General features: G+C 37.9%; 5 protein-coding genes and 1 long non-coding RNA gene across 7 annotated transcripts; 1 reads left to right on the forward strand and 5 right to left on the reverse strand.

Annotated features, from left to right (window-relative positions):
• Positions 1-15,035: 15,035 nt before the first annotated feature.
• LOC147504835 (uncharacterized) lies at positions 15,036-17,220 on the reverse strand. The gene has a single exon (XM_086557551.1). The coding sequence runs from the start codon at positions 17,131-17,133 to the stop codon at positions 15,145-15,147; it is 1,989 nt and encodes a 662-aa protein (XP_086413677.1). The 5' UTR covers positions 17,134-17,220; the 3' UTR covers positions 15,036-15,144.
• Positions 17,221-19,181: 1,961 nt separating this feature from the next.
• On the reverse strand, positions 19,182-22,695 carry THE1 (protein kinase family protein). 2 transcript variants are annotated; one of them, XM_086557550.1, is made up of 2 exons: positions 22,439-22,695; positions 19,182-22,283 (listed from the first exon to the last, which is right to left on the reverse strand). In XM_086557550.1, the coding sequence occupies exon 2, from the start codon at positions 22,110-22,112 to the stop codon at positions 19,575-19,577; it is 2,538 nt and encodes an 845-aa protein (XP_086413676.1). In that variant the 5' UTR covers positions 22,113-22,283; positions 22,439-22,695; the 3' UTR covers positions 19,182-19,574. The 2 variants fall into 2 exon arrangements, with proteins under 2 accessions (XP_086413676.1, XP_086413675.1); XM_086557549.1 differs by having other exon boundaries at positions 22,378-22,695.
• A 2,009-nt stretch (positions 22,696-24,704) lies between these two features.
• LOC147504837 (Pentatricopeptide repeat (PPR-like) superfamily protein) lies at positions 24,705-27,594 on the forward strand. The gene has a single exon (XM_086557552.1). The coding sequence runs from the start codon at positions 24,945-24,947 to the stop codon at positions 26,880-26,882; it is 1,938 nt and encodes a 645-aa protein (XP_086413678.1). The 5' UTR covers positions 24,705-24,944; the 3' UTR covers positions 26,883-27,594.
• Positions 27,595-28,281: 687 nt separating this feature from the next.
• LOC147504838 (Pentatricopeptide repeat (PPR) superfamily protein) lies at positions 28,282-31,895 on the reverse strand. Its single transcript, XM_086557553.1, has one exon. It carries the CDS (start codon positions 31,716-31,718, stop codon positions 28,839-28,841), a length of 2,880 nt encoding a protein of 959 aa, XP_086413679.1. The 5' UTR covers positions 31,719-31,895; the 3' UTR covers positions 28,282-28,838.
• Positions 31,896-32,178: 283 nt separating this feature from the next.
• Positions 32,179-38,441, reverse strand: LOC147504839 (secretory carrier-associated membrane protein 1-like). The gene is made up of 14 exons (XM_086557554.1): positions 38,397-38,441; positions 37,243-37,403; positions 37,116-37,166; positions 36,929-37,048; positions 36,797-36,859; positions 36,647-36,680; positions 36,438-36,560; positions 35,450-35,512; positions 35,231-35,324; positions 35,026-35,071; positions 34,830-34,897; positions 33,764-33,812; positions 32,847-32,912; positions 32,179-32,522 (listed from the first exon to the last, which is right to left on the reverse strand). The coding sequence occupies exons 2-14, from the start codon at positions 37,297-37,299 to the stop codon at positions 32,436-32,438; spliced, it is 921 nt and encodes a 306-aa protein (XP_086413680.1). The 5' UTR covers positions 37,300-37,403; positions 38,397-38,441; the 3' UTR covers positions 32,179-32,435.
• A 22,502-nt stretch (positions 38,442-60,943) lies between these two features.
• On the reverse strand, positions 60,944-61,628 carry LOC147504840 (uncharacterized). The gene is made up of 3 exons (XR_015220468.1): positions 61,552-61,628; positions 61,399-61,471; positions 60,944-61,238 (listed from the first exon to the last, which is right to left on the reverse strand). It is a non-coding gene; the product is annotated as an uncharacterized LOC147504840 (long non-coding RNA).
• Between the last annotated feature and the right edge of the window lie 10,461 nt (positions 61,629-72,089).

The raw sequence follows: 72,089 nt of genomic DNA on the forward strand, positions 1-72,089 counted from the left end.
AGACTTCTATTTGATTGTTTTGGAGTTGAATTCTTGGCACCCAACTTTCATCTATCTATTCAACTTCATTATGATAATGTCATATGGTTAGTGGTTTGTATCCTCATTTTAACACATTTCATTATGATAATGTAATATGGTTAGTGGTTTGTATCCTCATTTTAATGCATTTAATTACAGGACTTTGAACTCACATCTCTTTGGGTTAGAGATTGCAATAATGATGATAAACTACACAGTACACATCATCGATCACCTTCTCTATTTAACGCCCCTTTTGCTCCCAATAAATTCTTCTAACTTTTACATGGTAAGTAGTCTTTCCACATATATCCTATTTTTCATCCATGCCATGAATGTTTCCTTTTTTTTATCCTTGCACTGTGTTTCTTCATCTATATTTCCACTTTTGAATGTCTCTTGGAAACTTGAATTTTAGACTGTAAATTTTGTGTGTAGTCGTGTAGGTACTTCATTTTTTGTTTCTCTCACTTAGTTATATCAGATCGTGTAATTTTTTTACCCACTTCCGATTGAACCCTGCTAAATGACAGAGGTAATATATGTGATATGTACTTTAAGTTATCTATCTGCCTAACCCTCACTTTATCGTTAAGTTGTTTGTCTGTGTTTTATGTCTTGGCTATTTGTCTTTTGTTTTGAAGTTTTCACTTGCTGTGTTTGCTGTTTTTGTTCCTATCCCTTTACACTGGTATGGTACTTTAAAAAAAATCACAACATAGTAGAGTGTCTATTGCTGGCTCCAAATGAAATATGGAGGCACTACAAAGGTACACCTTCTTTGGACCATTTTTTTTTTTGAAGTAATTAAAAGGGTTAAGGCTACCCCCAACCTATATTAATGAAATCGATCATAAGTACAATCTAATGCATCCTCCTCCACCATACATTGTAAGCATTCACTCAGTGAAAGGGTGTAAAACATTACATTATTCCTTTAGTTTTCTTTTAGGATTTGTTTTTGAATGGAAAAAATAGAAAGACATAAATAGAAGATGATTGTAACGCCCAAGAAGAAAAAAATGTACTTATAGTGGCTCCAAAAGAAATATGGAGGCACTACAAAGGTACACCTTATTCCGATCCTTTAGTTTTCTTTTAGGATTTTTTTTTGAATGGAAGGGCATAAATAGAAAAGACATAAATAGAAGATGATTGTAACGGCCGGGATGAAAAAAGTTGCACTTATAGTGGTATGGCAGAGTGATTGATGATCATTGCATGAACCCATAACATTATTACAATTTTGTATTGATTTAATTGATGTCAATCCACCAATCTCAGTATACCTAGCATGACTACTTATAAGCATTTCATTGCTCTTTTTGGGAGGCCTATCTTGGCTCATTTACGAAGTTAGAGGTTGTTCACACTTCTAATCCATTAGTTTTCCTTATGGTTAGCATTTTAAAACTTGAAGAACCTAAAAGATGTTGGAGTGTACGTGTTTGATAAAATGACCAAGATTATATATTGGTTATAATAGAAGATTATGTGCTAGAGTGTACGTGTGCAGCCAATGGTTTAACAAAATTTACTGCTCAGGAAGGCACCGGTATATGAATTTGGGAATGGCGCAATTCCATGCTAGATTTTGGGAAATTGATTGTGTTCATTTAATGTGGGGGTGTTTGTCGACCTACAAAATCCAGGTTTCTAGGTACTTCATCTCATGTAAGTTACCCATTTTGATTTCCTTTCTTTAGTTTTTCTTTTACTTCTTTAGGCCAATTCAGTGATGCACAGGCGGTTTTTTATATGTTTACGATTTGTTTTACTAAATTTTCTATTCAAATTAAAGTTCCTTTTTGGGTTGTTGTTTCCCATTATGTTCTAAATTTTGAGGTTGCTTTGCATCTTCGATACCATTTTGGGATACTTAATTTCTGTTGTGAGAAATTGTCTTCAATCTCATTCGAGCATCTAAACAATTTCAGCATGCATCCCAATTTATTTGTTTGTTTAGTTTGTGCCTGTTGAAGTATTGACACCACTGATTTCTACCTTTTCAAATCCCTTCTGTTTTGAAAGTGATTCTGAGCTGCTATTTTTTTTTTTTCAAAAAGAGGCGAGAGGGGTAGCAGATTTAGAGCACTTTTGTCTCATATCCTCTACATAGAGGTTAATTTTAGTACATTATGTTGGTAGGCCTCCATTGTTGTATTAAGTCGCGGATCACCATAGCACTAATTTTATATTCAAGTAATTTAGTGTAAAATTATAGTCGTAGAGTGACGTTCATTTTTTTTTTATATATATATTTTTATTTTTCTTTTTTCTTTTAGAAAAAGGTCTAGATTTTATTGTGCCCTCTCATTTAATTTCTAAATTACTCCTCCATTGAATACCCACTCAATTAACTTTTAAATTACTCCTCCATTAACAACATTTAATAATTCCTTCATAAACCCAGCCTCCCCACTTAATCATATTTCCAATTTAGTCGAAAGGCAAAAACCATGAAAAACATTAAAACGGAATCCGCTACATTTCCTCTCCCCCATTACTACATCCGCCAATTTCCTTTTTCTTCACCAAAAATTAATAGACACCCAATTAATCAGTACATCGGTTACTCATATTTTTCCTCTCGCATACTTATTGAGAGTTAGAGCACCACATATTATTTCCTTCCGATAGTTTCTCTCCATTTTCCTCTCTCATTCAATAAGAGTTAATATGATTAGTTATTATTCAATTGCTTCACTCAACTCTATCCATATAAGCCCCCAACTCGCAAAGTTGTCTATCCTAATTGCAATTTCTCTACCGACTTTAGTGGTTTGTAATGCTTGTTGCGTTGAAGAAAATAAATGGTGTTTAAAGCATACAACGTTATTGTAACTTCTCTACTATTTAAAGCATCATTTCTTTCCACTTTTCACTTTAAAAGCACCTCTAAGTCCTAAATCTCACTATCGCTAGCATTCGGTTTTCGCAATATTCTCACGGCGAAACATTTCGGTCTGAAAGAAAATGTTTGTACATTCTCTCCCCCAAAAGCTTAAAATTGTGCATTTCAAGTAGTTCCTCTTTTGTAACTCTTAGCATTTCCAAGTGTATCATTTTGTTTAGACTTATTGGATTCATAGTGTCCCTTTTCAGTACCCATTTCTCTAAATTGATCTCTTTTAAGTTTTACTTGCTTTTGGTTCACATAACAAGTTCGCAATATTTCCATTCTTAGTATTGACAATGGACATGTTTTTGTGTGCTCATCTGAGACTAAGACATGTTTGTTGTTGTATTGGAGAGGTACATGAAGTCATGGTCTACAATTCGGAAGGTTATGTATTTCTACGTACAATTTATATAATTATACTTCATTTAACTGGCTTCCAAGTAGATATATAGATGGTATGCTATCTTTGAGTAGGTTTAATTGTCGACTTAGGTCCAAAGCAGTCAGAGTGATGGTAAGCATTTGTATAAATTTTAGAATGACCAGCTAGCTTTGTTTATCTCACAGAATCATGCATGGATACTATTTTTCTATAAAAAAATAAAATCTTATGCATTCTTAACCTTTAAGAATTTAAGCACTCCCCTTCTATTTGCGGAAATGTCAATTGTATCTATAATTGAGAGCGTGTTTTTAGAAATGCCAATTGCAATAAACTAATTTGACTTATAGTGGACCCACTAATGAAGCCTCATTCCCAGTCCTTCACGAAGGTTTGACAACTTATTAGCCTTCTTGGGTCCCTCATTGCAAGATATCAAAAACTAAAGATTCCATTGCCCTCAATCTCCTCTATCAATAACGATTATGATTTCAGTTAGTACTTTTGTTATGACATTTATATATAATGACTAATGACCACATAGAATTCTCCTCTACCAATAACTTACTACAATTTCAGTTATATTTCTATTATGACATTTATATATAATGCCTAAGATTTTTTTATACAAATATCAATAAAAAATACATGTTCATAGTGCATTGTACAACATAGAAATAGAATTCTTTGGGCACAAAACAGAGGCATTCTCATAAGCAGTTGCGGGTCAAAGCCCCAGAAGGGCGACCGACCCTACTTCTGACTACATAATACGTCATGTCCCCAAAAGTCGACACAAAGCCTGATTCTCGGATCCAGGGATTGTCTTAGCCTTATATCTAATAACGGCATGTGAGGTGAAGAAATGCTCTATTTCTGTGTTGTACAATGCGCTACAAACATGTACTTTTCATTGATATTTGTGTAAGGATGTCAGTAAGTCACATACTAGTGTGGCCTTCTTAAACCCGTTTTCTTATTGGATTTTTATCTATTATATATCTTCTTATTGTTGTCAGATTTTTTTTTTTTTTTTTCCAGCAAAGATTTTGTGCATACTTCCTAATTGTTGCCTGCCTATCCATACTAAACCTTTTATTCCTTTTGTTTTTTTTATAGGTATTAAGGTATATTGCAGGTTTGTAACTACCTTCTGTTCTCCATTAAAAACAAACCAATAAATTTGCAAAAGTGAAAGGGCATTGAATTAGAAGGCAACGTACTTCAAGTCATGATGCGGGAAATGATCGCTCAAGCCATGAGAAAAACATGTACATTTTCTTCATTTCCCTCATCGTTGGATTGAAATTCAAATTAAGGTACTATTTCTTCTGTATACTTCCATTGGATGATTTAATTAAAATGATGCTTACTGAAAAATTGTTGTTAAGAAATCCAAGTGTGCCAATCTATTTGTTGAATCTATTACTATATTTGATCATTTTTCTCTGTTTTGCATTTTTTTTTTTTTTTGTTGGTGTTGGTAGGAAATTGTGAATTAACCAATTAGGAGTTAATGTGTTTGTATTTTGAGTTGTTTAAATTGGAAATGGTTTATTGATTGTTTCTCCTAGCAAGGACAGTACAATACTTCATTGAGAATAGACCCCCGCCCCAAATACCCCACCCCAACCAAAAAAAGAAGAATATAAAAGTAGTTTTTGAGGAATGCGCACCCAAGAGGTTCGATCTTTTTCATGTTATGTTCAAGTGGTGTGAATAGGTAAGAGGGCATAATTTTGTGGAACCAAGTGTTGTTGCTAAAAAAACTTTTTAATATAGCGTGTTGAATTCAATGTGCATAAATGCATAATATGAGTTTGATTTCAGTGATCCCAGCTTATACTTGCTCTTGCAGTAAACTATTCTTCTATAGTATTTTTTATTACTGTAAGTTCCTTGCACAATTCGATCTTCAATGTCCATTGAAAGTGGTCTAAAAGATGAAGATACTCGGCTCTAGGAAGCATTCTTGCATTGTATTAGTCAAGTATTTTCAGATACTTTGAAATCTTGCATACTTACTAATACAAATGACATTACTAGATGAGTAGAATTGTCATTTAGAATATTTCACTCATACAATATTCAAGTTTCTTCTGAAACCCTGTTCGATGGCTCTATATGAATTAGAATTTTTTATCCATTTCTCCCTTGCTTACTATGTGAACTTGAGATATTGCATATAAGCATAAGTAGGGTGTAAAACCGTGACAGCTTCTTTGGCCTAAACAGTGAGAACTTTGAGATTTACTAGGGGATAGATGTTAAACAATGGGTAGAGAATATTAGGGGATGTTCAGCATTGGGTAGACAATCCCATGGCCTTGTCAATTGGGAGATTCAGCTTTAACTGAACAAACAAAAGGGTTGGGGGTTAATGACCGCCCATATTTTAATTTCAAATTGAAGCATTATAGATGGATTATCAAGTCTCGAAGGGAGTCAAACCTTTAAAACTGCTAAATTATTTTTTAACCGTTGTAATCTGTTATAGTTAGTGTTGCCTGTGTTTTTAGGATTATTGGTTTGTGCATTAGTCCTTTCTTAAGATCTTTGATGATTCTCATATTCTTTTCAGGTAGAAGCTCTACATATATTCCTTAATGCAAAATGAGTAGCAAGACATCTATTGCCAATGGAGTAATGAGACATTTCTTTGAAAATTATGGTTTGTGTTGTGCCTATTGCGGCCTTTCTTTCATCACATATCAGGTGGTTGATATATGCAATTTTTGCAACCCACAGATTGTGTTTAGAGTGGTAGTTCTCAAGTGATGTGTGGTTGGAGCAAACTTTACGTGTTCAGAAGTTTAGACAGGTGAGTAGAATTTATAATTAATAGTATGCAATTAGAACAAGATTAATACTATCATAAGACCAACATGAAAAGGTGAGCAACATCTTTCTTTGTTTGGAATAATTATTTCACTGTAACGCAAAGATGTTATTCCTTATTTCAAGTGCATACTAGGAATGTTACTCTGGGTGTTTAGTTAGAGTTCAATGTTGGGAATATAGAATGTGTGCTTCTCAATATTGTAATTACCTTGCAAAAACTCTTGATGGGGTCTATAACACTATAAGCTCGAAGTTATTTGTCTTAATATTTAAGTTTGGAGAACTTTGGTGGACTTTGATTCATTTTCCTTAGTCGGTTATTACCGCAATACGATAAACAACACAACCAATTCCCATTTGATAAGAGATGGTATGATGAAATATTGATGGCCTGACATGTTTCCTTGATAATTTATACCAAAGAAATTCGATTGATGGGAACATATAGAAACTATAACACAGTTTATTTATAGGTTTCAAGAAACCTCGACTCCTTTGACAAATAATGTTGTTACATAGAAATCTTCTTTAATAATGGTTGGATTCAATTTGAACATTTAGTTCCTACTATATATACTACTTGATTGTGCCATGTTATATATATACTGTATGTTTATATGCTCATAGTTGCTTTAAAGACATGATAGAAAGAATACACGATCCATGGATGCTTGGCCCTCTTTTGACAAGTCCAACATGTTTATGACTCTTGGAAGTTGAATTGATTAAAGTATGCTCTTGGTCATATGTTGTTTTAACCTGTTACTTCTACTTTTGCTCTAATATTATTTTCCTAGATGTCTAGCATGGATGTCATTTGTATTGAACAATGGGATACCTCCGAAAATAACCAACTTAATTTGTCGGCTTTTCAGAGACTTTTCGAAAGCTAATCAACAACTATGTTGGCGCTCATGAATCCACCAAGAAGAAAGGTGCTAAGATGTGTTTCAAATTTAAAAAATTTGGAAGAAGAAAGAACACACTCTAAGCTAATTACAAGGAGATGTTTTGTTACTGTGAAGTGTAGTGCTAGATCAAGTGTAAGTTCGAAATCACTTCCAATGTTTCATATTTCAAAATTTTAAAAGAAGAAAGAACACACCCTAAGCTAATTTCAAGGAGATGTTCTGTTACTGTGACATGCAGTGCTAGATCAAAACCACTTCTAATGGTAATAATCTGAACTCTTGACCTTTTCGATTTAGCAATGTGGTTACTTAATTCCTCAACTGCACTAAATACATACTTTCTATACGAGAAGCTTACCTTGCAGATTCAAGGTCAATAGAAGATTGATGAATGTCTTGAAAATTACCTCAAAGAGGCCAACTTCTGTACATATGGTGGATGTAACATCTAAATGGAATCTGAACTAGCGAAAGGTGCCAACAAAATGCATAAAGTGACACCTACATGACTTCAAATGCAGGAGAATTGGAATACTAAGTGTGAGAGATTTTCTTGAAATGAGTATCATGTCAACTAGAATAAAGATGAGTAGATCTATGTTACTATCCTCCTTGACGTTGGTTGTCGGAAAAAAAAAATACTATTCTCCTTGACACCACTGTAAATACTTGAACACTCAACAAAGAAAAAAGTATGTGTAAACTGTGCAACTTTTAATGAACATAAATTTTGTCGTTTCCATTATTTGCATTGTATATGCTTAGGATTGAGTATTAGGGGGACACATTTACAGTATAGATCGTAGATCACGAATTCAACAAAGACCTTAAATTCAAGAATCTAAAGCATGAACTTGATATGATTTACCTATTTATGAAAGCGTCCTCTTCCTAACTGAAAGCCATGAGACTGGGTTGAAAGATGTCCTCAAAAAGCCCATTGGTCGAGATAACTTCGACTTGCCATGCACTAGCCAACTTCAACCAAATTTAAAGGTCGGTTAATACGTTCCAATGTGGCTATCGAAAAGCTTTGAAGGTTCTCCTCAATACCAAATTAAAGTATATAATGAATGAATTTGATGAATCTTATTAACAAAATTAAGGGACTATTAAACAGTTGCCCACACCTTATCTGTGTGGAAGGGCTTCAAGCCCATTTTGGTTTGTGTCCTTTCTTGCATGAAGAAGTGCCCATGAAGTGTCACCCATTAAGTGAGTTTCAAGACAAATTTCTTAAAGCTTATGAAAAAAACATGAATGTTGAAGCTTCTTAAAGCAGAAGCAGGATGCCGTTCTAATTTGGCTATTATAGAGGTACCTGCTCTTTTCAAATAACTCCTTCACTTCCTTATCATCTTTGAGTTTATATCCAGGGAAATATATGTCCCCAGTTCCCATTTGGTTGAAAAAAAGAATTGCATAAAATCAATAGAACCATTGGGATATAGTCATGGTAAAATGTTGTATACTGAATGCGGTATAGTTACATTTAATTGTTCAGTGCCACATACAACATAATAAGCACCTCATAACCAATCATGCCGTAGGCACGGGTTATATCTAGTTTATAAATATATCAGATTAAAGTATGTTAATTATTTTTGGAAAAGTAATAATTCAGACTTAGAATACACATGGTCGATATGTTACACCACTTGCATGCATTTGTGATGAGGAACAAGGATTAAGAAAGAGATGAAAGGATGCGGAGATCCTCAAAAGAGATAATAGAATCAAGAAGAAGAATTGAAGTTTGAAGAATTATAGAAGTTAAGGAGAAAAGTATAATAGGGTTTTGGAGATTTGATATTTGATAATTGGTTTATTGATTAATTTCTAACCAAACTACGTTGGCCTCTTTATATAGATAAACCATACTTGATAACCAAGAAAGAAAAATATTAATTTTAATTAAACTCAAATAAGAAACTACTAATTAGATAGCCTTCATAATTCTATAGAACCCATCATTATTATCCTACATCATTCACCCCTTCTTTTAAAACAACTCGACCTCGAGTTGATAAAATGAAGAACTAACTAAACATTAATAGGGTCACCTTTAACCTTATAAATATGATAAACAATATCTTGTTCCACTTGGTCATTGTGAGTCGCATCAACATCATCCTCGTTATTGTTCTCAGTATAACCAAGAAATTGTTGCTTACGACATTCAGCAGAAGAATGGTCTATCTTACCACACTTGTTACAATGTTCTCCTCTATGTTTGGCATAAGGATTCTGAGATGGATTGGTGGTTTGAGTGTAGGTTTGGTTTGGGCGAGTGTTTGGTTTGGATTGGCTATAAGGTGGACGAGTATTAACTTGAAAGTAAGATTTAGGTTAGGGTGATAGGGTGGAAAAAGGAGGGATATTTGGTAAGGGTAGAAGTGGTTCAGATGTTTGAGGTGATGGATTATTGTATTGTGGGGATTTGTGGGAGCTGGAAGTAGGAGGTGGAAAATGGGTAGTGGTATTAGGATGAGAATGAGTTGAATATGGATTTGGGTCATATGAATGGTTAGAGCGGGAATAATTGTTGTAGTTGTTGTAGTAAAGTGAAAATTGGGGAGATGGTAACTGATTCAAAGAACTCTCAATCTTGATAGCCACTTGAATCATATCAACCATAGTGTATGTAGACAAAAGCATGTTATTACTTATAACACGATTAAGGCCACCAATAAAATGAGAAATCAATTGTTCTTCAGTTTCGTGCACATCATTACAAGTAATAAATGAATAAAATTCAGTCACATACTCTTCAATAGTTCCAGCTCCTTGTCGACAATTTTACAACTTAGAAAACAATTGTTGGCGATAATCCTTAGGTAAGAACTTAACATGTAACAATCTCTTCATATGATTCCATGTAAGAATTTCAGATTTACCTACAAGTTGTCGTTGTTCAATAAACGAAAGCCACCATACTGCGACTGCCCCTTTCAATTTGTAAGTGACCATCTTGACTTGCTTGTCTTCAGGAACATCCATAAACTCGAAAAACCTATCAACTTCATAAATCCAATCAAAAAAATCTTCAATTTTGAAATTACCTGAAAACGAAGGTATATCTGCCTTAAGTTTGTATTCAGGGATGGCTCCATAGTTAATCTTTAGTGAATCTCAACTGAGTCTCTTATCTTCATCAAACTTGCATCTCCACTCTCTTTCATTAATAGCCTCATCGGTGCTCTCGGGATCGTTGGTGTGGGATGAGGAAGAGAACTTTGTGATGGAAGAATTTGATTTGTAAGATTGATTAAGGAGTTCGATGGTGGGAATAAGTGTTTTTGGTAAAATTTGAGCTACGGGATGGTAGAGTTTTTGGAAACATCAAAAGTAGAGGTTTCTTTTTGGATGGAAGAGAGATATTTGTTTGGGGATTCAATAGTTGAAGATGGTGTTTTTCCCGCCATGGTTTCTTTTAACATATTCATGAATCTCGTCTCAAAAGCTTCAAACTTTGAATCTAACTTTGCATCAAAAGAATCAATTTTCTGAGTTTGATTTTTTACTACTTGTTTTAGAGCATTAAACTCTTCCCTTGTGCTGAAATCTTTTAATTGTTTGGAGCGCGCCATTGATGAAGAACTTTGATTTTTTTAGAAATTTGTCAAAACAAACACGTTGGATGAAAACAAGAATAACTTTCTCTACAGACCTTGAAACGTTTTTTTTTTTTTTTTTTTTGGTTAGAAACTAGACTTCAGTGGCTTTCCAATGGTGTATGGATCGATGACTAGCTCCAAGTATCCTGTTCTTGGTGAATTTTTGAAGATGTCTTCTTTTTTTTTTTTTTTTTTTTTTTATGGTTTGTGCGGAAGCGTTTTTATTTATTTTTTTAGTGGATGGTGGATCGATTTCTAAATAAGAATCTAGAAATTGAGGCTCCGATACCAATTGATGGGCAACAAGGGTTTAGAAAGAGATGAAAGGATGTGGAGATCCTCAAAAGAGATAATAGAATCAAGAAGAAGAATTGAAGTTTGAAGAATTGTAGAAGTTATGGAGAAAAATATAATAGGGTTTTGGAGATTTGATATTTGATAATTGGTTTATTGATTCATTGCTAACCAAATTACATTGGCCTCTTTATATAGATAAACATACTTAATAACCAAGAAAGAAAAATATTAATTCTAATTAAACTCAAATAAAAAACTACTAATTAGATAGCCTTCTAATTTAGAACCCATCCTTATTGTCCTACATCAATTTGTCAAAACAATCTTTGTCAATATTTTGTGTCTGAAATCTGAATCAATCTTCAGAGCAGTAAAAACTGCTTCAGAGATTATTTAAGCTAAACTTGCAAATTATATTCTTAAACTGGAAATGGAGACAGACTATTTTAATTGCAAAAGATTTTGGCGCGCGGCCTGCTTATCATTTTGCGCTTCTCCACCCATTAAGGGTTTCTGGAATTATAACAAATGGGGTACCATTCAGTCCTCCTGCTCATTCATTTGCTTCCCAAGGACAGCTTCCTGAATTTGACCGTGTCTCTACAGTGGAACTAATAAAACGCTAAGCGGTGAGGAAGAACAAAGAGTTTAGAACTAACCAATTAAGCCGTTTAGAACAAAGAGTTTAGAACAAAGAATTCTAAACGCTAAGTAGTTTAGAACTAACCAATTAAGCGTGTGTGTGTGTGCATACGTCCGATTGTCCAAGTCAGGAAAAGTTACCAATGTTATACTGTTGTTTGGAGCGGGGATTGGCTCTACTGGGGAATGGTTTAACCATTGCCAGGAGTTAGCATGAAGCGACTAAAGTTGTTGTCTATGCTGGACAATTGGTTGTAGAGTTGGTTGCACCTAGCCATATAACGTTGTGCTGGTGGTGTCCAGCAAGAACTCATTGAACCATGCTTTTTCGTGAGGCTAGGGGGACTCTAAAAACCTGGTTTTAAGAGCTATCTACTTACTGTTTATGTTGTTGTAACTGCATTATTGAAAAAAAAAAAATGTTGCTGGATCTAGGAGCAGGCATTAACTTTCTATAGATGAATTAGGTGGTGAGAACTGTTAGAATACAAGAGGTTACTAAACCTAGTCATAGTTTTTTTTTTTTTTGAAAAGTTTGTTGGGGTTAAGGTAGACCCCCACCTGTTTATTGCTCATAGAGAAACATCACATACCCTCCCTAAGAGTATGATCATTAAAGGGAGGTACACATAACATAAGACATCAAGCCTAAAACACTTGAGATTTCTCCCTACATGTACATTCCCGAAGGAACAAACACTGGGAAGAAATTAAACCACAATCAGCAACCCCATCAACCATAGCCTGAGGGACCGTCTACTTTCAATCCACAAGCCCCAAACAAAGACAAAGAGTAAATACCACTAAGGCGACCTATTGATAATCCATGACGGTATTGCGGCCGTTCGACCCATATCATTCAAGGGAACATACAAAGATTACAGCAAGCATGAAGCCCTCTCAAAATTGAGATTAATCATTACACATACCACAAGCAAGTATTCATAGGAATCGTCTCATTTGATCTCTTACTTTCTAGCCTTCACTTGCTTTATTATCTTAGGATGATCTTTCCTAAGATGAAGTTGCGCTTTCTCATAGTCACAGAAAAAACACATGCAAGCACAACACACGTATGTGAGTCCCAAAGTCTCATCCCAAAACTCTTTCGTATAATCCTCATGATACCTCTTTTTGGTTTTGGTTAGTGACTTTACCTTCTTCATCATTCCGAGAGTAGGCTCAATTTCTCCAGAAGAACGCTCTTGGATTCTTTTGCTTCTTTTTGGCTTTACAGTGGACCAATCCTCTGAAGACATTTCATACCTCGACTTGCTTTTAGTCAAGTGGTCATTAAATATTTCTTCCTCATAATCTGATAGGTCATCTATATCATCAACCTCCTCATTTTCAGCAACTAACCCTTCATACATATTTCTTTCTCGTCTATTGGGTAGTCGGGGAAAAGAAGTAATCATATCTTGGTGACTCTGGATAGGTGTAACCATAATGCTCTCCTCGAGAATTCTTTGGTCCCCAAGAACACCACCTTTCGCCTGTGTAATATCGGTTTCCGTATGTGTACATACCACTATACCTGGTGAATCAAATGAAAGTTACTCGCAATTGCTCCCTGCAATAGGGGAGCAAAGTTCACCCTTATGTTTTATTGTGCTCCACTCAATCTAATTGGTTCATTGTCTTTTGGAGTTTGAGGCTGAGAAACCGACAAGATTGGGGTTTAAACTCACTCAGTTAAAAATGATTAGTCTCCGTGATGAGATTGGGGTTTAAACATGACTTTCTTGTCTATGAATCACCATAGCAGCCTTGACAACATGTCCAGTGCTTCCCCTTTCTTCCTCACTTTCTTCCCTCACACTCACATTTTAAACCATGATTAGTCAGAACAGATCCACTCCCACCAAAGAGTACCTTCATTGATTGATTTTCTTTTCTTGTCTATGAACCCCCATTTGCCCCTTCATTAAATTTACTCCTCACACCACATTGCCAGTATGCCCAAATCGGAGAAACAAACATGTCCAGGTAACTTCCCCTTCCTCTACTTTGATTTTTATAACCTTTCTACAATTTACAAAACCGAAAGCAAAAGACAACTTTTTTCCCTCACAGCATCATCCACATTTTTTTAAACCAACAATCCATGTCCACATCCTTGGGCACATAACTATTACTTTTACCCAAATGGTGGTAGCTTGTTTGCTCCCCTCTTGCTTCTTGAGCTTTTCTAGATAAAACTGGGCCTTCATCTAAAACCATTTGATTCCGAAAGCCTTAAAATTCATATAGAACACTTCCTTATCGTGATGTCAAACTCTCCCTTTAGTTTCCATTTCTTTCCTAGGAATTCTTTTACCATCCATTTGCCCTTCAAGAAATATCCAAATATTCATCCTCATTGTTTTATCCCTTGTTCCACTAAACCACTGGGATTTCACCAAACAAAGCACTCCACCCAAACAATCCACTCCACCTAGTTAGTTTGGGCAGCATTTTGCTAATTGTTACTTGTAGTGGCCATCTTTAACAAATAACCTTTCTTCTTACACACCTCAAAGAAGTTTCTATTTTAGGAAAATAATGAGAGGATGAGATAGGATAAGCACGAAGAACCTAACGAAATTTTTCTATAAGAGGGTGTACTATTAAGTTACTCCTGTTTCTCCACTCAAGGCCCCCATTCCTAGAATCTTTGTAATGCCAATCCTTTTGACATACTCTTAACCTAGTCATAGTTGTTCAACTACAAAATCCCCCTTTCCAGAGAAAATGTTGTTTGTTAAAAGTTGGCTGTGTGTCAGACCGTAGTGTCGACTTCTAAACACCAAACACAACAATCCACCCTCACACTCTATCCATCAATATTATTCGCTGTAGAATCTATTCTTAAAATTAGGCACGGAACACAGAACTAGGTTCAATACTGTATTCTGAAACAATCCCAATCCCCTATCTGAAAACAGGGGAGCCCTGCTCAGAATCTAAGTTACTGAATAGCGAGAGCCCAAAGTGAAAACAAAGCCACGAAACTTTATGTGAATAGCTAATAGACTTCATTAAAACCTATAGTACTGCGACAATTTCCACTTCTGAAACCAGATTAATACAAATGAATGTCGAAATACAAGAACAAAAACCAATGGTTAGAAACACTGTCTGAGTGTTGGTCGCAGTACTACGAGTTAGAGCTTAAGCAAGCTGTGTTCAAGCTACTTATATGTTGACTGAAATCCTGGTGATCAGATAAGCTAACTTCGAAACTTTCAAGTGCATATATATAGAGTTACTTATCATTGTCTCTGGAAGCATACATGAGATGTGCTAAAGTTTATAGTACTATGTTCAAGCAGGGTCCCCTTTTGAGTATTATACAGATACTGGGAGTAAGAAATGCTAATGTTTTACATTATCACCTGAATAAGAATTTGCAAAGGCAAAATTCATTGAACATTGAAAACAATTCGCGAACTTGCATTTTATTTAACCAAAACGTCACAAACACTTTACATCGAACTCAATCAACCACAGCCAGTTGAATAGATTTTTACACAAACACTCACATCGAACTCAATCAACCACAGCCAGTTGCTGGTAAGCAGGACCAGATAACGCCAACTCCATCACAGCCTCAGGACCTTTCTCAACCATGCCTTCGTCATTCAGAAACAACTTGATCAAGTTCTGAGAAAATCCACTTACCAGAGCTACACCCTTCTGGTTACACATAACTGGAGTAGCCTTCGACTCTCTTAAGTTCCAAAACACAATTTCCGGAACCCCATACCCGCTTTCCTCAAATTTCTTCTGTATGATTTCATAATCTGTATCCCATTTATTCTGGTCATTGCCACCACTAGCTTCATCGAACTCCATATCACTAAACACAAACACTCTCTTTATCATCTGGTCTTTATCTAAATTCCCCTCAGTAGCAACTTTTAAAATCATGTCAAACACTTTCTGAAAATTTGTGTTCAACCCGCTTTCCATGCCTTCAAGAGATTCCTTCTTGGAGCGCAAGTCGTCTCCCTGGATCACATGAAGCTGAGGCTTGGCACTGAAGGTTATGACCTTGCCATTCCAAGGATTTTCACACAACTCTGAAAGCAACAGACCAAGCGCAATACAGACCTTCAGGGGCTTATCATCATCGATATCTTGCATACTCTCATTAATATACCATGTCATGCTTTCAGAAACATCACAAATTGCAATGCAATTTTTCAATTTCCCCTTTTTGGACAGATCTTCAACCATTCTTTTCCACTGCAGCTCAGCAACTTGACCATAATCTCGGTGCCCGTCATCTAAGTGAGCTATAATGTCATGGGGAAACAATGCCCCGGCAGCAATTTTAGCTTCCCCACGCGTAACCTTGCCCAAGAACTCATTGAAGCGCTTCTCATCATGTTTCAAGAAATGCTTCTTGTAACTCGTCATTGCTACAGAGGCAACTCTATCATATGGAAGCGAATCCCACTTCTTTTTACTCATGTAAACCTCAGGCAATTCTAGAATTCGACGAAGGGGAACAAGAACTTCCTTCCTAAGTCTATCACGAATTCTGTAAGCGTAATGGGCTTCTTCAACCCCTTCATATTCTGGGTACAGATTACGCGGAAACACCTTCCTAGCAATGTTTTCACAAAGTAAAGTAGCCTTATCGAAAGACGAATCTAAGGACGGGCACCACTTAGCTGCCAAACTAATATTACCCAACTCACCAGATTTCATACATTTTAAATCAGAAATCAAATAATCAGCAAAAACCTGAGAAATTTGGTCATGCAAGAATCTGAAATCCGGATCGCGAGAACACCTCTCAATAGCTTTTCTTGCTTTCTTGATCTCTTTCTCCTTCCTCAATTCACTTGCTGTCTTTTTCTGAATCTGAACTTTCTTCATCTCTATAACAAGTCTCTTCTCCCTAGACAACATTCCCTTTCTTTTCCCCATCTCATTCTTATTCCTTTTCGATTTCACATCACGTCTAGGATAATTACTGTTAAACCTCCTTTGGCCTCTTCGATTAGCACGCATTGGACCTCTAGGCTTCTTTTTCATCTCAAACTCTCGTTTCGCAACTTTACGTACATCAGAACCTTGAAGAAGTCTATAAAGAATCTCAGGCAAATCTTTAAAATACCCAAAATCCGCTATAGACTTCACGTTGCATGCAAGAGTTTTCGGGTGATGCTTATGTAACCATAACGCCGCAGTGTAGAACCCTTCTTTATCAGATTTTCCAACCCCACGAACACCTCGAAGATGACAGATTAGTTTTAGAGTAGTTAACTCGCTGTGTTTCCATGCTAACGATAACCGTTCTACAAGATTTTGAGGTGGGGTGTCAGGGACAATGTGGAAAAAGAAATCCAGGCATGGATTGCCTGTAGACATGAAAGTTGGCGATAGGTTTTCAGTTAAGCCCCTGGTTGGGTTTGGTTCGTTGAAATCTTGCATGAAAGTGTCGTCCATGTTGGAAGAACACGATGATGAAGGGTTGTTTTCATGGAGTTTTGGTGGGCCTATGAGTTGAAACGAAGGAGCAGCCATGTTTTGGTTTTCTGTGTTGATGAATTTGAGGGGAGATCTCGTTTTCTTGTTTTGGTGAAATCAATCGAGGAGAGTTGTGATATGGTGTGATTTTTTTGGGCTAGTTTTATAGAGGTTTGGAATACGTGGGCTACAAGGAAATTGCTTGGGCCCCAAGGAGAAACTTAAGGCTAGTATTAACCGAAGTAGATTTGCAATGGCCTTTTTTCTCCGGGTCACATGTGGATAGTTAATAAACTGGGCCTGTCTAAGTGGAAGGGATACATTATGTCATGACCAGCATCATCCCATTTATTATTTTGTTATTTACCTTCAAAAAACTCTTCAAAGGGACTCAGATTCTCTTTGTATGAGAAAGAATTCAATAACAACATTCTTTTTTTCGTTAACTAATAACAACATTCACGGGTTAATTTGCATTGACAATTTGACATACACGGGTTAAGTTTCTCTCACCACCTTTAATTCTAACCAAAGGGCAAGAGAAAACCGGAGCGTACCAAGAGATGGTATTTAGCGACAGAAGCCTTGGTATATACCGCTGTCTGATAAAGAAAAATGGGTTAGACAGTTAGCTCAGCCCTTCATCAACGATCAGTTATCCAATCAAGTTGCATCCATGCCTAAGCGCCTAACCATACGTTTCATTTGCTTAAATGAACCAACTTTCTTGTAGTAACAATGAGACTCTAATGTTATCTCTCCTAAGGCTCTCAACTGTTAAGTCTGAGTCAAGACCGATACCTGACAGTACTCATCCTATGCCAAAAGCAAGAGAAACCCCATTCCTCTCTTTCCTTCTTACGTCCGGCCATGGGGGCATAAAAAAGGGGATCCTATCAACTTGCTCCGACCTAGGTTAATAAGCTCGTGGGCTTGGTCTTACTTCGCCACTGAGAAACAATACTCATGGTACCTTACTGCCTTGAAGGCACCTAATGTTTGCAGCTTTTGTGTCATTCAGAGAGGGAGAATTGACCAACTAGAAGCCTATAAGTTTGAAGCTCTGCCTAATAACGCCACAAATGCCTGAAAGTAATAACAGAAGTTTACCCTCAATTCAGCAACACAGGAAAAGACTGCTGTCAGCCAATAAAACTAATCAAGCTAGTAACACTAACCCAGTAGACAGGAAACAACACCTGGTTTGAAGCTATATGCTTCAGATTTCAGTAGGAAAGTAAAATAACAGAAACCGTCAGAACAAAAGCAGCAACTAATCCTTGATAACCTCAACCGAATACACCAGAACACGGAAACAGGCACCTGTGTTGATGAAAAGGATGAATTGATACCAGGGTGTCGACGAGAGTTCTAAAAAACTCCATCCAACAACGCTCCCCAACTAATTCCGTAAATTAACCACAGAATGCAAAACACACAGGCTTGGCCTGTACAAATATGGTTTCAATAAGTCAAACCTAATTTCTACCGTGGAAAGAAGCAATTTGAACTTTGAAGGTAGCGGAGTCGATAGGCAGTGCTCTATTACGTTATTTGAGAAATTTATATTGGTTGAGTAAGTCGTCAACTCAGACTGGGATATTGGATGGAGGTGGAGTAGTGACGAGACCCACATGCTCTTTTGATGCGTTCCTCTCCTCTCCACGAGAGATGGGATTCCCTATACCAAGCTCTCATCTCCTCTGTACACTGTGTCGAGTCACCAAAGGCTTTACAGGACTTTAAACTAAGATGTTGCAGCATAGAGTTCTTTCTAACAGACCAATCACAGAATTATATACCTAATTTCATTTTCAGTGAACTGATTCCGAGGTACCGGATTTTCTATATATGCAGTTGAACATAGCACGAAGGGGACTAGGAGAGTAGCTATGATAATTGAGATACTTGATGGAAGTGCATACAATACCTACCAATCATATAAATACTGTAAGAAAGGTTTAAGTTGAATTTTTCTTGACCAATGACCACAATGAATTCACTGGACACCGCATAGAAGAAGTTGGTTTGTAATTTTAAAAAAGAAAACAATTTCTCAAAGTTGCTAACCAAAGACTAACTATAACAATTCATCAAGATATAAATGCAATACAAAAGATTCTCCTTATTTCCTTTATCAACTTGTGAAGATAACTTCTACACAATCCAAATCAAGTTTATGCTTGAGACCGTGTTTAACAGGATCCATCTTGCACGAGACCAAAGACAATGTAAAATCTTTATGGAGATGACTTGCGCCAGAAATAATTAATAATATTACAAAACAAAACGGGTATGGGTAAAAAAGAAAAAAGAAAATTTAAATGAGATTGTGAAGAAGACCTGGCCAATCAAGCGGAACTCCCAACCATTTCCTTTAAGCAATTTGAACTCTGCCAGGTGCGCCAGGTTTTGTTTGGGATGTTTGGAGGCTGCGATCACAGATAATAGCATTTCTTCACAATGAATTAGAACACATATGTAAATAATCCTGCATCTCATCTTCCACGAGGATTGACTAGCTGAGAGAAGACTGCACTAGTTGCAACATCTTCGGCATCATCATCGGTGCCTGAGGTCACGTTATCAATCATACTCACGCTGTTATCAAATGGCTCAAGTGGTGTCAATGGAATACCAGGGATGTGGTTTGTACTGTTATCGTCTGGCTCGGTAAGTGCAGATGAGGCCTCCTCAAGCTGTAGTGCATACTCAAGATTCCATAAGATATCCCCCATTGTTGGCCTGTCAACCCCGTATTCTGCTAGACAATTCTCAGCCGTCTCACCAAACTTCTTGAGTGAAGCTGGGTTTACCTTCCCCACCAAAAGTGGGTCCATGATCTGGTCCAGCATTCCCTTCTTCTGCCAAGTCATTGCCCACTCTGCTATATTAACTTGCTCCCGTGGGAGGACAGGATTTAGAGCTGGTCTGGTACAGAGGACTTCCATCAGAACCACCCCGAATGAGTAAACATCCGACTTCTCAGTCAGTTGTTGCCTTCTAAAGTATTCCGGATCGAGGTAGCCAAAACTACCCTTAACAGCTGTGCTTACATGAGTTTGATCCAGAGAAGGACCCGTCTTTGAGAGTCCAAAGTCAGCAACCTTTGCTACATAGCTTTCATCCAAGAGAATGTTGGTAGTCTTCACATCTCTGTGTATGATGCTTTGAGCAGCTCCAGTGTGAAGATAATGTAGTCCCCTTGCAGCCCCAATACAAATCTCAAGCCTTTGCTTCCATGAGAGAGGTGGGAGTTCTGTTCCATAAAGATGGCTCCTAAGAGGTCCATTTGCCATGTACTCGTAAACCAGGACCATCTCAGAACGTTCATCACAGTAGCCAATTAGTGAGACAAGGTGTCGATGGCGAAGCTTTGATAACATCTCAATCTCAGTTCGGAACTCAGCAATTCCTTGTTCAGATCTTGGATTTCCTCTCTTTACGGCTACAGTGGTCCCATCATCAAGTGTGCCTTTGTAAACTCTACCAAATCCACCAACCCCTAGAAGCAAGCTCTCATCAAACTTGTTTGTTGCGTCCATGATCTCTTGAAACATGAAGAAGCGACCAAAATTTGATGAGGCCAACGAAATGCAGCTTGCTGTTCCACTCTTCTGGGAAATTGTTGAGTTTTTGGTCATAGTTTGGGAGTTCCCATATATTGGCAACGCTAACCATGCATGTCCTTGGTGAGTATCCTTTGACCTTCGCGCAATAAAGCAACAATAACACAAGGCAATAAAAACCACTGCAGCCAAAGATCCGACAACCAACCCGACTACAATCCAAACCTTATTCTTTTTTGAGTCAGTGTTGTGAAGCAGACCCTCAACAGAAGACAACCCATCCAAACTTCTTGCGTTGTTGCTGATCTTCATGACCTCCAGCCCATTCATAATAGCGTCCGTGATGTCTGCCATCTCATCCGGTCCCACACTAACTGTCAATGTATTTGAATCCTTTGCTGAGTTGGAGATGAAATCTTTGTAAAAAGGTTCAGCCAGGTCACCTGTTAGCGTCGAGGGGTCCAAACTGGGAAGAGCAATATCTGAGTTGATAAAAACATTGAACACTAGGGTGTTCAGAGCCTTGCTCACAATGTCGCAGAAGTGTAACCGCACAAAGTACATGAAGTTGGAATTAACAGGGAGGACCCAAGTAATATTGAATATCACGTTGGACACATTTGCATCCCCCATGGTCTCCGCAGTGGCATAAACCCAATTTGGTGCAATTTCAGGTGTAAGAATCCTCCCCCGATATTTGATGGATGATGGATTAACTGAGACAGGTACGGCAGAGCTGTTCACGTGGAGGTACTTCACATCATTCTCCCATGTTCTTCCCAATGTATCATTCTGAGGGGTAATGACAGGACCCCCCATATTCAACCGATAAATGGTTTCGAAAGCACGATCAGATAAGCCGCTAGAAGGAGCAAAAGGACTTAAAGACATTGCTTGGTCAGGAATCAACTTATCTGGGACTGAAACAACTTCAATTGCATTCACAAATGTGACAGAATTATTGGATGGAACAAAGGTGAGGCTCAATGTATCGGACGTCACATTGATCGAATACTCCTTAAACAGAAATGTACCATTATAGTTATTGAAGGTGAAATTTTTTAACAGAACAAACTTATCTGTAACCACTGTGATTGGGACAGATCCAAGATCATAGCGAGGGTTAGCGAAAGGGTAAAAATATAATCGAACCCAGTGGCGGCCTTGTTGCTGGATATCAAATTTGTAAGAAGTCGCCTCAGGGAAAATCCGAGCCGACTGAAAAATTGGAGATGGTACTAGAGAATTTGAGGATGCAACATCAGTATTTCCCGTACTTTTAATCACAACTGAAGATTGGGGTAAATCAGGAACGTATACTCGACCTTGAAACGTGACATTTCGCGAAGAACCACAGACAATCAAGTAGTTATCCACAGGGGTGAATTGAGCATAGGAACCACTAACCATACTTAATAAAATAACAATAACTAAAGGAATCCATTTCACTACTTCCAATTCAACCATGTTCACTGACTTGAATAAGCCAAATCTCAGCTTGTACCACCAAATGCACAAAGCCCAAGTTCTAGAAATCAAAATGCAAGATACCCCAGATCCTCAAAACCACAAAATCTCAAGCATACATTTCCAAAGTAAACATTTTTCTTCAAGCCATTAACATTCCAGTATACAGAACTGAAGAGACAAAAAGAATGAATACATAATAATAAGCTCACTGAACTCTACAAAATAAGGAAACTACTAAAAGAGTACTAGAACAAGTATGCACCTTTTTTACTAGAAAACCTTCTAAGTGAAGTGCAGAAGATGAAAAGGAGTTGAAGACTTACTAGATCACAACAAATGGTACCATGCTTGAACCATGTTTGTTCTTTAAACAATAAGCACCTCTTTTCCAGCCTGTTAGATTAAGCTGTCATTTTACATAACAACGTTAAAAGGACCCCACCACACCCACAACTTAAAAAATATATATATATATATACATATACACCACCGTCTTTTAGCTGGCTCTTTCATACCTTTCTTATCTAATCATATTCTACATAACATAAATAAGTCACCATTGCAGCTCTGCAACTAAGGTTTTGAGGCTTTGACTGGGACCAGTTAGCTAGTGGGACCACATTCCTTTCTGTTTGTTTTTACGCGCTTTTGAGGAAAAATGTGAGCGTGAGTCGTGAGACAGTTAACACTGTTAAACATTAACGTTGTGCCCAGTGGTTTATGTGGCGGTGCATTTTTGACATTTCAAGTATTGTGACAAGAAGACTGTTAGACATGGTTATATATATTTCCTCAAACGGCAGTATCTAAGCACATGGGCTCGTCCAATTACGTCGCTATCGGTTCTTCATTTGGTAGTTTTTTGTTTTATGTTTTTTGGATTAATGAATAATGAAAAGTATACTTCTCCAAGCAAAATTGAGTGCTTGACGATGAGAAGTCTTTGATTACAATATTTTTGGTGTTTACATTTTTAAAATACTCTTGACTCTTGAGTAGTCAATTTCACGCCTAATCATAGCTGATTAATGAAATCACAGTGTAATACAGCGCCGTGCAACATTGTGTATGCAACTATGCAAGTAGTATCACAATAAAGGGTCAAAAAAATGTTAATTTTGAAGTTTGGTCAGAATATATTGGAATTCCGGTTTTTAGAACTGTGGGAATTCTAAAAATTCTGAAATCTGCAAGAAATGCACAAATACAATTTTTATTTTCTGATCATGCATCAACGACTCTCCTTGAGAAGAAAAAACAATGTGTAGTATAATCCTCTAGTGCAAGTGTTTTTATTTTTCTTAACATGTAGGATCAAAGGACCAATTTTCTCAACTTAAGTTAAAAAGGAACAACATGGGTGGTCAGTGACTCAGTGGTCTCACCGTTCTGGTAAATTGAACAAAATTCCTTATCCCATTTGTAGACTTTGTGGTGGAGTCATCACTCGTGAGTGCCATTGGAGATTGAAAGAGAATTGTCAAGGTTCGGAATATAGACAAACGTATATGGTTTGCATGACTTTAATTAATAAGACCAGTAACTCGACGTGCACACATGGCTGACATCATGATTTCAATCAAGTACATACTACATACTTGTGTTTGGTTGACACCTCAGCACCAACCACATCCTAAATCGATGGTTACCAAACACAACGAGATTGACGGGCAGATTCTAATTATTTCCACACTGCGTAAGTTAATTCCGGCTGTCTTTTCCACTAAAGTGCGCATGGTGTTCATGAAAAGTTGACTTTGTTGAAAAAGTCAGAAAGTCTTTTCGCTTATTTTAGAATAACTACTGCTTTTGACTGGCCTACTGGTTATTGGACCTTGAGCTGTACCCAAATTCCCAAAACTAAAAATGGTGAAAATCAAAGGAGTGATTGAGTGAAGTAAAAAATAAGGAGTGAAGTGCATTCATGGGCACTCTAATAATGACTTAGGACTATAAAACAACGTTACTCATTCCTGTGCAGGAGCATTGAGGTGTACCAGCTGCTGTTGGTCAATGTCAGGTTGTAGCATGGCCTAAAATATTGCCGATATATTTTGATAAATTGGTATACCGATATCGATATTTCCGATATATATCTACCGAATATTGAATTCTTTTTTTTCTGAGATATATCGGAATTTCTGATATGAAACTTTATATTGCCGATATAATTGATATTTTCGATATAATCGATATATATCGGTTGACTTTTTGACCATTTTTAAATATAAATCCGATATTTTCAATATATTTCTAATATTATATGTCCGATATATTCGATATTTTTTATATTTTAAATAATTTGGACTGGTCACCAAAAACCGATATATCCGATATATCTCGATTTTTAGATACACCGATATATTAACGGATATCAAAATTTTGGGCCTTGGGTTACAGTACATCAGTTATCGATGATGATGATAAATAGTTAAATTTGGGTTTCGATAAGGCTTTTTGAGCCACCCATGTCTCAGCCATGCGAACGAAGCAGAGTTACGTTGAGCATGCTTGACTTAAGGTGTATGCATCGAAAGTCTCTTTTTCATGGACCATAGTCGAAAGCAATTCTAGCGGCAATATAGGCTTAGAGTTTCCACAGCATTTGAAGTCATCCCTAGACCGACTTATTAGGCTGGGGTCTCCAACTGTTAGAACTTAGAAGGTGTCACGATAACAATTTCCACACTGATCTAGGAAAATGAATAATACTAGGTAGGAAAAACAAAATGACCTTACCCAAACAGGGTTATTTACGTCAATTCAACTTTAAAATGGCGGGTAAAACTATAAAACATTACCGTTATTTTTCAAAAAAACTTGCACTCAATGAAGCTATTCCACAGACGCCATTACACCTCACTCATTCCTCACAATTTCAAGGACAATCCTCAAAATCCATCTCCCCAACCCGAAATCCTCTCTTTATGCAAGTTGGGTTTTCTTTCCAAAGCAATCCACCTCCTCAACTCCACAGATTCTAACCAACTTACCATTAAACCAGTGATTTACGCCTCGCTTTTACAAACATGCGTAAAAGCTGTTTCGTTTAGCCACGGACTCCAAATACATTCATATATAATTAAGTCCGGTCTTGGATCCGACCGCTTTGTTGGGAATAGTTTACTTTCAATGTACTTTAAATTGGGACATGATTTTTGTGAAACACGTAAAGTGTTTGATAATTTGTTTGAGAAAGATGTTATTTCTTGGACATCGATGATATCGGGGTATGTTCATGTTGGCAAGTGTAAAGATTCACTTGAGATGTTTAGGAAGATGTTGGATTTTGGGGTTGAGCCTAATGCGTTTACTCTTTCTGCGGTGATTAAAGCGTGTTCTGAGCTTGAGGCTTTGAGGATTGGTGTTTGTTTCCATGGGGTGGTGGTAAAGAGAGGGTTTGGATTGAATTTTTTTATTGTTAGTTCTCTTATAGATATGTATGGAAGGAATTTTGATGTAGAAGATGCGAGGCGTTTGTTTGTTGAGATGTTGGAACCGGATGCAATTTGTTGGACTTCTTTGATATCTGCGTATACACGTAATGATCAGTTTGAGGGAGCTTTGGATTTGTTTTATTTAATGAATAGGAAGTATAGAGTGTCTCCGGATGGTTTTACCTTTGCGACCATTTTGACGGCGTGTGGGCATTTAGGGAGGGTGAAACATGGTAAAGAAGTGCATGCTAAGGTTGTTACTTCTGGAATATGTGGAAACTTGGTTGTTGAAAGCAGCATTTTAGATATGTATGGAAAATGTGGATTGGTTAAGGATTCGCGTGCGATTTTTGATAGAATGCAAAAGAAGAATGTAGTATCTTGGTGTGCACTGCTTGGCGCATACTGTCAAAACGGTGACTTCAAAGCTGTTCTTGATATTTTCAGGGAGATGGAAACGAAGGATATGTATTGTTTTGGGACTGTTCTTCGTGCTTGTGCAGGTTTGGCAGTTGTTAGACAAGGGAAAGAGGTCCATTGCCAATATCTAAGAAAAGTAGGTTGGAGGGATATCATAGTAGAGTCAGCGCTTGTGGACGTTTATGCAAAATGTGGATGTGTCAATTATGCTGAAAGAATGTTCTTAGAAATTCCTGTCAAAAACTTAATCACTTGGAACTCAATGATTTGTGGGTTGGCTCAAAATGGTAAAGCTGAGGAAGCCCTTGCGATGTTTAATGAGATGCTTAGTGAAGGGATGAAGCCAAATTATATTACTTTCATCGGAGTGCTTTTTGCCTGTAGCCATGCACGATTAGTTGATCAAGGGAGAGAGTATTTTAAACTGATGGGTGAATTCTATAGGATAAATGCTGGAATCGAGCATGTTAACTGCATGGTTGACCTTCTTGGGCGAGCCGGGCTTCTAGAAGAAGCTGATGACTTACTAAAAAAGTCGGTTTTCAAAGACCATCTGTCGCTGTTGGCAGCTCTTCTTGGTGCTTGCACATCCTATTCAAACTTGAATGTCGCTGAGCGTGTTGCTAAGAAAATGATGGAGTTGGAACCAGAAAACCATTTAAGTTATGTTCTTTTGGCTAATGTTTATAAAGTTTTTAATCAATGGGATGATGCCGAAGCTTTACTGAAGCTAATGAAAGATAGAGGGGTCAAGAAGACTGCCGGTAAGAGCTGGATTGATATAAAGGACAAAGGTTCAAATCTTGATCTAGATAACTCTGATTCGCTACAAAAAGGAATCTTCCCTCCATTAGAGATTAACTTTGGAAGTTATCAGAAAGAAACAGGTACAATCGTCACAGTGCACTAATGATGCAAATACGTGTTCCATCAGAGTTTCTCATCTGTTGGACGGTTCGAGCATGTCTCATGAAAGGATCACTTGTATGTGAAAGTCAGATTCATTGAATTGACTGTCCGAGCTTCAACAATAGTAAAAGACAATTTGGGGGGCTGGGGAGTTTGCATGAACGTAGATCTGCATTCATACTACAATATGCACTGCTGATCGAGGGTTATCTCCCAAATCAATGTTGACAGAAATATTCAGAATTTGCCAGGAGGAAGATTGATATCAGATGACATGGGGTTCCCGTTTCCTAAATTGTAAGTGCCTACCTGATCCTGATGTATCACGTTTCAAGGGAAAACACAAACGGTTCAATATTGGGAGGAGATGCTGGTATCTACGTTAATCAGTCATGGTTCTTATGGGTTGATACATATCACCACATGGCATCTGCCGTGCAGACAAATTTTACATTTCATGCTATCAGGCCACATTGTTGTTCAGATATTGAGTTACATTTCCAGAAATCGGAGATGGAAGATAACCAAGACAAGGACTAGTTTTCTGAGTCGATGATAAGTGAACTGTGCGCTCTTTAGTTCTCCTCTTGTTATTTTGAATCATTTGATTAATTTACTTGGTTTGGAATGAGTGTGAAATAAATGTTTTTTTGTTAAAATCCATGAAAAGATGTCTCGGAATATTATAAATATAATAATGTCATTACCATAAATTTTCCTTTCCGTATTTTGTTTGTGTCATCATGTGGTGGCCAAACAAGACGTGCAAATATTTGTATGCCTCAATCAATCAATTTGTTTTCTTGGGACGTCCTTTGCAAAGGGACATCTACAAGAACAAAACTCAGCGCTTTCACATTTTATAGTCTTCATTTTTACCTCTAAAGAAAACTGGTTGGAATTGCTTATAATCGGATTGGGTTCTTTGTAAACTGGGACGGGATTGTGAAAATGCTGCTTATAAGCTGATTTTGCCCCCATTTTTGTTAGCACAATAACAGGGGAAAAGGCTGAAATCCAGCAGTGCCGATGAGGCCAATCATCATGTCATGCAAGCATCCAATTGGCTAATTACTGAACTTCGCGCATAGAAGAAGTGAACTAGCAATGTGGCACAGACGGTCCATGCTTTCTTGTCACCCTTTAGTCCATATGTGGTTGGTTAATAAGAGTATAAGACCACATGAAACTAGCTTCTCTAAGACATCAAGAAAATAATACTTTTGAGCCAGGAGATTACTATTTTACAAGATGCCCATAACCATGTAAACCTTGGCAGCATCATAAACTTTATTCACTTGGGTATGTACTCAGATGTCTACTAGAAATGAAGCAAGTGACAGTCGTACTACTAACGGTAAATGAGAACCAAGCTGATTGCAAGAACCTAATAAAAGATCGTCAATTGAAAGGGTTCTGCATTATTGCTAATTTATCAGGATTAAACATTACAGGATACACTCATTTGTGTCCTTAGCTTACAGAGATTTTAAGAATGCGGAGGTTTTAGTCCCAAGGATGAAGAAAGGAAAGCACTCTTCAGAATCTTGCATTGACGATTTTGGAGCAAGCAGCCAGCATTTTACCTTTCTTCAGCACCGAAGGCTACAGCACCCTGGATAATTTACACCTTCACTATGAAATTAACCACTGTGACTCAGTTTAGTGTACAGTTATGGTTACAACAGTTATGGAAATGAAGTAAGATGGATCAGCAGACCATCGTACATATTCCAGAATACATAATGGCATGATAATTGTATTCCTCAATTCCGCCTGTAACAACTGCACAACAGTCCAGATGATCTTCTGAGTACAAACTACAAAGACGACACATTTAAAGCAGCCTTGAGATAAATCAAATTGTCTTGTATCCATCTGTACCTCCCAATGAAAAGCTTTTGTACTTTTAACAGACGTACTAAGTTGACATAGAAAAGATATACACGATGCCCAACTAATATGGAGCCACAAAATCTTCTGGTTCTAAAGGCTCAGAATAGTCCGAAAAATCATCTTCTTCAGTTTCAGACTCCGGAAGATCTCGTGTGTCAATAGCAAACCTCATCTCTTGGCTAACCAATTCGGCAAGGTCGTTCCTATTGGCATCTTTATATGCATTTATTATAGCTGTAAACAGGGACTCATTGGGCTCAATCTCTTCATACGTCAATTTACTATAAATCCGCTTTATTCCTCCAACCATTCCAGCTTTCCCGTAACAACCAACAAGATAAATATAAGTAACAAGGTCGGGTTCCAGCCCTTCGTCTTGCATTCTCATGAAAATAGTCAACGCCTTGTCAACTTTTCCAGAAGAACCATAAGCGTAAATTGCAGCATTGTAAGCAAAAGAATCAAGACCAGTTTCGACTTTCATGAAAGACTTGCAGCATTCCAGTGCGAAGGCATGCAAACCAACAATTGAGAATGTGGAGGTTATTACCGCTTCCCCAGCATAAGGTTTTCCTTCCCTGTAAGAAGACTCTAGCTGGTTGACAGCTTCAGGAGGAGCCCCAGCTTTCTTGAGAACAGTAAACATAATTTTAAAAGTACCAGCATCAGGCGAGACCTTCCTTGCTATCATTTGTAGCAACAGCTCAGTACACTCCCTAAGCTGTCCATTTGTGGCATAAGATGCCAATACCGCATTAAATGAAGCACAATCCTTTAGCATGTCTGATTCTTGCATCTCCTGAGAAATATCAATTGCTTTGTCAATCATGCCCATATTTTTGTAGAGGTGCGTCATGGTCACGAATGAAACTCCATCTGCTTGACCATTTTCTTTTAGTTTATCGAATATTAGTTTTGCCTCACCCAATATCCCATGATCTGCATATAGAGTGAGCATACTATTAGAAGCAACAATATCCGGACCACCCTCCATGTTCATCATGTTTCCATAAAGCTTCTGTGCTTCTTCTAAGCATCCAACCTTACTATAAGCCTTTATAAGAGATGTTAAAACGATCTGATTAGCAGAAATCCCAACTTCTTCCATATAATGGAAATAATTGAGAGCTTCTTCAACCATGCCTGCGTCTGCAAAACCATTGATCAAGGACCCATAAACAACTTCATTTGGTTTAACACCTACACTGATCATTTCTTTGTAAACATCAACTGCATCAGAAACTTGGCCCAAACGGGTGCACCCAGCAATAACAGCAGAAAAGGTGGAGCAGTGAGGTTTAAATCCTGCATCTTGCATTTCAGCCAAAAATTCCCTTGCATGATCCATGAGACCACCATTTGAAAGCATTTGAACCAGAGAGTTATATGTGCACTCATCTGGCCAAGTTCCATTGCTTCTCATGCTCCTAAAGAGAGATATAGCTCTATTATACAGCTTTGATATCCCATATGCTTTGATCATGACATTGAACTCTATGACATCCTTCTTATGTACTAGTGAATCCATCTTCCTAAAGAAAACTGCCTCAGCCTCAGTGTGAAGACCTTTTTCTGCATAAACATCAATAATGGCAGCATAAGTCTTGGATGAAAACCCACCTTCTATAGAACGATTTTCAAATAGAACCTTTGCACGATCAAGCATTCCTAGATAAGTGTACATCCTAATTATGACAGGAAGGGAATGCTCATCAATCGGAACACCAGATTTCTCCATTTCCTCAAGCACAGACTCTACTTCAGAAACCATGTTTCTCTCACACAATATTCGAAGCACAGCTCTATGAGTTACTACATCAGGAAAGAGACCCACTTTTCTGATCTTCTTGTAACACATGAGAGCTGCATCAATGTTCCCTTGATCCGCATACAAAGATAAGAAAATATTGTAAGTCTTGGTATCAGGAGAGATCCCCTTTTCCTCCATCCTTGTAAGCAATATCTCTCCCTCTGACAGAAGACCATGAGTCCCACAAGTGTAAATCATGGTATTGAACGTAACAGTATCCGGCGCAACACCAGATTTTAACATCTCTGAAAAGGCATTCGAAGCATCTTTCAGACGACCAGCCTTTCCATACAGATCAATCAATGTATTGTAAGTAGCTGCTAGCCGAGGCTTCCTAACAGAACTCTCTGTTTCCATTGGAGAGACGAGTTTCGACGGAGACACCCGGCCACCGGCTTTAAAAAGCTCCGTCGACAAAAAATGCTTCGGACTGAAAGGATCCAAACCCAACTCAAAATCATCAATCGAATCCAACTCCAGACCATCAAGTTCAACTTTCCCATTACACCAATTTTTAAAAAACTTATCCCCTCTCTCAAACTCTCCAACATCTTTAAGAACCCGAACAACTGTATTCATAGTCACCTCATCAGGAAAAACATTCCGTTGTTTCATATGTTTAAGCCATAAAAGAGCTTCTTTAACCAACCCCGTTTTCGCATAAACATCAACAAGCATTCCATAAGTATTATTACTAGGAAACACACCATCTCTCGCCATTTCAATCCAACACAATCTCAATTCATCCCATTTTTGAGCTCTACCAAGAACTCTCAAGACAACATTATAATGAATCACATTAGGTACATAATCATTCTGCGATTTCATCCACTTAAACACACGAAGAACTCGACCCCAAGTTTTCTGCTCCTTAAGTATAACAGTCTGTTCTTTAGGACTAAGTTTCCCAACCCATGCATTCATAGTCTCATCTATTTCATCTTCAGTATCCAACGCGCGTAAAATCGAAGGCAATGAACCCCCATATTTATTCTTATTTCTTGTAGAGGAATATACTAGTTTTGAGTGACAATTAAGCTTAAACCCTAGATAAACCCTAGTTTCAGTTGTTGGGTTTTTTTGCTTACAGAAAAAACATGAGTTAGCTGAAACCCATGAAAGAGTTGTCATACTCTTTTTGCTTTTATATCTTCTCAAACATAATTTATATTAATTAAATAAATTAGTAGAATTAGAGATGCAGTGTAATAAGACTTACAGGTGAGGTGGGCGGGACTTGTTCGGGTGAGGCAAATCCCGGCTAACAATAATAGAGGGACAGGTAGTGTCTTTTTGGTTAAAGACTAGAAAAGCAAAGAAGCTAATGGTCACAACACGCATGCTTATAATTTTCTACGCCATCAAATTTAAAGAAATTTGCACGCATTTGTCATCAGGAGTTGGTATGGATACTTTTGTCAGATGAGAGAGTCTAACTAGTTAAAAATTGGTTACAGTTAGAAGTGAAAGGCCCAGAGTATGCCATTCTTTCTGCTCAACGGAGAACGTAGAGACTGAGCAAGAAGAATTGTGGTTCCCTAACAAATATGTAATCTTGAAAACATTCTAGAAATAAATTAATCACATTACAGGCAGACCAACTTTTAATGTATTCACAATAACAGCGTCGAAGAAGCTACACATCTACAAAAACACAGTTAAATCTGTTTCTTACACTCTTTCAATATTTTAACTAAATCTCAAAACGAACACTCCTAAGAAACGTCAAGATACAAGTAATATAAAAGAAAAAGGTATCAAACAAGTGTGACAGAAACTCATAAGCCCGGTCTGGGTAAGATCCAACTATCCATACTGTTGGATCATGCCTTCATTTCCTCAACCGCGTCATAGTGTTGCTCTCATTGCTCCCCTTGCGGCCTCCTGCTTCAACTGTGCAGCTTTTCCACTGCCTCGGAAATACATATATACTTGCTGCGCTTAGAAGAAAGATGAGACGGTCAGAAATGGCCCCAAGAATACCAAAATACTCTTAAGGCTAAGTTATAGTGACACGGATAGGTGTGTCCATATCCGACACTGATTGGAGGTACTCGACAAGGCAAAATATAAAAAATTGAGATAAATCACATACAATGTGTCGGGCACAGATACGTGGGTACAAATCCGACACGGATTTTTACAAACTATGGCTTGTCCATGTAACATAACTCTTAAGGATACATATCCGACACAGATTTTTACAAACTACGGATTGTCCATTTAACATAACTCTAAGGTTATATGTAACAAACTGACCTGGATAACCGAGATGCTGACAAGTGATTCAATGGTGAACAATCCAAATCCAACAAAGTAAAATATCTGCAAGCAAGAAGATGATTGATAGTAAGCTCATTCTTCTTACTACTTTTATCATTGCATTTATCCAAAAATATCATTTTATAATGCCAGTTAACTGAACCGTCCATCTGAATTCTGAACTATACCCATTTACAATCGTCAGTGTAGTACTTGGGGTACCTTCATTTTTTTATTTAGATCTAATTCATTTACAAAACGACATTTAAGTGTAACTTTTGCTGACTAGAGAACTGATTGACGGAGTTCCTGTAAACCATGTATTAAGAACAAAAATCAAAACCCAAGCTGATAAGAGTCACCAGTTTCTAATTGACCATCATAAGATGACTGGAAGCTATTCACCATAAAGAAAATTTTGTCACAGTGAGTCCAACAATTGCAGGGAATAATCGAGCGGCTTCTAAGCTGCCACTAGGTTAGAAATACAGATACGATATCTAATGTATACTCATTCATGATAAAAGTTGAAAAGCCCATCAGTGCAGTGATAATAAGATCAGCAGGGCACATACCCACACATGCCAAAAGTCAGTTATATACTATTACTTTTTTCCTGAACAATAGCATGCTACATTTCCAAGTAGAGCATACCATGTTATCCAGTGTTTAGCATATGATGTTATCAGTGGAATCACAGTAGTATTTTTTATCAGCAAGACAATATTTTATATCATATTAATAATAGTGATGCAGTGTGAGAGGTTCACACTACAAAAGGTTACAAGCATACAAAGGCTAAGCCTCAATCACAGCATCCCATCTAAATACAAGATCTTCCAATTATTATCAGTGAAATCACAGTAGTTGCCGACTGTCGCACAAACACATTAAGGTAGAAGTAATAAACTTACCCCAACTATAACACGACCGCTTATAACATCTATTGCAGGCAGGATACCTCTGTTCCAAAGATAACACCACAGAACCATCAGTTTAGTAGATAAACAAAAAAAAGTACAAATGCAGATTTTTATTTTATTTTTTTTCGCTTATGTCACCAAGTTTATCAAGCTTCATTCCAGGAGGGAATGATTAACTTGCACTTGGATATACTCGGATACTTGATCTACATATGCTAGTTGAGTTCTGCTCATGAGGGTATTGAAGACAATTTTGTTGTGGCGACTACGTGTGCATCTTGATATCAGTTAGAATGTTGTTTGAGATACTGGTCTTCTGTAATACCCGACTTCTGATGATGTGGGCCTTTGGTTGATCTGGACACATGTATCTCAAGATCATTGAACGACAGAACACTTATCTAATACATGCCCATCAGCGTGGATTTTGTGGGTAGTAATAACCCAAATTTAAGTAACCGAACTTTCGAAGAGTTGGTTTTAGAACATGGCATATGTGATATTGACGATCATGGGGTGATGTGTATTGGGCTTTTAGATTTACTGAAATAAATATGTAGCCTGTTATTAAGTCAAGTTTCTACTCTGTCCATTAAAAAATAAATCACAATTTAACTAAGAATTATAATTTCGCTAAGGAGGAACCAGTTGTTATACCTTAATCAAACTCGTAAGTTAATAACTGTTTGACACTGAAATTTTTTAAAGGCATGCTAGTTAGGTAGTTTGCACAGTAGCATGAATCTTTTACTCTTGTAATTGTGAGCACTCGATGTTGTTGGTACCATCTCAAAAATAAAGTAGAGGGATAAGAATTATGGGCAGTTTTTAATTTGCGTACCACTATAGACACTCCCATCCATGTTATCTATGCAAATTCAAAACTGAACTCATCATTTTCATGAAACTAGCCATTGTTTTTCATTTTTTCATAGCTTTATGGTTCATTTCGATTCAAGAGCATGTGTTAGAAATTCCATTCGCCTTAATTTCTCTTTGTGAACTATATAGTGAGTGAAAAGTTAGGTAACTTCCAAATTATACAAGTAAGACTTACGTAAGAGATTTTCCTTTAAAGATAATAGGCGGAGCCACTGCAGCAAAGATGCAGAAACCTATATGAAGCTGTAACCAGGAAAATAAATGTGAGGCATCTTTCCTAATACTAATAAATTACACGTAAAAAGCTCTCTGTGATGATGAAATACACGAATAAAGCCCACAGAAACAAAAGCAAAGGGGGAGATTATTACCATGTAGAACAGGAAGAACCACCCAAATGTCAAAGCACTTTCCTTCCTGAACAAAGAGTTGTGTTATGATAAACAAAAGGGAAAAACAAGTGTGCCTACATATGATCTTTAAACCATGACTAAAAGCTCCTCTTGTTCCAACAAATCATAGAATTCAAGTATTGCAATGGTATAAATTCAGAATAAATGCAGGATTTAGGAGTACCTCATGGCACGATAGAGAGGGCGATACCACAAGACATACGCTCCTGGAACCCCAGATATGAAGTAGATAATAGAAAGGAACCATATTTTTACACCTAATATATCCAAACAACAACAACAACAAAAAACCATCAGATTCGACACAAATCCTCTGCGAATATCGATATGTATGGCAACGAAAATGTTAGATATAAAACAAAATTTTCTTTTCCAGACTGACCTTCTCCTTTAATCCAGGCTGTGGTGACTGCTATAATATTCCAAAGAAGACATAATACCAGTCCTGCATAGTAAACAAAGAGAAGTCAAACATTGAAGTGTGCATATGGTACCATGATAAAAGTTACATTATTATGTTTCATATGTACATAACAGCAAGGCTGTTTTTATTCGTAATCGAAATTTAACATCAAGACCAGAAGAATCTTAATACAAGTTTCAGAAATTAGCTTTCTACTTTTCAGGATGTAAGCAGCATAATACCAGGAGGTTAATTGTATTCACTCGTACAGAACACATCTTCAGCAAATTAGCTTGTTTGATACTTCTGACCACAACAAATGTGGACTCTGTAGTCCAAATTGAATACTTAATATATAATAGCTGGATTCGAATTCCTCTTTTGACAAATTAGAATCCTCTTCCTTAACTTTTGTGTACATTTGCCTGCTTGTATTGTTTTGTCTCTGATTTAATATGTTTCTAGTTAGGTCTTGGACTCTTGGATGTAAGGGTTTAGAGTCCGGGCACTAGATTTAGCTGCTAGCTAATACTAGGTGGTGATGAAAATTTCAAAACTATGTCAATGTGTTATCTTCTACTGATCAACAACAGCAACAGAAGCAACAACAAATTCACAATGGTTTGAGTAAAATAATCAACTTGATGGATCAAGAATCAAGAATCAAGAATCAAGATTCTCTGATGAATTAAAATCCTCCTAAGGTTGAAAATGTTTAAACTTTAAACACAATCTCTAATAAGGATTATCTCCACCAGGGCCGGCTCGTCCATTATCAACTGCAACAGACTTGCCTCTGGTATGTGCATTGTGTTGAATGGTATTAAACAAATCTAAGTGCATATTACTCATATACTGTGTGCTATTCTGTACCGTTGCATTAGGCTGCAGTCTAACATTGACAAAAAAAAAAAAAAAAAAAAAACAAGTTCAAGTAATATCCACTTTATAGCATATGATTACATACCTAGAAATGTCGAAAATGCCATATACTGTATCCTTTGTAGATGGATTGGTATTTCGTTTGCAATATCATGATGAATAATAGGAAAAAATGGTGGCCAGTTTTTCACCTCTAAGACAATTCCAGCTGTCAACCAAAACACAACCGTCAAAATGTAGTCAGTAGCTGAGTGGCACAGAGCACAAATAAAATATATTCAGTGCCATAATTACCTCGTGCTGCAGCATCTTCCTTCCGTTTTACTTCCTAAGTAGTACCGTGAAAAGAAAGAAATTACTAGAAGTCAGGAAGTAAGTAAATTAAGTTTAAAGGGGATAAGAAATAAGAAATCTATTAGAGTAAATAGATTGACAATTAAGTACCTGTTCTCTCTTTCTCAATTCAGCCTCCTTAGCTTGAAGTTGTTTCTCCTTCTTCTTTATATCCTAAAACTTGGAGAAACGGATTTACAATATGAATCTATTAAAGGACATGATAATCTTTGATTTCCCTACCTTTGTTGAATCAAGTGGGATATCAACTGTTGCACCACGATCATAGTTGAAGTCTGCGGGTTCTGGAGGAAGAGGTGAAAGCCGCGAGTTTGAGGCTGCTGCAGGAACACTGCCAGGATTCTGGAATCCAAACAAAAATCAACATTCTTTTTCTTTACAGATCACAAGTATGAGTTTAGTGAGTTACTGTTGTATAAAATGCTCCGCCACCATAGTTTGATTGACCTGAAGTTTTACCCTGAAAACAATATCAATCCTATCAAACAAAAGACAAAGGCAGATCCAGAATAATAAACCACGAATCTAAAACTTACAGAAAATGGATTCACATCTTCTTCATCAAATGGATTACTGTCGTAACGGCCTGCCATATTTTTCTCTCTCTTCTCTGTTTTTATTATTATTTTTTATCTATTAGACTTGATGAATGGATTGGAAATTGGAGAGAGAGAAAGTTAATAATAAAGAGAACCGCGTTGGAATTAGGGATGTCCAAACGGGTACCCGACCCGGCCCGAACCCGATTTTTCGGGTTTTGAACGGGTATCGGGTTACCCGGGCCCGGCCCTTTTTTTTCGGGTTTTCGGGTATGTGTTGGATACATGGACCAAAACCCTAACCCTATATTTCGGTGCTACTTTTTGATCCGAAATATATGAAATAAAAGAATATTAAAACATCTGAACGCGTCACGGTTATTTTCAAGATTTCGAAAAACCTCTTTTCATATAATTAATCAAAAGCCATCTTCTTTTATTGGATTTGATCCTTTTAACTTTAACATATAAATGGATGGATTTGTCGCGAGGACATTTTTTGATAGATGCATTAAAACAATAACTCAATAAGATTGATGGTTTTGGGAGTTTCTTCTTGTGGTGGTGTGAATAGTTGATTTTAAAAAGATGGCTTTTTTGAGTTTTTTGTTCAACTTGATAGTGGTTTATGGATATTTATGGTAAATTCTGAATCTATACGATCATCAAACCCACCAATCTCTTCATCTGAGCTGTGATTGGGTTGTACCCTTCTTTCGTTTTTAGTTGTTATAAGAGTAGTAGTGGTATGCGGTCAAAGGTAATTTGTCTTGAAGCACCAAAGTAAATAGTAATGAAGCAAAAACTAAAAGTTTGTTGAAGATAAATAGATAATAAATGAAAATATAGTTGTTGGGAATTATGGTCCGGGTTCGGGGTTCGGGTTTTGGTGTGGGGCATTTTACCCTATATAACTGGGTTTTGGGTTGGGTTCGATCCGGATATGGTTCGCTTTTTAACCCTTTTAACGGGTTTAGGGCCAAATTATCTGCCGGGTTCGGTTCGGTCGGGGTTTAGATAGTGTGACCAAACCCGACCCTATGTATTTCGATCCAGGTTTGGGTTCGGGTTTTGTCGGGACTCGAGGTGGGGTTAAGTCTTGGTTTTTTTTTTTGGGCGGGTTTTGGGTTTGGGTAGAATGGACATCCCTAGTTGGAATGGCCGATACGACTTTTTTTTTTTTTATTTTCTATTTGCAGGAAAAGTAATCACACGGCTACTCTTTTCTTTTTACGATTTCAAACTCTCACGATATTTCAAATTTCGAGATTCTTTGGCATTTTTATGGATGTCGCACATTTGATAGATGCATACCCACCTAGAGATACTCTTAAACATCTATTCTACACTGTAATGAGGCGTGGGCAAGCGAGCCATTTGCCGTGGCAAATTCCGTTCGCACTAATTCAGACGATTTTACCCTCAATTTCTATTTTAAAATACAATAAAGTCAGCTAAATATAAATGTAATAGTTGTTTTATTTAGGGGCTAAAAGGTAAAAAATGAAACTTACTTTATTGATGGCGTGGCCAACTTTTTGATTGAGATGTCTCTATCAATACAAACTATTGAACGATTCTGTCCCTATTTTACATCTTCAATTACAAACTATAATTGTTTTTATATTATTTTAATATTTGTTATGTTTTAGGGGCAAAAATGTATTGAGAATTTTTTTGAAAAATTGGTCAATGCAAATTGTGGCAGAGTGGCGTAGCCACGTGCTCAAAACTAGTAGCTTTAAAAAGTGTTTTGATTTTTGTTCAACTCGTAGTGGTCTATGGATTATGGTAAATCTATCTATATGTCACCTCTCTCTCTATATTGTAAGTACCCTCCGTTTTACACTACAGTACACGTGTCCACACACCAGGTCGTAGGTCGTAGTCTATCAGCTCGTACCAATTCATTAGAAGCACTAACGACGATTAACCCTTTAACGTCTTCAACATCGATTCTGACCATTTATGAAGAAAGCAAAAAAATAATCCTCGGACTCGGTCCAACTTAATAATCAAGGAGACATTTACTTTGTAACATTAGAGTAATGACGAATCTCCAAGATAGCATACAAGGTGGATCTACACTTCATAACGCCCTAGAGGAAATATGGAAGGTCAGCTCAAACATCTATAAATAAAGAGAGATGAACTACGTAAGGCTTGATTTAAGCTTACCCCAAGAAACTTGATACATAAACAACTCTTATCCCAAGAAGAGTGCAGTTATTCCCCTTTAACCTCAACATCAGGTCGTAGACATAAAACACCAACATCTACATTGGCGTCGATCTGTGTCACACCCCGAATTTCGACAGAATTCGGAAAAACATTATTTGTCCCCGACTCTTCGATCTCCGAGGTGTGACGCACTCTCAACTTCCAAAAATCCATAAACAGTTTAAAATATGCGGATAATTAAAAACCAATAAAAATTTCTATTATACAAATGTCCTCTTCATTACAAAACTTCACAAATAAAATTAAGTTACAAATCTCTTTCCAATAACTCTTTATTTAAAATTACAAATGAAATATACAAAAAACATTGTCTAGACCGAAAATCTATATCACCTCAAGGGAAAACAAAAGCGGATCACGAGATCTGTAACGCTTAACGAAAACCACAAGCAAAGAACAACACTCTTCTTCAACACTAAACTGTCAAAACTTATCAACTATGTTCATTGAATGAACACACCCGATAAACAAACATGCAAATCGGGTCAAGATTATAAAAATCTTGGTGTGAGTAGCTCTAAAACAACATATACTTATACAAATATATACATAATCCATAATGCAGTTAGTTCCTCCACCGAGGCTTTAACTTTCAACGACAAATACAACATCCTTAAGAATAATAATTAAGGCGGGTAGTTCCTCCATCGGTTTTTAACTTCCCACTAACCACACAACAAACTATACACATAATAAATAAGGCATATAGTTCCTCCATCGAGTAGCCGTTTTAGGTTCAACTAAACAAATAACCAAACAAACATATTATATAATGCCTCACTTCATGCTCAATCACGAGTGGGTCGTCTCTACCCAAGTAATTAGTTTGACCCACCCTTACGCAAAACCATATATAATCATCTATCTACGGATACATCATTAACAAACATATTACCATAATTATATTAATTAAGGTTTTTTTGCGTGTCCCTAAAAATCACGTCGTATCTATGTCTTACCTAGTTTCCTGGCTACCACAATCACTACCCAACGCCGAACATGTACATCCACATGCCTCCCTTACATAATGAACCACTCCGTGCGTAACCACCGGCGGGATGCGCGACACCGTAAATCCTCACACGGAAGCAATTATGTAAATCGCCACTATTCGGCATAAAAATATTGTGCATCATCATTCTATTTTGCGAACGGAATAATCAAGCCACTATTAAAGCTCGCCATGAGGGCGCCGAAGGCCATTCGGATTAAGCGAAGCGCCGTAAGGGCCAATCACATGAGTTGTGGTAGTCAAGTTCTAGGATTTTCGTTATGTAATTTATTCGGTGTCATCGCGTAATGACTCATAAACATTCCACTATATCACGCATGCGGTCAATTACCTTATTGCACTAAGCCATAATATTTAGAAACATCTCAATTATATCTCATAACCAAATTTCATTCTTTCACGTGCCAATATATTATTGCACTACACCACACTCCCGTGGGCAAATATTCACCAATACTATATTAGTATCTCACATATAAAATAATGGAGTGTATATACATTTCTCCAAGATATTGCATTAATATAACTATCCCATCATATTATATTATGTCACAATGTTTCCACGTATCGCATACATCTTTATTATAGCGTATTAGGAATATAATGTCTCCTAACATCTCAATATAGTCACGTGTCAAAAATACACAACATCAAGGTTAAATCTTTCTTAGATAATGACCACCAAATTATACAAGCTTCCACAACATTTTATTACTATATGTGTCCATATAATATACACATAAAACGTAGCACAAATAAACAGTTCACAATCCACAATCAAAGCCCAATATATATATGCTTTACACACTACTCACGTCAAATCTAAATTAGATAATGACCAACCAAGTTATATAATATCGACAATATTTTATATAATCAAATATGTGAAAAACTAGAAAAGTCAACATTCCACAGTCAAAGTCAACGGTCAAAGTCAACAATCAAGGGTCAAAGGTCAACACATCATGGTCAAGGTCAAACTCAACATGTCATGGTCAAAGTCAACATGTCCTGGTCAAAGTCAAAGTCAACATATCATGGTCAAAGTCAAACTGTCGTTTCCGGATTCGACAGGTCCAGGGTCATAGCCATGGTTCATGGCTAAGGTCAATGGTGCATGGCTCATGACCAAGGTAATGGTTCGGACCCAACTGGCCAAGCCCAAACCTTAGAACCCGAAAGTCTAAAAATCCACTTATTTATTCTACCTGACCCAATTGGATCTATTTTAAGTCCTATGGACTGGCCCCGAACAATATTAGAAACGGACCCAAAAACTTATACTGAACTGGCCCAAAACATAATTGGAGAAGGCCCAAACAAAACTTAATTAAACTGATCCAAAAATACAAATGGGTTCGGCCCACAATTACAAAAATTAGAACTGGCCCATAACAAGTTATCAACTAATAGGAAAAAGGGCCAAAACAAAAATAGAAATGAACTGGCCCAATACTTTAGAACATAATCGGGCCCAACCCTCTAAAATAGAATCCATGACCCCAACCAATTAAACTAGCTAAGCCCAAGGCCCAAAGCCCAAATCGGTGAACAGTTCACCTTAACCCTCAAGCGTTTCCACCACCACAAAATCCGCCACCACACCTTCTACACAACCACCCATTTAAACTATGCGGTTTTACTCCAAATGAAAAACCCCACATCTTTAATGAAAGCTAAAACTCCATTCTTGTGATTAAAATCGTCAACCCAAAACTAGATCTAAACGTTTTACTGCCGCCATTAATGGCTTCTTTCAAGCTCAAATCGACAGCCCCCCACCACTCTACAACACTCAATCAAACAACAACCAACACAACATTCAAAACACAACCCACGCGAGTTCAAACTACCAACAAAATCGACCAAAAACAGCCCCACCACCGATTCGGCCACCGCCATTACCGCCTCCAACCAAGCTTTGGCAGCCCCGACATCACGCACTACACAACCCAACAACACCCCGCCCAAACCTCAACAACCAACATCCAAACCAATCAATAAAAGTAAAAACGGTTTCGGAGCTCGCGCCGCCATTACCGACCTGTACGAAGCTCCAACAGTTTTGAACCGTCCCACCATTCAAACATAAATATCTACACCACCACAGTATGGTTTCAAAACCAAAATCAGGAGAGTTCAAATACCAAACGATTTATGTGGGGTCGACGCCATTGATGCTGTCGGCTTCGAAGCCGGCGGTTTAAAACACCGATTCAGCGGTGTTTTCTAAAGGCAGTCTAAACACATTTTAACAACTTCTGAACTACGGGACGATTAACAATAACCGAATAAATGAAGCGGTAAATTCTAGTGAAAACATGGGACAAGTAAAAGCGGTTTTACGTATTCGGTGAAATAGCAAAATAGCTACTCACTGTATGAGCGGCTCCTACAATTTCTCCGAGTCCGAGGCGTGCGTGGCTCTACCTCCGAGAATCCAGCTTTCATCTCTGCCTCCATTTTTAATTATTTTATTATTCTCTGAAACCCTATTCTCTAGAAAAATGTGTTTATATACTTGGGTCCGAAACCCAAGCCCAAAACAGACTCGGGCCCAAAAACCAGGCCCACGTATCCCGAGTCCAATCCGACGAATTTTGAAAATAAATAATTAAATTAATTAATTAAATAGATAAAAACGTATTTTAAAAATACGGGCGTTACAATCTGCCGGTTCGTTTCCTTAAGAAAAGAACAGCCACTCTTTTCTCAAACCCACGAAGCTGGTCAGAAAAACCACCATGGACCCCTCACTTCAAATATTGGCAGATCAGATGAAGACGCTCTAAGAAGCCTTCCTTACCTTGCAACAAGAGAACCAGACGATGTCGGGAACAAACCACCTCCAACAACAACAACGACACTCCAGACGCAGTGAAGAACAACGCCGTCACAGCCCTCACCACCACCATAAACAAAAGGTTAGAAAACTTCGAACAAAGATTTAAGAAGTCGAATGACAAGCCTAGCGCACTCCAGATCACTCAGAAGATCCTCCAGACGTACAAGGCGTCACCATTCACAGCTGAAATCAGAGACAAGCAGCCTCCATTAGAGTTCATCCAACTAAAGTTTCCGTTGTACGACGGCGGCTCATGTCCAGGCCAACACGTAGCTCATTTCACCCAGATCCTCACACTATACAGCGCTCCAGAGTACGACTACTTGAAGTGCAAACTCTTTCCAACCAGCCTGAAAGACGGAGCTTTGGAATTGGTGTACACGCCACATCTCGATTTAATCGGCAACCCGACAAGCTAGCCGAAGTCATTCGCGGCAGAGTTAGATCCCACAAGCGGAAGAAGAAGCAAGCCGACCTAGACTCCCTGTTTCAGCTCAAGCAAGCACATGGCGAGACGATTCGCGCCTTCTTAGGACGTTTCAAAAAGGAGCTCCTCTCAATGGTGTCAGGCTTAAAAGACAGCTTTGCAACTTCTGTATTCACCAACGCTCTCCTAGATGACTCCGACCTAGTAGGGTCTCTAATGTGAAACAAGCCAGAACACTTAGACGACCTATACCACATAATAGACAAATACATCAAGTACGAGGAATGGTTGGCCCAGCGCAAGGGCAAAGAAGTCCTCGCAGTGAGCGACAAACAAGAGCCCAAAGAAAGCATCCACTATTCTGGGAACAACAACAACAACAACAACAAGAGCTCCAACTCCCACAAACCCTCTTACACAAATAGGGAATTCTCTAACTTCTCCAAGACGCCAAGCCAGATCCTGAAGAAGATATATACAACACCATATTTCAAGCCCAACATCAACAAGGTGATCGCCATTCCATAACGTCCATACTGCCATTTCCATAAGCTCTACCACCATGACACCAATGATTGTTGGAGCCTGAAGCACTACCTCCAAGACTTGGTCAAAGAGGGCAAATTGAAAGAGTTCCTGCCGGACAGCGACCTCATGCATAAGCTGGATGCTAAGTGACACAGAAGTAGGAGCCGCAACCATGAACAAGTTGCCAACAACAGAAGCAAGAGCTAAATGACCAGACGATCTAAATCACCAGGTCGGTCGAGGCATAACGGAGAGACTAGCACTCCTCCGACCATGATGAGGAAAAGATAATCAACATGATTACATACACCTCCAATGACGAAACCTCAGGTTGTGAAAAGCGACGAAGAGTTAGAGCACTTCAAGAAATCTATCACCTCTCCCACAAAGCTGAGGTGATCAATCTCACCAACCCTCAAACAACAACAGCAATTTAATTCACTTATGAGGATCTAGACAAGGTGTGCCTACCTCACAATGATGCCCTGGTAGTGCACGTCAAAATTAATGGGTGGACAATCAAAAGAGTCCTTATCGATCCAGGCAGCTCGTGCAACATACTTTTCTATCAAACTTACAAGGACATGCACTTGCCAGACTCGGTGATGATAGAATCAAATGCACCACTCTATGGGTTCAACAGAGATCACATAGATGCCATCGGAAATGTTATCCTACCAGTCTCCATTGGCGAAAAAGAAGACATGGTCAAAACTTCAACACGCTTTAGTGTGATCGATGTCAAGTCGTCCTACACTACCATCTTAGGGCGCAGATGGATTCACAAGATCCAAGCAATTCCATCAACATTGCACCAAGTCCTACGGTTCCCCAGACCCAGAGGCATCATGGAGCTCAAAAGCAACCAACTAGAAGCTCACCGATGCAATCACGTTAACATAATGACCTTACCCAAGTATCAGGTGGTCGAAGACAAGGACGTCCCAAAGAAGCAAGATCCTCAAGCATCCAGCCCTCCAGCGACTACAGCAGACAAGCTCAAAGGAAAACAATCTCAAATAGAACTAGGAGAAAAAGTCAATCTGGGCACAGATGATGACTGATAAGAGCCTAAAACTGTAGTTTAAACCCTTTAATTCTATTTAGCCAATTATGTTATTAATAATATAGGTTTATCACTAATTGCATGTTTTTGAGTATTTCAGGCTTCGGAGTTGAATAAATGTAAATTCATTACTAATTAGGCGCTAAAAGGAGCTAAAGTGATTGCTATGAAAGTTCTATGAAGAAAGCCCAAGTTTCATGGACAAAAAGCCCTTAAAAAGCCCAAGTCAAAGCTGTTAAGTGAAAGTCAAACCAGATTAGAAAGCTGAAGAAAAATCAACAGAACTTCAAAAGGTCATATATTTGGATTCAGACCTCGGATTTGGGCCCATTTTATATCAAAATGACCGGCTCAGAAAGCCCTTTCCAATGATCTAGGACTTGACTCGATCAGAGTAGTATAAGTTGGTGAAAATGTGTGCTACAGTAACACGACCAGAATTGGAAGTCTTGGATTCAACAAATTGGGTTTTGGATTTAATTTATGGGTCTATAACCTAGCCTAAAAGCCCATGCACGAAATTATAAACCTAACCCTCTCCTATATAAAGAGGGTTAAGACAAAACAAAACTTGGCTACTCCCCTCTTAGTTTAATTAAATTAGCTATCTCTCTCTCTCTTTAGTATAACCTAATTTATGTTTTCTTTAGCCTAGTCACCATTACTTCAATCCAATTCAAGTTATTATTATGACTTTTTTTTTCTTGATTTAGTTTAATTATTTCAATGATATTAGGTTAATCCCCCCCCCCCCATCCCCCATTAGAGGGAGTGATTATGAAGCCTAGTGAGAAATAGATTGCTTAGTAGAATTATTTAATTATGTATATATTCAATGAGTTTAGTTTATTGTATGACTTCCAAAATAAGCATATAGTAAATTAAACTAGGGATTATTATAATTAAGTCGAGAGACTTGGTTGTAATAATCCTACATGCTGGTAATAATGACTATATGTATGAACCCCTTTTATACACACTAATCTTACATGTCTCCGATATGAATTGATCAGTTGAACCCTTTTGGGTTGCCTACGTACTCCCGAGCCATTCTCGAAAGATCAAGCTGTGCCGTAGTTCTCCCCTCACTTTTCTCTCTCCTCTTCTCTTTATAACTCCTTTTCTCTTTTGTAACTTCTCCTTTTTTCTGGTTCATTGATCTCCCTTTTCATCCTGTGTCCACTACCTCTCCATGTGTCGCTCTTTCCTATGGCAGTTAGGGTTCCGCGGACCTAATATACTGCAGTATGCTCTTTCTTTACTATTTCGCATCCGGCCCACTTGCCACATATAACTTCTCATGTCACGAATATGACCACTACAGATTCCCCCTCTCGGGTCCGTCGATGAAGATGGTGGACCCGAGAAGACTTTGACCTCTCCTGTACTCGTACTTGAATTCCAAACCTGCGCAGTACCATAGGACTTGATCTCATCCATCCGCGGTCTCTGGCAGTTGGGGGCAGCTCAGTTTGCCCCCAGGGTGAATCCACGAAGACTCATCCTACTACCATTCTGCGAAGGGTCTCTTCCCCTTGGCACTCACTCTTCACAATCCCTCATCATGCCCACGAAAAGTCTCAACCCAGCTATCAACTCTCCTTCATAGAACCCACTACTAAGCCCACTGAGGGTTTATTCCCTTTCGCTCTCTCTCTTCAAACTCAACATATCGCCCGTGAAGCTAGGGTCTCATCCCCTTCTCCTCGACGCTCTGTAAAACTCCACATCATGTTCATGAAGGGCTCATCCCCTCCATTTCTCTTTTGTATAACTCAACAATATATCCGCGAATGATCTCAACCCCTTCACTCTCATTCGTAACACTCAACCTCTCCGTAAGGGTCTTATCCCATTCTCCTCGGCACTCTGTAAAACTCCACATCATGTTCACGAAGGGCTCCATCCCCCCCCCCCTCTCTATGGTCACCTGTGAAGCTTGAAGGGCAGCTCAGTTTGCCCCCCAGTTTGATTCGGACGTATAGTCCGCGAAGGGCTCATCCCCCCCGTTCTCTGGCTTCGAGGCAACTCATTTTGCCCCAAGCTTGATTTGGACACTGCGGTCTACGAATGGCTCATCCCCGTTATCCGGGCCGAGGCAACTCATTTTGCCCCAAAGCTTGATTTGACACTGCGGTCCACGAAGGGTTCATCCCCCCCGCTCTCTGGCTTAGAGGCATCTCATTTTGCCCCAAGCTTGATTCGGACACGACGGTCCACGAAAGGCTCATCCCCCCCACTATCTTGGTCAGCTGTGAAGCCTGATGGGGGCAGCTCAGTTTGCCCCCAAGTTTGATTCGGACATCTAGTCTGCGAAGGGCTCATCCCCCACGCTGTCTTTGGTCAGCTGTGAAGCCTGATGGGGGCAGTTCAGTTTACCCCCAAGTCTGATTCGGACATCTAGTCCGCGAAGGGCTCATCCCCTTCGCTGTCTTTGGTCAGCTGTGAAGCCTGATAGAGGCAGCTCAGTTTACCCCTAACTTATTTTCGTTCATAGCCCAATACTCATGAAACAATTGGAAGAAGTATGCTCTCTAATTCATTGATATAACATTCAACACAAACTATCATTGCTCGGCTCACTTAGCAATATCTAAAAGCAAGCTTCCTCTCTTTTAATTGAAAAACTAAACAAAGACTCCGAGGTTCCCCTATCTTATCCTGAGATGTACGGCCATGCTACCCATCCAGGTCTGCGGACACCTAGATAACTTAGCGCTACCAGGTCTGCGGAATATCACGAGGTTTGGGGATAACCTAACTCTATCCTCACATATATCTCTACCAAGGATGGAGACAAGACTTGCCTACCCCCAATGCAACACTGGTCGACGACTGAGTCACCACTCGTCCGTCTATTATGTTCATGACAGCAAAATAAGAAGTTACCTACCGTGGTATGCCTCTGCATCTCTTCTGTAATCAACTTACCATTCATATTCGGACGCTCCAATCCGCATAACTCAATCTCAAACTCTGGATCTCCTTGTTCCTTTGCCTCAAAACCATATAGCCGTCGATATCAGATAGCTCGAAACGTATCCGGAGACAACTCGGCCATGCCCCCAAGTGTTAATTAGGACACCCATTCATGCCCTTTTCATTTTTCGGAGTATAATTGCCACCTAACAAATCGGTAGGTAAACTAGAATCAGCTGCACTACAATTTCAACCTTAAAGCCATTGACAATTCACAAGTAGCCAACCAAAAACTTCCACCATTCATAGAATCCCACACGCCCGAATCAGATACCCTGCTCGGATTCCAATCACATCGAAATAGAATATACAACCTGCCCTAAAATCAGATCTGTCCATGACCTAACCTGACTTACTGACCATACCATCGATGCTACAGTTTTTGTCGCTGTTCATGCTCTCCCAACTATTCCGTCTCACACTAGTTGCTCCCATCTCGATAATCCCGAAGACACACTTTTGAATACCTCTGCAATAAGTATCTTCCTGAAAAGAAATGAATTATGTTATTGACCGACTCCATTCCGCGGACTCGAGGTACGTCGGTTCGTCCAATTTCTCACTCTATACTGCGGCCATGGTTGAAATTCTTGATTTCCAGTTGATAAATGATAAGTTTCCCATGAGTAAGTGCTGAATTAAGCTGAGGTTAGACCCCATTCTCTTCAGTTGATCGACTTCTCATTCCTCAAATTGTCTAACGCCCAACACCATTCGGATCCTTGACATTCTTTCCACTGCCCTTGTTTCCTCAGCCATTTCACCCTTGATAACCGCGACCGAGGCCTTCATGGCGTTAGCACTTGGGTCTTTACGCACTTGCGTCTTACCAGGCGACAGCTTGCGCTTCTGAGCTTTCTCTTTCCCACACCCGATCTCGACTCGAACCCCTCTCTTCTCTCTGTTACGGCTTCTTTTCCCTGTTCTCTGGAAAGGTGCCCTCTTTATCTGGTTCTCCCAAACCCCAAATAGTGTTGGCAGCCCCATTTTTGCTCACCTACCTAGTGATATTTCCAATCGTTCGCCAGCACAATCAGCCCTTTATTGTCTTGTGAAGCAACAATCCCATTACGCAGAACGGATTTCTAGTGCTATATCCAAGCTGCCAAAGGTCTCGTCAGATTCTCCATGAACTAGCCAATTTAGCAGATTCCAGTAAAATCCACGCTCCCCACACCAATGCATGTTAACATAAGTATAATCTGCAAAAGAGGAAAAAGAACACAAAACACTACACAAATCAAAAACCATGTACGGTTAGAATAATGGCGTTAACTTCAACCCTTTACTGCCGCACTTCCACAGCCAGCACAACATAACAAGTAGAGGAGCCAGGCTTTGCAACCAACAGGGACAAGCTGCCATATATAGCTTAGCGGCAAGCTCACCCTACTGCAATTTCGGACACTTCCATGAACCATTCATCCAAGGTGTGACCTGCAAAGGAATTTTTAAATATGGTCGGCAACTCCACTCATCAGTAAAGACCATACCTGAATCGCAACAACACATCGAAGAAACACCTACTGAGTAAAGCTGCATGACACGGATAAGATGGAAATATTTAATGCAAATAAGAAGTAAATAAATTGTGATTATAGTATGAGAGTGAAGTATCATTAGAACTATAATTCCTTGACGCCATGTTGAAGGATGAATTCCCGCACAAAAACCCAACCAAACCGAACTAACGAAGCATTATTCAATGCCCGTGAACTGGCAATAAACCAAGGTCACCCACCCATCACGCCAATTCATCTAGCCCTCTCTTCAACCCCCTTAGACCAAACAATATCTTCTATCAAACACTATCTAATGTCGGTGATCGAGATGGTACTGTGTTAAGGTTGTTATTTAACGCCCGCATTTAAAATTACAAACTTGTTCTAAGAAAGTTCCAATCTTCAGATCTTGTTCCCGCGATCCATTTGACCATTCCTCTATTTTGGATAACCCACCTCTGCCTCGGATCTGTATAACCCTTTCCTTTCCCAAGTTGACATAAAAATCTCTCCCTGTAAAACTCGTTCTTGAAAAAATTCACTCTCTCATCATCAATAGACCGAGAGAACCCCGATCCATGGTTTATCATCGGCTTTTTGTTTCGTGTCCCCACAGACGGCGCCAATTGTATGAACCCTTTTTGTACACACTAATCTTACATGTCTCCGATATGAATTGATCAGCTGAACCCCTTTTGGGTTGCCTACGTACCCCCGAGCCATTCTCGGAGGATCAAGCTGTGCCATAGTTCTCCCCTCACTTTTCTCTCTCTTTTTCTCCTTATAACTCCTTTTCTCTTTTGTAACTTCTCCTTTTTTCTGGTTCGTTGATCTCCCTTTTCATCCTGTGTCCACTACCTCTCCATGTGTCGCTCTCTCCTATGGCAGTTAGGGTTCCGCGGACCTAATATACTGCAGTATGCTCTTTCTTTACTATTTCGCATCCGGCCCACTTGCCACATATAACTTCTCATGTCACGAATATGACCACTACACTATAGATATGTAAATTGTTGCTAGGGATGATAAAAGTTGAGGCTTTAGGCTGAATCATTGCGTGAAAACCTAAATATGATCTCTTTTCAATGAATAATTCGATTGTTGCATAAAACTAATTATTAGGTGGATTGATTACTCTTTTCTATACTTTCTCTTCCATCAAAACCTTATTTCTATTAGTTTAGTTAATTTAGATCTATTTGAATCCATAGTATAATCGTATAATAGAAATCTCTCAACATAAAATTACTCTCACCATTGTTTCTTTGTGTTTGATTAATTGGATTCGATCTATTTAGTCTTGATAGATTAAGAGTGGAACGAATCTTGACTCTCTATATTGTATAATGAATTGAGAGTAGGAATATTGATTTAAGCACTTGTTTATGTGATTGATTAGTTGTGTTTACACATAGATAGTTAGTTTACATAAATTTGCAATTATCAAATGGCGCCGCTGCCATCTTAAACTCTTTCAGGACAAGAATTCAATTGCTTGAATTCAAGGGGCAATCCCCCATTCTCTACCCACCCACCCTTTTCATTTTTCTTTATTTTTTCTCATATTTTCGTTATTGTTCACTGTTTTAAGCACAGGGGTGCACGCCCTCCATTTTGCCTTGTTCAGAGCGCGCCCGCCCTCCCTTGTGTCTGTGGAATCACAGTGAAGAATACTACAGTAAAGGTATTTTTAAATTTCCTAAAATTCTGAAAATTTTCAGTTATAATATTTAAGATGTTATTGATTTACTGGAATATTTTCGGAATTTTCATAATTGTTTTACCTTGTGAACTAATACCATCTTTACAGTGCTACATTTCAGCTTTCAAACAGTAAGTTTCGAGAAACACTGACGAGTAATGTTACTTAGGCAGTTCTAAAAATTCTAAATTTTTTACAGGAGTATCTATCATAAGTCAGGAGTTTGTAGTAAAACTTTGACGAGTTTTTGATTTGTTTTGACCACCTAACTAGTGGATTGTTTCCAGTGTGTTTCTGCAGTTTTGCAACACTTAATTTCTAGAAAAACAGCTAATAAGGAGGTTTTGTAGAACTCCAATTGCTCTAACATTTTTATAGGAATACGCATGATCGTCAAGAGTCTCCAGCAAAATTCTAGCAATTTTTTGCTCTGTTTTGATTGGTTAACCATTCGGTTGTTTGTATTGTGTCCGAAAACTGTTTTACAAACTTTGCAGGGCAGTAGAAAACTTTCATAGCTTCGATTGTTCTGAAATTTTACAGGCTATTTACTGGATGTCTTAGCAAACTACTTTAAAATTTTCAAATTTTTTGGAGTGTGCGCCCGCGCCCTAGATATCCAATTTCTAAGTGCTCCCCGCGTTCAACCGCCTGGACATTGTTTCAAGCAAGAGCGCACCCTGCGCCCTCCATAGGCAATTCTTGAGCGTGCTCCGCCCTCAAACGCCTGGACTTCGAGTCAAGCAAGAGTGTGCCCCGCGCCCTTTATAGGCCAATTCCAAGCGCGCCCGTGCCCTTTTTTGAATAAGCCCAATTTCACAGGTTTGTTCAATTTATTCAGTGTTTCTATCTTCTTGAATACACTGAGATCGTGTATACAAGACGATATTCAAACGCGTAGCAAGGAGGCATTCAGGCACTCCTTCCTTCACTCCTCATTTCTTCTGTCAAAGGAGTTTAATTCTAGGATAATCAGGCTTGTTTTTCGTAGACATAAATACCACACGCCTATCTAGAATTTCATACACTACACCTGCATCAATGGCTAAAGAACAAGAGACTCCTCTCTCTGATTTTTATAAAGCCCTAAATGATGGCTTTAAGTCGTGCATCATTCTTGTAGACCTAGTGGGGGATTTTCGAATTCCCCCTAATATATTTAACTTGTTACCAGTTTTTTATGGTTTAGACCATGAGAAGCCTTACCAGCATATGCGTAGGATAGAACAAGTTCTCACTACATTACATCATCCTAGCGTAAGTCCGGATCAAGTTAAACTTAGGGTGTTTCCTTTCACCCTAGCCGACAATGCGACATCTTGGTTAACTACCCAAATACCAAACTCTGTGGACTCATGGGCTCAACTTGTTCAATTGTTCATGGAACAGTTTTATCCACCCCTGAAGACGGATGAAATGCTTCAAAAGATTCATTTCTTCCACTAGAATCCTCATGAATCCTTTTCAGATGCCTGGAATCGTTTCATTGATCTTCTCAATGAATGCCCGCATCATAATCTTGCGAAAGACACGCTTGTTCGTGCCTTCTTCAAGGGGCTTTTACATCGTCATAAGGAGGTTCTAGATATCATGACTAGGGGTAGTTTTCTTAGTAAAGGAGCCTTGGAGGCTTATAAATTCTTAGAAGATCAATCTAAGAGGAACAACAATTGGGGAGGTAATTAATGAATCTTCCCGCTCCACTCCTTCTTCTTTTAAGGTTAAACATGATCCCGAGCTTAAAAATCTTATCGATGCCATTACTAAAAAGGTAGATGTCCTCTCTGTTCAACAACAGCCCACTCTAGTCATGAACATTAAATCTACTCGTTGTAATGTCTGTTTTAGTCTTGAGCATTCTGACTTCTATTGTCCTATTATATATGCACAACCACCACCACAACCATCACACTTCAACCAATTAACTCAATATCAAGGACAAGGAAACTTAGGTGACCAGAATAGAGGTTTAGTGCCCATGACCCAGAACTATCAACATCAAGACATGAATGCTCAACAAGCTTTAATTCCAATCTAACCATCTACAAACAAAGTAGTAGTGACCTTATTGGAAAAAAAAATAAAATTATGCAACAAAACTCAAACTTGATGAAAGATCAGCATGATCAAAACTCTAATATGATGAAACAAACGATGCAAATGATGCAGTCTTTGTGCCAAAAGGTTATTGACATGTCTCCTAACCAAAATAATAACCAAACAGGCGTATTTCCAGGTCAAGCAGTGCCTAATCCTAAGTCAACAAACATAGCATTCGAAATAAAAAGTATTCAGTGTAATGGTAATATAACCCCAGGGGACCTACAGGTAGTCACTACCCTTCGTTCAAGGAGAGTAGTTGATAACAAAGTAACTATGCCTAAAGACCACCCGCAAACAAAAGCTGAAAATGAAACCATATCAAATACTGTAATAGACACTGAAGACCCTACAACTGTAGAAGTACCAGTTAAACCACAACCAAAAGAGAAAACCTTACAAGACCCAATAATAGAAATTGAAGACCCTACACCTGTAGAGGTTCTAATATGGACACCTAGATGGAAAATGGCTAGAGAAAAAGCAAAAACTAATAATACTTTTGACCCTTCTGCTATTTATAGAGATAAACCACCATATCCCCAGAGACTAGTTATGTCTAAAAAGGACGATAATTTTAATGAGATTAGGGAAGTGTTTAAAAATCTGACTATAAACCTATCTTTTCTAGATGCTATAAAAAGTCTACCTGGACACGCTAAGTTTCTAAAATAGTTATGCACCAAGAAGAGGAAAACCAACATACCCAATGAAGCCTTCTTAACTGAACAATATCCCTCTTTATATGAACATAACGGAATTGTTAAGTACAAGGACCCTGGTCGTCCCACTGTACAATGCACCTTAGGCTTATACCTTCATAACAACTACTTTATTAGACACGGGGGCTAGTGTTAACTTACTCTCTTTTTATTTATATAAATAACTAGGTCTAATAAAACTTCAACCAACCAAAATGACTTTGCAGTTAGCCGATCGTTCTATTAAGTATCCCAAAGGCGTAGTTGAAAATATTCTCGTTAAAGTTCAGGATTTTTACTACCCAGTTGACTTCGTTATTCTTGACACAGAAGCTGCTCATGATTCTATTCCCATCATCTTAGGGCGTCTTTTCTTGGCAACTGACAATGCCCAAATGAATTGCCGGGATGGCTCAATAACTCATTCTTTTTGGAAATCTTTCTGTGGAGGTTAACATATTTAGACTCAAGCAAGGACAACTAAGTTTGCCTGTAAAAGGAGAAGTAAAGTCCATTGAGAGTTTTGTATCTCACATTAGTGTGGCCGACGCTTTAGTCCCCACACTAGTAGATACCTCTCTTATGGAAGATGACAAAGATCATAATTTATACTCCCTAGATGTAGATAACATCGAGGAAGATGTCTTTCGACTCTTTTGCAACCCTTCTTTGCCATCTCGCGAGTCCCCTTCTATTGACATCTATTCATCTTATGACGCCATGTTGGAAGAAGAATTTTTCACCCTCTATCCCAGTGATTCTTCTTACCCACTATTGACGAATGTCTTGTATATCTCAAGGCCTCTGATGATATAAAACTAATAACATTAGTTGAGCACTATTCACCCACCTCACATCTTCATGTCACTCATTCACTTTCCATCATGAATGTTCCTCGCCCTCTACCTTTTCAAAGAACCATTGAGTTTGTACTTGACCTTCTTGTTTCTCCTATACTTCATGACTTTCTATGCCCATCTGGTGAAGAAGTAACACCCAAGGACAAGCCACCTGACACTTTTTCATTTTTTCCATTCCTTCTTTCTCAAAATTATCCACATCCCACGTATCTTCCACAACCATCCACTTTCTCACGTTCATTCACTTGGCCTCCCTTTTATAGGAGGAAAAAGAAGAAACTGTATGCTCGATTAGGTTCTAGATCCATCATAATTCACTCCCATTCCACTAAGCCACGCCATAAGAAATCTTGGTGCTTAATTCTGTTTGATGGTGCATTCTGTGTTAAATATTTATGGAAAGATCCCCAATTATTTAGATTATTGATATATGGTAAATTGTATATTAATACATATATATCACATTAAGTCTAGGGAATCTGACTTTAAAAGACTCATATAATTTTTGTAACATACCACCTTTTTGGAGTATAGGCCAAACAAAAAATTTCAAACTTAAAAAGAGTTTTCCAATTTTGTTTGGGGGTGGCGTATTTTGGTATTTCATTTCAAAACGTTTTTCCACCCTTTGTCTGTCATGTTTACTCCAATTGAGTTAGTACGTAACAGTTTAATTGTGCTTCATGTTATCATATCATCTTTACAATATTTCTGTTACAGGTACTGCCAATTTTTGTCACGTTTCTATGGTAAATTTTTTTTTTTATCTATTTATACTTTGAGGACAAAGCGTTCGATTGTTTGGGGTGGGATAAAAACATTTGCAAAAATTAGGCACTTTTAGGATGTAAATTACGCACTTTTCTTTATAAAATATTAAAAATCATAAATATTGTTTATACTAGGCACTTAGTGATAATGGTATTGTTCCCTTCTCCATGATGATATTAGTTTAGAAATCTCACGTAGTACTTGAATTAAGATTTAATTTTTGAAACTTAGATTAATATATAGGTAATAGTCATTACATCTTTTCATAAACATCTTGCATGAGCATCTTTGATTATACTTGGCAGTATTTTTCTGAGACCTAGGTTAGAGTACTTAATACATATCCTGTGAGCATCTAGCCTAAAAGCCTCATAAGAGTGAAATATTTGAGTGATGACACAAGGGAGAAGTCAAATCCGAGTAGAGAAATCACACATCCACTTGCTTGATCACCACAACATATCCTAACCAAGAATTTAGGCCCTTTTTATAGCGATATAGCCAGAAATTCACACCTATATGAAATTTATTATCTGCTAGTCGCCCCACTGAGCCTTTCATTAGCTTTTTCACAAACCACAAATCCTTTTACCCAATAAAACAAAATTAAAAAAATATATAAAATCAGCCTACCTATCTGGATAAGTCTGAGAAATAGGATGAGTGAAGAAAAGAGAAGAGAAAAGCCTGTGTAAACAAAAATTAGTTAGTTGCTTCAGAAAAGAAAAAGAAAAGAGGTTTTCATCCAAAGAAAAGAAAAGAAAAGTAAAATATAAATAGAAATAAAATAAAAACTCCGAAAATAGAATAAAATGAGTCAAAAAGCCAAAATAAAAAGGCTAAGGATGGAAACAAAGTGTAGAAGCAAAAGAACAAGGTTTTCTCTAGTTACATAATATGAAGACCCTATTTTCTCAGACTTGTCTTTTTGAATATCCATTTCCTTCCTTCTTTAACCAACACCTACGCCCTGTATCACCTAGTAAAGACCTCTAGCTCAATTAGGAAAATGTTGGTGTGATGGTAAGTGGTAGATGTGTTTGATCGACCTCGACTTCCTTGGATTGTCATTGAGATTGTGAGGAAATGTGTGCCCACTGAACACTGGAGTTAGCAAACTTGAGTGGAAAAATCAGAGTGTTATGTGTTTTGACACATTCCTTATGACAACCTACTTAGGCACATTACCCAAAAGTTTCAGAAACGGACCTGCCATTGCATTTCATATCATAGTTCATTGTATAGTTGTTTATCTTAAGATGATTTGATTATTATGCATGTATTAGTTTAAGTTTTTGAATGATCATTCTTGTTTAAATACTAAGTGAGATGTATAGATTTTAAGATAAAACTAAGGAACAATTACTTTTATTTCTTAGTCGTTGTAGTATAAATGAAGTTTGTGAATACATTCTCTAGAAAACTCTCATGATGCTATAACTTGTCTACTAGGGAATTCTTAGTGGTTTAAGGCCTTATTGCATATGGTCAATGCAGTCGCACTCAGCAAAACGAGACTAGTTAAAAATATATTTTTGGCCACTTATTTTACTTTCACATAATTGCTTGAGGACAAACAAAATGTTGTTTGGGGGTGGTTTGATAAGAGCCCAAAACTGTAGTTTAAACCTTTTAATAGTATTTCTATTTAGCCATTTATGTTATTAATAATATAGGTTTATCACTAATTACGTGTTTTTGAGTATTTCAGGCTTCAGAGTTGAATAAATGTAAATTCGTTACTAATTAGGAGCTAAAAGGAGCTAAAGTGATTGCTATGAAAGTTCTATGAAGAAAGCCGAAGTTTCATGGAGAAAAAGCCCTTAAAAAGCCCAAGTCAAAACTGTTAAGTGAAAGTCAAACCGGATTAGAAAGTTGAAGAAAAGTCAACAGAACTTCAAAAGGCCATATCTTTGGACTCAGACCTCGGATTTGGGCCCATTTTATATCAAAATGACCGGTTCAGAAAGATTTTTCAATGGTCCAGGCCTTGACTCGATCAGAGTAGTATAAGTTGGTGAAAATGCATGCTACAGTAACACGACCAGAATTGGAAGTCTTGGATTCAACAAATTGGGTTTTGGATTTAATTTATGGGTCTATAACCTAGCCTAAAAGCCCATGCACGAAATTGTAAACCTAACCCTCTCCTATATAAAGAGGGTTAAGATAAAACAAAACTTGGCTGCTCCCCTCTTAGTTTAATTAAATTAGCTATCTCTCTCTCTCTTTAGTATAACCTAATTTATGTTTTCTTTAGCCTAGTCACCATTACTTCAATCCAATTCAAGTTATTATTATGACTTCTTTTTATTGCTTTAGTTTAATTATTTCAATGATATTAGACTAATCCCCATTAGAGGGAGTGATTATGAAGCCTAATGAGAAATAGATTGCTTAGTAGAATTATTTAATTGTGTATATATTCAATGAGTTTAGTTTATTGTATGACTTCCAAAATAAGCATATAGTAAATTAAACTAGGGATTATTATAATTAAGTCGAGAGACTTGGTTGTAATAATCCTACATACTAGTAATAATGACTATAGAAATGTAGGTTGTTGCTAGGGATGATAAAGGTTGATGCTTTAAGTTGAATCATTGCGTGAAAACCTAAATATGATCTCTTTTCAATGAATAATTCGATTGCTATATGAAACTAATTATTAGGTGGATTGATTACTCTTCTCTATACTTTCTCTTCCATCAAAACCCTATTTCTATTAGTTTAGTTAATTTAGATATATTTGAATCCATAATATAATCGTATAATAGAAATCTCTCAACATAAAATTACTCTCACCATTGTTTCTTTGTGTTTAATTAATTGGATTCTATTTAGTCTTGATAGATTAAGAGTGGAATAATTCCGTACTCTATATATTGTATGAATATACATGTGAGAGTAGGAAATAAATAATTGATACCGTAAGAATAAAGTTAGAGTAATCTAGTTGGGTTTCTACGGGTTATCAATGACCCAAAGTTTGTTTATATAGGGGCTGATTTAGACTCCACGCTCAAGGAGCAACTTGTCAAATTCCTATCTCTCAATAAAGATGTTTTTGCTTGGTCGTATATCGATATGCCAGGAATCAACCCTCAGGTCGCTTGCCACAAGCTAAATGTAGATCCAACTGTCAAGCCTATCAAATAATGACCAAGGAAATTAGCACTCAAATTTCAAAAGGCCATCAATGAAGAGATAGAAAAGCTCAAAAATGTGGAATTCATCAGAGAGGTGGAATATCTGACCTGGCTAGCTAACATTGTAGCCGTGCCAAAGAAGAATGGTCAGGTACGACTTTGCATAAACTTCACCAACATTAACAAGCACTGCCCAAAGGACAGTTTCCCCCTACCAAGAATCGACATACTGGTAGATCAAACCTATGGTCACGAGCTTTTATCATTTATGGACGTATACAACGGATATAATCAGATACCAATAGCAGAGGAAGATCAGGAAAAAACGTCTTCATCACCGAGCAAGGAACGTTCTATTACAACATCCTACCATTCGGCTTGAAGAACGCCGGTGCGACCTACCAAAGATTGGTCACCAAAATATTCAAAGACTTACTCGGTGACACCATGGAAGTCTACATAGATGACATGGTGGTTAATAGCGAGAAGGCGGCCGATCACATTTCTCATCTACAAGAAGCCTTTGAAAGGTTATGCCAAAACAAGATGAAGCTCAACCCAGCCAAATGCTTATTCGGAGTAGCCTAAAGGAAGTTCTTAGGTTACCTCGTTTCATAAAGACGCATTGAAGCAAACCCAGAACAGATACGAGCTCTCTTTGACATGCCATAGCCAACTACAAAGCAACAAATCCACAAGTTATCTGGGATGGTTTCAGCCCTCAACAGATTCATCTCACGGGCATCTGATAAGTGCAGACCATTCCTGCAAATACTCAAAAAAGGCGCAACATTCATATAGACAGACGAATGCCAAAAAGCTTTCAACGACCTGAAAGTGTATTTATCAACTCCACCCGTCCTGTCCAAACCAGAAGAAGGAGGAACGTTGGGACATTATCTTGCAACTACTGATTTTGCAATCAGCTCGGTCCTCTTTCGCGAAAATGAGGGAATCGAAAAGCCTGTCTACTTCACAAGCAAGACATTGGCCGATGCAGAGAAATATTACTCCGCAATGGAGAAAACAATGTTGTCTCTGTTATACTCAGCTAAGAAATTCCGTCCTTACTTTCAAGCCCACAGCATAAAGGTAATAAGCGATGTACCCATCAAGCAAGTTTTGTGTTCCAACAACAAAACGGCTCGAATGGCCAAATAGGTTGAAGAGCACCACATCGAGTTCGTTCCCAGAACATCTCGCAAAGGACAGGTCGTTGCTGACTTCCTTGCGGATTTCCCCGTCGAAGACGCACTACACCATATGGATTGATTTGTAACGGATATGCATCCGTCACTAAAAATATTAGTAACGGTTATCTTGTGTTGACACAAAAGCGTGACAATCGACAGTAACAGATATTAGTCACGTTTATTTTTCGTTACTAAAATTAGTCACGGATAATATACGTTACTGAAATTAATTTCAGTGACATATAAAAACCGTTACAATTCATTTCCAACGTTTCTTAATTTCGCCCAACATTTGTTTGCAACTGATAAAGTGTTGGTATTTTCCATTTCTGACATTTACTAACCGTTACTAATTTTCCATTACTAACGGTTACTTATCCGTTACTTATTATTTACATTCCTAACGATTTCCTATCCGTTACTAATTATTTCTCATTTATTAAAAAAAATGGTTTTTCTGGCCCTTTTATATGTGGGGCCACCTGCACCCTTTTCAGTTTACAATATATCAATTAAATTCTTCCATTCATCAATAACTTGATCTAACAATTAAATTCTTTCTATTCATCCACAACGAAAAGTAATGAAGAACAACATAGATGTTCTAAACACCCCGCCCTGCCAACCAAGTAAAATAGCAAAGTTTACACAGAGGGACATTTTGTGGCGAAGTTAGTTCCCTATGTGCTGATATTATTGCACCTGGATTTGAAAGTGGTGGCACACTTCAAAGGTATACTTCTCCATTACTATATCCAGCAACGACTTTACTTCCAAAGGGGCATGCCCAACATGAAGAAGTAACTTTCTTTGTTTCATTCGATTATGACAGCATGTTTCCACCCATAAGAAGAATTCCCTTACTTTCTTCAAGTCCCCATAATACAATAAGACCATCTCAGAAAATTATAAGTACCCTACATAGAAACAAGAGTCACAAAACAATATAGGAGATCATAGATTTAACCAAACTTTGGATGTTGACTACTAACTAACTAGTGCTTACGGGAGAAAACCTTATGCATCTCAAATAAAGAAGTCTATCTTCTAACTGTTTATGTAAATCCCAGAGATTACCTCTGAATCTCAGCCATTGGTTGTGGCATTATGGACAAGATTGCATTGTCACCAGCGACTTCAGTTGCATTCCCTAGAGAAACACAGTAAATTTAATTTATTTGCACATAAGAAAGAAAACTCCTTAAGTTAAACTGAAATCAAGTGTCACACTAGATTCATAGATATTCAATGTAGCTCCAGTCAATCTCCTCCTTTGTGTACACCTCCTGCTCCATTTTAAAATTGAGAACCCTGCAATTAAAAAACAATAATCACAAGAATTTACTTTGGGCAATGCCAATCAAGAAAAATATCATGTGCTAGTAAACATCTCCATGCTTTGAGTAACACTATTTTCTAATTGGTATACGCTTTGGGTGGTAAATTATTTAATTCTAAAAGCATTTGAAGGTGCATTTTGTGTTCGTACTAAAGGATAAAAGATGAACAACAGAGCAGCAAACTCTAAGCACCATAAAAACATGAAAAGCATGCTCCTTAGACTTTAATAGTTATGAAAGACTGAAATAAATGGTACAACAGTACCTTTGATCTGGTTGAGACAAGTAAGCCAACATCACTAGAACATCTGACAAGAAATTGATTTGGTTGTGATGATGCTTGGCAGATAGACAGGTTTTAAAAAAGAAATTGATGGCTCTAACTTACAGTGTCAATAAAGTTTGAACCTAACTATACCCCTCCAATTACATAAATTGATTCACCGATCACAACCGCTTCCAAAGAGATACCCTTGGTTGATGCATCGAATCACCATCGTCCAAGAGCCAAAGCGAGGATCCAATACCTCGACCTCAAACATTTCTAGTTCCGTCAAAACCCCCAAAGGCATATCTGCAGTGCAAATTGTTCATCATATAATCGTCGATTCTCGTATATATTATATGGTCCCTAGGCAGCCAAAGCCTATGAAAATATTGTAAATGTATGCGTTTAAATACTTGTAAACATAACAAGCAATATAATCATAGCCATGTTCATCGATATTTGGACTTTAATCAATACAATCTGCCCAAAGATACACTATGCTGAATTACAATTGTCCGACAGCTGAAATTACGCCATTGTGCACAACTGCAAACCAAGGTCATAATATAACTATAACAAAGAGGACATGCAAACCAATACTTAACATATTTATCTAATTAAGGAACTTACATCTTTTCATTAAAAGCAGCCACGGAATGGCCTCCCCTGCTTGTCTTCATACTAGGAACACTCTCCCAAGAAATTGTCGGGGATCAAACCTTTCAGCTGAACTGTGACAGTAGAAGGCAGAAGAATAAAGCTCTATGTCTCTGTACTAAGATTGCATACTCTTTTCTATCTTTTGCACCACGAATAACTGCAAGAATAAAGGAAGGAAATTTATGGCGACAATAGCAAATGAGAAATGGAATGTCCCATTCGGCAATTACAAAACATTTGAACGATGCAAACTACAGGAATGCTAATAGAAAAGAGTGTAAAAAGCTATGATCAAGTAAGGTACATAAAATGTCTCACCTGATTGATCTAGCTTGATTTTCTGAAAACTCTCGATCCATTGGATTGGGTCCAACGGCAATGGCCCGAATTAGTGGGTTGTAGAATTGGCATAATGTAGCACTTCTACGCCAATGATACTACTATTTGATTGTGTTGGATTTGCTACCATAAAGTAGTCCATAGTGTCGAAGTTGATTGGCTCATGGTGTGACAAGAACGGAATAAGATCGCCAATATGTACATCTAAGGAGTCCAAAGTGATCTGATTAGTGTAAGATCACTCAATTTCAACCAACACCATATGATGGTCCTGAATTCTGAAATTGAAACTCATCGAGGTACCCACATTCGATATTCTCAATCGGTACATTTTTCCTATGTGACAAAATCAAATCCATCAAAATGAGCAAATTGATCAAGTATTTTGGGGAGTCTAACAGGCAATTGATATTGAACTGATGGTGAAAATTGTATCTGACCTTATGTAACGTTAAACAACTCATGCCGATCATTAAATTTGTCCAAGTCTTCAGCTCATTTTCCGTTCATAAGGAGGGCAGTAGGGTAGAGCTCATCATAATCGACTTGGCGGGTAAACGCCCCTCAAAACTCTGGTAAAATAGTATAAACAAAAATTTGAGTTAAATTTTACCAAGTTCACATTAAAATCAAATTCATACGTGAAAGTGTACATTAACAATATTTTTTGTAGTAAAAATGAGATCACACTAATGAGGGAGTTCTGGGTAACCATTTTTCAGTAGAATTGCTCATGCCTTGGTTTAGTTGGGTGGGTGGGTTGTAACAATAAAGTCTGAGCCCAACAAATTAGATAAAATTTAGCCCAAATCCGCTTACTGGTTATTTCACAGTTTGTTCATTGGTTTTCGTTGAACAAATGCATGCTTAACACTCTTAGAAGTTAGAATAACAAGAAGATTAAAAGAAGAAAGAGTAAAAGTGTAAGAAATTACCTTGTAGTCATAGGAATACCAATCACCAATGAGAAGATCAAATTCAGCTTCTGGCTTGTTGAAGGGTACTAGGATGACGTTTCGGTTGTTGACCTTTAAAGGCCCAAAACCTCCAGTGGCCTTTTGGAAATTTAGTGTGGGAAAGTAGAAGAAGCTACCTATCTGGTCCTTGGTTTGGAACACATAGGTCCAGTTCTTACCAGGCTGGATACACATGATTCACCTTAGGCTTTCCGTCTTACTCCTTCAATTATATATAAATAATCTTTTAAGTGGGATTTCATTTTGAAAACAAGTTATTAACAAGTAAACCAGATCAGAAAGTACAAAAAGGCAAACCTTGTCTGAAGATATGCATTCCAACTCAAACTAACTAAGTCCTACCTCTGTAGCTTGACTGCGAAGAATGACGGGCAAGCTAGATGTCTCATAAGCACATACTAGAGTCTCGTCTAAGTCCAGAACGAGCTGCAGGGCAAGGAGCACTCATAAGTATCTATACACTTAAAAAATTGGGTAGCTGTGAAGAACAAGCGAAAGAGACATATATTCTCACAAAACACACAAAACACTAGCGAAAGAGAGAGAAAGTAGTTTCCTGAAAAATATATTCTCATTAATCATCGTTCGCAGTCATCACATCTCTCTAGATCGATCTAAAAAATGGCGTTGGCATTCGATGAGTACGGTCGTCCGTTTATTATAGTAAGAGATCAAGAACAGGAGACTAGATTACGAGGAATCGATGCTCAGAAATCACACATCTCTGCTGGTAAAGTTGTTGCTAGGATTCTTCGTACTTCTCTTGGTCCTAAAGGCATGGATAAAAAATGCTTCAAGAGAAGGAATGTCATGCAACTAAAAGTTTCATACTTTACGTCTAAAACTGTAAGTCTACAAGATAAACCTGTAAAAGTTTTACAGTGTCATGCAATTAAAACTGAAACAAATTAGAACTTCAGTTCAAAAAAAAAGAAAAAAAGAGAAGGAATGTCACCTGCTAGCATTGTACAGAGAGACAGTAACACAGCCACTACCCTTCAATGCCTACACTCAAGTTCATCAAATACATCTCAGATATAGTAATTAAAAGCCGATATGCTGAATAAAAACCAATAAAATCAGACAAGGCATGTTTACCTTTGCAAAGTGACCAACACTAAAAGCTTTCTTGAAATGGATCGCTAGCCCAACATATTGTATACACGTCTACCTTTGTACAAAAAGAGACTTCCAAGAGACCCCCTTCTTCCTCCTCCTTTATTCGGGCTGGGAACCGGCAATGCAAAGACTTTCACAAGTTTGCATTGGCGGAGTTAAAAAGGGGTTAGAATACTCACAAACCTGCAAAACAAACAAGCATATATATAATACATTCAACAATAGCAAAGCTTACACATATATATCCAAAATGGTTCAGCAAGTTACAACTATAACCTTTATACAATATGCCCAAAAAGATTACCAAATTACAAGAACATTAACCGTACTTAATGCTTCTGTGAGCACATATGTCCAAAAAGATTACAAAATTACAACTAAAACATTAACCATACTTACTGTTTCTGTCAGCCCATATGTCCAAAAAAATTTGCTAAACAATATGTCCACAAAGATTAGCACTAATCAATTATTCTTAATCATATTTCAACCGTCCATCAGCCCAAATCAACCACCCTCCAGCAACAAAACCATGAAGGGTTTTATTTCCATACTGGGGACCATCATAGACTAACGCATCACCCACGCACTTCATCAATATTAATCTTTTTCTCACCTCTAAGCACTTTTCTGCCATGACAAATATCTTTGTGAATAGGATCGGTCACCACAAACCCCTTGGCTACTTCATTACCTTCTCTGTCCAATAAGGTAACTCTAGGCTTGTCAGACAATCCTACATGAGCACTTGTTGCCTCAAATGGAGAAGCCAAGTTTTGATGAGAACTTGGAGATAGATGATGAGGTGAGTTTGAACCATTAGGTGCATTCATCGTAGACTGTGGGGGGACAATTCCCGGTGCAATGTGAGTTTGTGATAATAGAAAACACATGTATAAGGAAAAATACAAGTTATACGTATGCCTAATTATAGAAATTACAAACTCACCATCAACAAGTTAGTTAAATTGGCTAGGAAGCTTTAACCAGCCAACTCTTTTTCTCGATTTGGGACTAGCACTAGTAGATGACGCCAATGCTTTGTTGAGTAAGTATTCACCAACCGCAAAGATGTTCAACTTGTTTCGTGAGATTTGAGAGCCAACAAAGACGAAAGTACGCCCTTTATTGTCCTTCCCAAAGATTTCAACTAATACATCGCCTTCAAGGTCTATGATCTCGTCAATATCATTCTCTCCCCTACGCTTGCTTCAAGTAGCTCTCCTTTCTTTACGAGCCTTCACTTGTTCTGAAACAACAAGCATAACCAAATAAAGACACTCATGTATATATACATTTTGGGAGTAAAGATTCACCAAGCGATACATGATTAAATCCAAGAATTTATACTATGGTCCTCAACACATTTAAATGTAACAAGTATAAATACTTACATATGCTACACGAGCACTCTCCAAAATAGATCCATCACGACTTTCGGACTGTTAGCCAATCGTCCTCTCTACGGACTTTGACATTAGGATTCTTTTGTTTCTACACAAAAGAATATCAAATGTTACTATAGACCACTTCCAATAATAAAGATATTGAGATAGCGGTACACCTTCTTGTAACGATTTGGGCATATTTTTGTCGCCAAAAGAGTATGACCAATGGTGTTCTTTTTCCTATTTGCTGCATTTATTGCATTCCTTCGTACGACTTCAGGTCTAAATTCACGGGTCACAAACTCGGCCCAAAATGTTGGATTCATACCATCAGGACATGCGGCAATAGCAGCTTCCTTGTTTAAGGCTTTCTTTATGATATGTTTTCGGTAGTTGCATTTTGCTGTCCTGAATTTACAGGAAAACTCCCTCTGAAGATTTTTATAAGCCAAAGCCAAGGGCACATCATATTCAAACTCACCCTATCAAGAATTATAAAGGTTAGAAATTCATTTTTGGTAAAGTTTAAATGATAACATTATCAACAAGAATAGAATGTTACCGCCAAAGCATCCCACACTGCATCCTTAAAGGTTTGTTTCACAAGCCTCCAATCCTTGTAATTCAAAAGGGATGGTTACTTTCGAATAATAAAATGCCCCAAGCGGGTTGCCCATTTTAAGCCCCATAAGGACCAACAAAGCGGTGCCCTTACTAGACACCAAGACAAGCATCTTAGCATTAAGAGGATGAAGGTCGCCCGGATGATTCGGATGTTCATCTGGGGGGTGTTGCTTCACCATATGGGGTGTTGCTTGACGATGGGGGTGGCTGGCAAGGCACTAGGGCCTGAAGATTGACCACTTGATTCCATTAAACTATCCCGCAAATAGTGACAACTGAATGCATATAGTAGGTACTGCATATGTTAATCTTTAAGTGAAATGACTACACTTAAAAGCGTAAAACAAATCGCGATTCAACTTTGAGGCACAACCATCAAATTACAGCATACAATTATCAAACTTGCAGCACAAAATCATATAATTCACGCAATATAAAACTATACACAAATAGATGCATCCATAGCAAAAAGTTATATTAGACATTAAGTTAACGTCGTCTTTCTAGCAAGGGTTTCAAATTGGGTTGGTCTTCAAGAGTAGATTGGAAGTCAGTTGGTACATCTAGCTCATCCACTCGACAAGTCAATCGCCTTGGAGAATGTATAACCACCGACCAATCAGGATGTTTCAAATCTTGTGAATAAAACACTTGATATGCCTCTCGAGCAAGAATAGCTGGCTCATCCAAAAAGTTACTTGAACTTTTCAGTTTGTTGAGGTTGACCATCACCAAGCCCGAGTCTGGACAGATTTTACAGCCATTAGTCTTGTCCTCCACCCTCACCCAATCACAATAAAAGACCACCTCTTGAAAGTCGATATAGTCTACCTCAATTATCTGTTTAATGACCCCGTACCACATCGTTGTCGATCAATAGGATTCTTATCTTTCCTACTTGCGAAAAAGAAGTAATGCCCTTATAAAAAAACACCCATCGTCTTGGGTGGTAACAAAGATCATCATGAGACTTGGAAGAGAAAACAAAGCCATTGACGGTACTTCTTGTATGTCTTAGCTTTAGTTGGCCCTTTGACTAAATGCCATAACATAGAATTCGTGGCATCGTCCTCCAACAACTATAACAGTACACAAGAAAACAATTTAAAAACATCACTAGTAAGTGAACTATCATAGTATTTCTAAATTATATTGTTTTTGTAAGAATTAATACCTTTTTATATAACCAATCAATGAAATTTGTTTGTATCTCTACTTCTATTTTTGCAATCCCTTTTCCTTTAGCACGTGAACCAGATTGCAACGAGTCACAATACTCACTGCATTTTATTCATTCAAGCTTTAATATAAGTATATCTACATAATAACACAACATGTTCCATACCTACATAGTCAAGAATTCAGACCTGTAAAATGTATCGCGTTCTTCGACTTCAAGTCGAAAAAGCACCCATCGACGTATCTGTACAAATTGATGAGGGGATAATGACACATCCTTACCATCTAGCATAGGCCCTTCATCACTATACTCGCCATTTTCATCTAAAAAGACTTCTTGACTATATTTGTGATTACCGGCTCGTGGATTGGACATGTACTCCATGGCATACCTAACGGATTCAGCAACAAGATAGGATTCTGCAATAGAGCCTTCAACATATCGTTTGTTGCTAGGAATGTCTTTACACTCTTTCATCGACCTAATGGAATGAAATATTCCAAACTTGCATATGTAAATTTTAAGTTCAAATACACGTCAAATAAAGTCAAAGACAATTGAAATAAAAGTGATTTACCGTTCGAATGGATACATCCACCGATCTTGGGTAGGTCCACAAAACAATGCCTCATCTGCTAGATGCACCATAAGGTGGATGCTTATATCAAAAAAGGATGGTGGAAAGTGTTTCTCTAACACACACAATGCCTCGGCAACCATGTACTTAGCTTCTTGAATATCTTTTCTGATCAAGACCTTTGAACAGAGTAAATTAAAGAATAAGCTTATCTGGTATATAGCTTTCTTTAAATCGCGGTGTTTTGGGAAGGCATGTTAAAGCAATACAGGTAACAAGTACTCTATGATGACATGATAGTCATGTGACTTCATTGTTAGCAAACCGTGGATTTGAGACTAACAATGTTGCTTAAGTTAGAAGAAAAACCGAAGGGAGCTTTAAGTACTTCAAAGTTTTTAAGAAATTCATTTTCTCACTCTTATCCAAAACAAAAGAAGCATGTGGCTTAACCGTTCTCCGGTGTTCAAAATCAGTTTGCATCCATCGCCAGCGTGGTATGCCAAGAAGCTTCATATCCTCCCCGTGCATTTCACAGTATCTTTTGTTTTACTCAAGCAAAGGATCGTGTTTAGTAAATGTTCAGCAACATTCTTCTCGGTATGCATCACATCAATAACATGGCAGACTTCGTGGTCTATCCAGTACCCCATACCAAAAAAGATAGACTTCTTATACCATGCCGCAGTAACTTCACCACCATCACCAGCATCATCGACATTCACATCGGCTCTTTTTCTCTTGCCATCACTGTCTTTCCAAGTTACAAAGTTGATACGATCTAAATGTTGTAGAAGTTTTTCCCCTTTTAGCGGTTCTGGAAGAAGATTATCTTCTACTGTCTTGATCCCCAAGTACTTCCCATCTCTAAACGGGTGATCACTTCTAAGAAACTACCGATAGTTAGTATAAACAATTTTTTCTTGGCGGCGGGTAGATGAAGAGATGGAGTGTTGTCACCACATCGTGGACAAGCTTTGTATCCATGGGTTACACAACCGGATAAGTTCCCAAAAGCAGGGAAGTCATGAATCCCCACATCAACATAGCTCGGTGTGAAATGTTCCTTTTTATACATGTCATAAGCGGGCACTCCATGATCCCACAACCGCTTCAACTCATCATACGGTTGGCTCGAGAAAAACATCAATGTCTTGACTTCGGTGCCTTCGCCCAGAATTAACAGAGACAACATTTGGAATTCTGCTTTCATACATAATGATGGTGGGAGATTATAAGGCACCGTGATAACAGGCCAACAACTATAACCGGTAGATTGAACTCCACGTGGATTAAATCCATCCGTTGCAATAGCAAGCCAAACATTGCGCTCCTTATCTGCAAACTCTTTATAATTCTCTTTACATACTTTCCATTGCCCAGAATCAGTTGGATGCCTCATATAATCCCACGAAGATTCTGATCTAGCATGCCAAGTCATGTCACGTGCTATCCATGGTATTGTATACAACCTCTGGAGTCTCGGAATGAGAGGAAAGTGTCTCAACACTTTGTTAGGCTCTTTTGAAACCTTCCCTCCTTTGCCCGCTAGGACTTTATATCTAGGTTTTTTACAATGACGACACTACTCCAATTCTTCATCAAGTTTCCAGTATAACATACAATTATTTTCGCACACATGAATGCACTTGGCCTTCATCCCTAAGTCTTTCAACATTTGCTTCATTACAGGATACTTCACTGGCAATATGTTTTCTTTGGGTAACCATCTCCTCAACACGGACAACAATGCTGTCACACTATTTCCAGACCACCCAAACTGATTTTTCAAATTATGAAGTTCAACAACTGCTGAAAGTGTCGTCTCGGGTCCCTCACAAGAAGGGTACAATTTTTCTATCGCTTTTCTTTTGTAGTCAAGATACCTTTTACCCAAGTCTGGTTCAGGAACAAATGGTGGTTCAATATCTCCTGTTTCAATACCATGGCCCATATAAGCATCAACAAAGTTCTCTATTCCAAGCCCATCTTCCTCGATGTTTTTTTCTTCCATGTTTCCCACCACCGGATGCTCCATCGAAGTCTATGAGCGTCTTTCACCATGTAAAACCCATACACGGTATGAGAGATCTATACCGTTTAGGTTCAAATGATCTTCGACCACATCATATTCTAGTCGGAACCTATTCCTACAGTTTTTACATGGGCAAGGACAAGCAGACCCACCCAACTTTGTTTTGGCAAATGAAACAAAATCCCTAGCCCCATCTTCATAAAGTGTGGACCTCCTGTCTTTTTCGGTCCATCCAAGCTTTTCTGAATTTGCTCACTCATTCTACAATAAAACAAAACACTTTCTAACATGTTTATAGTTAAGAAATTTAAGACAAAATAAGCAAATAAGTTCCAATCATCCGACTATCAAACAGACACAAGTGTTTTCATATGAAGAACACTACTAAGATAACCTTGATGTTCTCAAACAATCCCGAACTCAACAACTCAAGTTCCAATTATCTAGATTAGTCCACGAAATGGCACATTTAGTCATACTAGTCAATGACCTAATTATACGATACCTATAATTTATGTCATATCATTGAAGAATAATCGGCAAAAAAAAAAAAAAAAAAAAAAAAGATAAAGCAATATGTTCTTAACATTCCCTGTCCTATGCAAAGAAAGCACATTGATACAACATATATAACCCAAAAGTGAAAGGCCATATAAAAAGTAAAGATTCGAGTAAAAAAATTATTTTGGCTAAGTAGCACTCTTTTTGCTTCAAGCAAGCACATCCCATACTAACAATAATAACAACAATTATATATCAATCCAAAATATATAAATATAAAATTAAAAGAACACAATCAATAATATATCTTACGTAAAGATCTACTATAAATTAAAACATGTCACCATTGTGTATTAGTTGGTTATAACAAATTGGGAAAGCTAAGATATATGTGTTGGTGTTGACTGCCTTCTCATTCTAAAGATAACATAATGGCATGTTAAAAGAGAAGGGAAAAAAGGTACAACCAGATAGCCTACATGCTTATACACAGTAAAAAAACCTCTAACGTAGACAAAGACAATCCTGTGATGCTAACGCCGCATTATGTGTCTACCCACGGTTCTACCAAATCAGATTATTCTTGCCACCAACAATCCATATATCAAAGAAGAAGACGAAAAAATAAAACAAAACTAGGTAGCAAAAAAATTAGGCTATAAGTCTCATATATAGAATGTAACATCGACTAAAAAGTCAGTGACCTTAAGTAGTTGGGAACAGGATACACTTCAAACACTTTTTATACAAATTCTTGTTC

Source organism: Coptis chinensis, chromosome 4 (genome assembly GCF_015680905.1).
Source record: "Coptis chinensis isolate HL-2020 chromosome 4, ASM1568090v1, whole genome shotgun sequence".
Lineage (NCBI taxonomy): Eukaryota > Viridiplantae > Streptophyta > Magnoliopsida > Ranunculales > Ranunculaceae > Coptis > Coptis chinensis.

Bases quoted from the DNA above. Each gene is read 5' to 3' on its own strand.
- THE1 (XM_086557550.1), bottom strand. From the start codon at position 22,112: ATGGTTGAATTGGAAGTAGTGAAATGGATTCCTTTAGTTATTGTTATT.
- LOC147504838 (XM_086557553.1), bottom strand. From the start codon at position 31,718: ATGACAACTCTTTCATGGGTTTCAGCTAACTCATGTTTTTTCTGTAAG.
- LOC147504839 (XM_086557554.1), bottom strand. From the start codon at position 37,299: ATGGCAGGCCGTTACGACAGTAATCCATTTGATGAAGAAGATGTGAAT. The intron at 36,681-36,796 runs GTACTTAATTGT...GGTACTACTTAG, and splicing joins AATTGAGAAAGAGAGAACAG to GAAGTAAAACGGAAGGAAGA. The intron at 36,561-36,646 runs GTAATTATGGCA...TTTGGTTGACAG, and splicing joins GGAAGATGCTGCAGCACGAG to CTGGAATTGTCTTAGAGGTG.
- LOC147504837 (XM_086557552.1), top strand. From the start codon at position 24,945: ATGAAGCTATTCCACAGACGCCATTACACCTCACTCATTCCTCACAAT.
- LOC147504835 (XM_086557551.1), bottom strand. From the start codon at position 17,133: ATGGCTGCTCCTTCGTTTCAACTCATAGGCCCACCAAAACTCCATGAA.